This window comes from Zootoca vivipara, chromosome Z2, assembly GCF_965207765.1.
Source record: "Zootoca vivipara chromosome Z2, rZooViv2.hap1.1, whole genome shotgun sequence".
NCBI classification, from domain to species: domain Eukaryota; kingdom Metazoa; phylum Chordata; class Lepidosauria; order Squamata; family Lacertidae; genus Zootoca; species Zootoca vivipara.
This window is the reverse complement of record NC_142585.1, coordinates 39,682,364-39,745,186: the sequence shown is the minus strand read 5'-3', so window position 1 is coordinate 39,745,186 and position 62,823 is coordinate 39,682,364. Positions and strand designations below refer to the sequence as shown.

The window sequence follows — 62,823 nt, the reverse complement described above, 5'->3', positions numbered from 1 at the left end:
GATCCCCCACCTTTGCCTTAGCAGGCATGTACAAAGTCTGTTTTGGGGCCTAATCCGGCCCGCCGGCCCCCGTGGCAGTATATGTCCTGGGGTAAAATCCCCCAAAAGCTCAGCAACTTCAATCCTAAAAAAGGCTCAACAACTCTGGGGTTAAATCCTTAAAAAAGCTCAACAACTTGTCGGCCCTCATGCATGTTCACTTCATCAAATCTGGCCCTCTTTGAAAAAAGTTTGGCCACCCCTGCAGGGCAAGTCTGGCCAAAGGGGAAGGGAGGTAAGAAGACCACCTGATTTATAGTCTTGCAATTAACCTCCAGGACACAGAAGATTGACACATAATGGGTCCAACCCAGGTATTGGTTTGCAAAAATAAATAAATGCTCTTCTAACATGGGAGGGACCAACCTTAGTTCTACATTAGGCATCAGCAACTGTCAGACACAAATTTGACCAAGTAGTAGTTGGACCCCAGCAATTCCCTGAGTAGGAAGGATGGAGGAAGCTGGGCCTACCACCAAATCACCCCTTCTTCAAAATTGCCATCTCAATAAATTAACTGTTAATCAAGTTGTCCTAACCTAAAATAGGAACCTGAACACATCCATCCTTCAGAAAACTCAGTACCTCTCCCATTTTAGCAACCAGTTTAAAGGCTCTTTATTATGTTATGAGAACAGTGTTAAGAGAGCAATCACATTTCTATCAAAACTGCTTAGCACATAAAATGGTGCCTAGAGTTTATGTGTGTTTGCTAAAGAACAGGAAATGGCTTAAAAGGTGATAAAGCTCAGTTCCCTAGCCATTGCAGGGGGTAGCTGTGGCCAAAAGGAGAGATAGTATGCTACTGAATTTGAGACAGACTTTAAAGGGCTACAGTATTTCACAGAAAGGGTAAGATGTGGCATGGATCAACTGTTATGGTGTGATTCAACTCTGCATATTTTCCTGGGATAAAATTAACCCAAGAGCAGGGCTGTGCAAAGTGCTAATTCACCCCAACTCATTATCCATGGGTGGAAAAGCAGCTTTGGAAGGAGAAACTGATTACAGGGAAATAATTAAGAAGCCACTCTTCCAGTACTGTTAAATGTATAGCTATGTTTAGAGATAAATATCACTGTTTTTAGGAGGCACTGTACTGTTCCAGGTGCCTCCTAAAACCTTACTTCAGCAAGCCTATTCTGAGTCTAAACCACCGAGCCTCTTGGGCTTGCTGGCAGTTTGAATCCATGTGATGGGGTGAGCTCCCATTGCTCTATCCCAGTTTCTGCCAACCTAGCAGTTGAAATCATACCAGTGAAAGTAGATAACTAGGTACTGCTGTGGCAGGAAGGTAAACGGTGTTTCCATGTGCTCTGGTTTCCGTTACGGTGTCTCATTGTGCCAGAAATAATTTAGTCATCCTGGTCACATGACCTGAAAAGCTGTCTGTGGAAAAATGGCAGCTCCCTTGGCCCAAAAGTGAGATGAGCACCACACACCCCATAGTCACCTTTGACTGGTCTTAACTGTCCAGGGGTCCTTTACCTTTACCTTGTGGCATATAATTTAGTTATGAAGTGAAACAGTGGTTTTTTTTTAAGTTTAACCTTACTCTGATTTTCTCAGCTTCTGACTGTGGCCTATTCCCATTTTCAAAATGGTGTTCAGCATCTCTATAAATCTGTCACAATCATACTAAGGTGCAGATAACAGGTTCCTGATATACATGTCAATGTCACTGGACTAAAATGAAACAATTCCTTAGAAAGGTCTTTCTTCACCCTCTAGTGGCAAGGAAAAAACACAGTTCATTCCATGAACCATCTTATCTTGGGTCTGTTCAGGTGCAGTATTTTCAAGGAATCGGGATGGACACTGAGCTTGGTTTTCATGCTCAAATACACGTGTAAATATTAAGTGTTCCCAAACCACAGCTGCATTAATTTGTTGCTGCTATATTTGGTTTGAGGCTTGTTAAAACACATTTTTTTCACTGGAGCCAAGCATCCACCCATTTGCTACAGGAATAGCTTTCAACACATCATAACCCACCCTCACTAAGCAACACAGTTGTAGGAAGGCCACATTTGAATGTCAGGCTTGAGGTTACCTAACCTTGGACAAATTTCTGGTTTTACACTTTGAAGAAGACAAACGTTGATGAAGTTATGCATGCATGGTAAAGAGAAAAAGTACCATTGTACTGAAGGGTAGCACCACTGGGTTGGGCTTACCTGCGCCTCTGGTGAATGAAGGCAGGAGTAGCTTTTACAAGAAATAGGTTGGCCCTTCTACAGTTTTGCATACTCACTGAGCATAAACAGTCCAGAACTGAAACTCAAAATAGTACAGTATTAACATATTTCTGACAATCCTTTATCTCAAAGCCAATCATGCAAACAGAGGTGGGAAGAGGTGTTGTGGGGTGGCCAACTCTCAAGAGACTGTGATCTACTTTCAGAATTAAAAACTCTTTTTGGGGGGTTCAGCTCAAAGTTGTTGAGCTTTTTTTTAGGGAGGAGAAAAGCCCTGTTTTTTTAGGAGTTAAATGCTGTTTTTGGGGGGGCGGGGATAAGTTCCATTTTGAGGAGGGTTAAAGGCAAGGGACAAAGGTGTAAACTCACTCACAAAAAGATCGCTATGGCTCAAAACAGCAGCACAGAGAAAGCTCAGTCTTCCCTTCCAGAGATCATACAACAATGGAGGGAGGGGCGAGGGAGCGTGGCAGGAGCCAGTTTTAGCAACGCTGAAGAAAGGTAGCCAGAGATCGACCGCGATCTACCAAAACCTCGTGGGGATCTACTAGTAGATTGCGATCGACCTGTTGAACATCCCACCAGTGATGCTAAACTGGACAACTAAACCTACCCTTCAGGAAGGTGCAATGCTACAATTGCGTTTGACAGTGTAGCAGGGGTGCCGCCACCTAGAGGCCAAACTCATTTGGTCCTCCCCAATATTTTTTTTTGGGGGGGGGGGAAGCCTCCCCTCATGGTAGCAGCTGCAAGAGGAGGATGAGCGCCAGAGAGTAGGAGTCGTTGGTCATTGAAGCTGCGCATTCAGCTTTGCCCGACTCTTCTGACATCGCAACACGACGTTGCCCGTTGTAACACACACACACACACACACACACACACACAAAATCCTTGGTGCAAGTTGGTGCCTCTGCAGTGTAGCATCACTGGTTTTGGACGTACAAAAGTTTACCCAACTAGTGTGGGTCCCAGCTACAAGTTTTTATTGTGGGAGAGTTTCTGTAAGGGAAACTTATAGTGGAGCACTTGGATCTCTTTTCTCGCGCCAGTTTCAAGCGCTTGGGCGGGAGAGTGTGAAGAGGTGCTGCAGCCGGTAGTCCGCTCCTTCCCCGCCTTGCTCCGCCATGGATTTGAGGAGAGTCCGCGCGACGGGGCTGCTGCTGGTTGCCATGGAGGTTAGAGAGGCGCTGTCGTTAGGTCTGGTCTGGTGGGGGTGGGAGTAAGGGGGCTGCTGGCAAAAGGGGGAAGGCACTGTAAGTAGGGAGTCTCCGAAAGCAGACGCTGCAGCACGGAGGGGAGAAGACAGCTGCAGCAGCGTGTGGTTATTTGGAAAACCCGTTGGGGTGCGCGCGCGCGTGAGAGTGCTGGGAGATTGTGAATCCTCGTGTGGGAGAGGGAGGGAAAGATCAGGAGGGAGGGGGACCACTCTACCTCTCGGCACCCGGTCGAAGCCCCCCAGGACAAAATCAATAGCAGCCTCTCTCTCTCTCTGGCTTCCTCTGCCCCTTTCCCCAGCGCGCTTCCTCACCATCCCTCCTCTCAGGCTCTCTTTTTCCAGCCAACGATCCTTCCCCACCCCGCACAACCACCCTTTTCTCCCCTTTTGGGAGCGCCCTCCATAAAATAAGGCTATCTTTGGCTTAGGGAGACCCTCCTTTCCTCTAACTGGGAGTTACTGATTTACCCACGTCTCTGCTGCGCTTCCTGACGTTTTTCCCCCCAGCAGGTTTTCCTCCTGCGATTTCTGATGCCCCCCCCGTTCGCTCTCCTTTTCTCTGCTGCTTCATTCCCTTGCCGCCGCCCCTCCCCCCCGCGTAGCTTTTTCAGTCCTTTGCCTCCTGCCTGGACGCCTCCCCCCCCCCAGCACTCCTCTCTCCTCTTCCTTCCCTCTCTCCTTCCCCGACTCCCTCGTCCCACCGAGGGCTTCCCCCATCCCCTCCACCACCGGCTGAGTCCCTTTTCTCCCCCTCCCTCCAAATCCAGTGTTCTACCCACTACACTGCCCAGCCTCTGCCTAATGACTTGCTGTGAAAGCCTCATCCAGTGTCTGTCCATCTCTTTAACCTCTCCCTGCTCGTGCCATCTTCTGTTTTAGGGCCATAGCTCAGTGGCAGAGCATCTGCTCTGAATGCAGTCCCCATATTCAATCTGGCACCTTCAGGTGGGGCTGGGAAGAGAGTTCCTGTCTGAAACCCTGGACAGCTGCTGTCAGTCAGTGTGTAGACAATACTGACCTAGAAGGCGGCAAATGTGTCCTCTTTTTTTGCCTTTTAGAATATGGCAACCCTATTATAGGGACCAATTCTGACTTTGCCAAATTAATAGAGTATCTAGAAATTTGACAAGAAGTATTTATTGTTTGAATCAGTGTTGTAATAGTAGTATGAGGTTTCATAATAAATAAGAGTATATCATTTGAAAATAAAATTAATTTATATTTAGCGGAGTTATGAACTGCTCTGTGAATCCCATCATGTTGTTTAATAATACAGGCCAGGGGTTTTAAACAGAAAATAATAAACAAAGGTGATAATGGGCATCCTGTACATTGACTATTGCTGACCAGGAAACATCTTTAGGAATCCTCCCTAGCCAATGCCACCTCCATAAGGGCTGAAAATTAAAGCCTCTGGGGTGGTAGATCTCAGTATACTGCCACTGCCACTATGGAGGACAATCCAATGCTCCCGTGTGTGTGTGTGTGTGTGTGTGTGTGTGTGGAACATCATTCACTTTGCCTAAACAAGAAAAAAAAATAGTAGATGAGCAACAAGCCCTGGAGGCCCAGGCCAGGCAATCTCCGAAGCCAATCTTTGGAGAGCAAGCTAAGGAAGGATTTATTTTGTTTGTATTTATACAAAGAAAGAACATAGTATTTGGGAATTGAAAGTTCCAAGCGTAACACTAATATGTGCTGATGAGAGCTGAAGCTCAACAGCATATGGAGGGCCACAGGTTCTCCACCCCTAGCACAGTAGGTGAAGGTACACACAGGATCATTACACAAAGATGGCAACGTTGGAGATATCTGTAAAGGGATCACCATACCTGGGGTTCCCCAAAGGAACGCCACATGCACAGGCTTTAAGGGGGCAGAGTGATTAAGACTTTATTGATACAAATATACGTAGGGGTCAGTCTCCTAAAAAATCAAAGGAAAACTGTGATTTTAGTGCACTTAAACCTCATACTGCACACTGTAAGCTACACTAGAAAGATCCCAAAACAGATCAGGTCTTTTTTCACATTTTAACAAGTTCTGGCAAGTCTCCATCTGTGTTGGAACAAAAATGGCACAATATTACGGAATGGAAAAGTTCCAAGTGTAGCACTAATATGTGCTGATGGGTGAGTCATTAAGCACCTGTAATTAGTATTATCTGTACAATTCTAATACTGATCTACCTCATAGAGTTATAAAGTTCATTTTACAAGGGAAATATGGACAAAAGGAGGCAGTTTTGGACAGTAGTGACATCATCTGGGCAAGGAAAACCCAAATTTGGTTTGGATTCATAACTATTTTAGCCAATCACAAGAAGATAAAACTTCTTCCAATTAAAAAACAACAATCAGAATTCAAAGACAGAATGTGTGCTTCAGAAGCATTTTAATTTATAAACAGCAATTCCCATTGACTTTATTTATACCATAAAAAAGGCAATTTACAAGCAAGAAACAAGAAATCCATCAGAACAAAACAAAGCAGCACTGAAATATTCATGTCACAAAATCTAGAAACAAAAAAAATTGAGTACAAGATTAAAATAATCATTTGAATAAATATTCTAAAATATTTCATGCTATAAAAGAATCCTTAATGGCAAGTTAGTTGCTTTCAACAGCATCCGCTTTAGCTAGCTTCATTTACTTCATATGGTGATGAAGTGTGGAGTTTGTGAGGTTACCGGTTTAATATTGCAAGGTATTGACACAGAGGTTAGTCATTCAAAGTGTTCAAATATTTATGAGGAAAAACAAAAGCAATCTATAAACAGTAGATGTTTACTTAATAGTACAACTTTCTGATAAAACAAGTGCAGCTAGATCATGCAAATCAGCCATGAGTTTCTCCCCTAAATTGAAAGGTGTAAACAAGCCTTCAGCAAAGTCCAAAGACTAATCTCCCAGTATGCCCAGTGGTTTTCACTCTTTTGACTCTTCAGGGATTATTTCCTGCATTGGACTGCTCTATTAGGGGACTGCTGGATTCCGAGGCATGTTCTGGAGCAAGGGAAGGCAGATCAGAACCTACTAGGTGGCTTGCAGTAGACCAGCAAGGATTTCTCATTCCAGCACCAAAGAGCCCTCACAGTTACCGGTACTGAAACAAAACTGGTGAGGGGAAGGAAGCAAGAGTGGATTTTGGTTTGCAAGGGCTGGAGCTTAGTTCTGGTCCTAAAATAAAATTCCTTAGCTTATGACATCAGCTGGATGTAGCTTGGGGGTAATTGGCCTTGTGAGCTGAAATAGACTACTAGCTAGCAATTCCTCACCACTGGTTTAGTATTTGTTCAGAGGCATCCTACACCTTAATGTTAAATATCTGTCCACCCCACTGAGCCACTATTTTGTACCTGCTTCTGTTGTGTGTACTTGAGGCTTCTAGTGCAAAAGAAAAAAAGGGGGGGACCATGCTTGGTGGCTGCAAACCTCTTCTAGGATGTATTCTCATGTTCAATCTAAATGCTCTCCAAGCTGCGTGTTGGGCCTTATGTCCTGCATGAACTGAAAGTTCAGCGTAGCATGCAAGCAGTACTCCCCTGCTGGCTGCAATATTAGGAATGACAAGCATTTTCCCACTGAAGAGCCCCAAACTTCTAGGGCAGGCACGTCCAACAGGTAGATCGTGATCTACCGGTAGATCACTGGACATCTGTGGTAGATCACTGGCTCCCCTCAAAGAAGCTCAACAACTTTGGCTCCCCTAAACAACTCTGACCTGAACCCCTAAAAATGGGACTTCACCTTCCTAAAAAAATCTCAACAACTTTGAGCTGAACCCCTAAAAATGGGGCTTTCCTCCCTAAAAAAGCTTAACAACTTTGACCTGAACCCCCCAAAAGGGTGTAGATTACTGCCAATTTTTAACTCTGAGTAGATCGCAGTCTCTTCGGAGTTGGCCACCCCTGTTCTAGGGAATGCAAGTGTTCCCCAGAGCACAGGGTTGTATTCAATGTTGGTCATTTGGGTTAACTGGGGCCCATTAATTCCAACGGGTCTACTCTGAATAAACCTTTGAAAATTTTGAAAACCACTGCAGCATGCTGGCAGTAGGACAGCTGTGTCCTGTGTCTTAAAAGCAGATATTTATAAAGGTTATAACCACGGCCACTTACTGAAACTTTGCTCCATATCTCCAAGTAGGTACACAGAACAACTCTCTCAGACCCAATTTCCATTTAACATTATGTAAGCTTGCATAACTGATTTAATGCACCATTTTAAGGATGTCTGAGAGTGCAACAGGCTGTATAGTTTTAAGTCCTTTAAGGGTATTTAATTGAAAAAAGAGATGCATGGCTGCCAAACTCTGAACATTCTGAATGACTTCACTGAACTTTGGGTTCAGTTGCTGAGTATTACTGTTGCTTACAATTCATGGAACTAAATAGACTCATTCATATATATATACTATATATTATATATATAAAGGATTTACACAATTCCCAAATACTTTAAAATATATAAAAATTTAATAAATAACCCTGACCAGTCTAAAAGCACCATTCAAGGGTAAAATTCCCTTAGAAAATAGATTAGGTGTTGCATATTTGAGTCCCTTTTCAGTGGCTTCAACATGAAACCCTTTCAGATGACAAAAATAAAACAGAAGTCACAGTAAACTAAAAACATACATTTCAAATAAGATAGATTTCAGTCAAGATAAAGCTCTGTCACACCCTCTTCTCCCAGCCCATGTTTAAAAATTCGTGCTAATCTTATGTTAACCCATAACAGTTACATCAAAACAACTTAATTCTGATCAGAAATAAATGACTTTCAGAATATATTTAGTTATTCTGGGAACCTTAAAAGAGACTTTTAAATAATCCAATTTAGGCTAGGAGTGCTCAATCCCAGAGGTGGTTTATGTGCACTTTAATCTCAGCCCTGCATGCAGGCAATTGGCTCTTTCCTACATGCATGGTGTCTGTGCCATTGTGGGGTGATGCATATGTAAAAAGAACATTTATCCATGGTTAAAAGAAATTGTGTGTATGTGTGGACTGCTGGATTTTGCTCTTGAGAGGAGTGCACAAGTATCCCCTCCCACTTAACTATGATTAAGAGCCTTGACTAGGTTTAACCATGCTGAGCTAGCCAGGTTAAGAACCAGACGGAAACCTGGTTATAGTCTTATTCATATTAGTTAACATCAATTCAAACATTGCTCTTGGCCACCATTGAGGTGGTGTGGTGAGATTTTGCTCCGGACCTCTGAACTGTGTCTAAAAAGAGGTCAGGTCTGCAACAACTCTAAATAAGCAAGGCATGGACGAATCTGGTAACTTATTATGTTGCAAAGCATAAATAAAGGGCTGGCTAGAGGCTACTGAAATTCCACATGTCTCCCCTTAAGATGAGCATCCCTGATTTCAACTTAAACAGTAAATTCTGCCGAACAGTGAAATACAGTATCCTTTCTGCCATTAAAAGCATTCACACTTGAATACAGAACCAACTGTGAGGCGCTGCGTTGCTTAAAAAAAAAAACTCACTTATTTACAAAGCTATTTTCTGAGTCTTATTTACAACTTCAATAGAAATTATATGGAAGATAAACCAGTTAAGAAAAAAAAAACAGCTGCTTAAAACCACAAATATTAGCAAAAAGTATAAAATTTGTTTTTGTTTTTCACAGTTTGTAAATAGGTTAAAACATCTAAAGGAGAAAAAAATGACACTGTCACTGTTTTTAGTATTCTTCACATTGTCTATGTATCTAAAAAGGTAGTTTGAGAGACTCAATTATGAATCAGCCTGCAGGATTTCACATATTTTCAACCCAATATTTAATCTTACTGGTTTTCTTGGCTTTCGTGTTTATTTTAAATGAAACAGACTAATCAAATATGTACAGCAATCAGTACTGCACAGTATTTTCAGAATTCACCTAAAATAAGTCACTGCATGCTTTTCATCCTGGTGGACATAAGATATGAATTTAAAAAGATTAAAAGATGGCACCCCATTCCCATGGAACCATAATGTGACAAGGCACGATTTAGATGCTGCTGCCTGACTTGAAGCTTTGTCTGCTAGTCTCTCGTGTGTTGCAGCACATCTAGGGCAAAATCCAAGGAAGACAGAAGCTGCTTCAACACAAAAACTTTTTTGCCCTACACACAAGCAATCCCCAGCCATTTTACAGACACTGTGCACTAATATAGACAACTGAGACAGGGAACTGGGTGGCTACCGGAAGCCAGCAGCTCCTCCAATCAAACAGCATTTTGCCAGCTGTTACAATCTCAGGAGGTACTGCTGAGTGTGAGTGGAATGCTAAAACAGCATTCTTAGGTGAAATTCCTTCAGAAATGTGTACGCAGAGTGTGCAATGTTGTGCTGTATCTTCACCCCAGTCAATGATGTGGAGGGGAATGCATAATGTGATGATGATGCATCAACATAGGGTAGATGCTACATGTGGGGTGGGGTGGGGTGAAAATGGGACATGGGACTACCACTGAAATAGAGAAACTGTGCATGTCTGCAGTTCTGCACCTCCTATGATTGCCTTGTATGAATATTGCATTGTTCACACAAATGCACCTACAGAGTGGATGAGAACACCATTTATTTGTGTGCTAGATTTATATCCCACCTTTCCACCAAATGAGTGTTCAAGGTGGCTTGTGTCTTCTGTGAACTGGCCTTTGAGGCACATTTCAAATTCAGGGAAACAAATGGAAGACACGCAAGTTAACTACTCCAGATTAGATCTCTAGAGCTGCCTACATGTCCAGTGAAGCTCTTGATCTTTACAGTACTATATTATGGCTTGATAATTTTGAACCCCGGTAGGCAGCAGGAAGAGTAAAAACATACCAGCCTTGTTCTCATGCCACACTGAACAGTGGCTTAGAGCTTTGTGCAAAATGGGCAGTGCAGTCCCTACTTCTTATGGTTTGAAGTTGCCTTCTTTAGAAACTGACCAGAGCTTATTTTAAATCACCACCAGTGATTCTGTGAAAGTGAAGCTAAATGCTGCATACGTCTTTTCAGCTGCATGGGAATCAGAGGGAGAAGCATTGGCGCCCAAGGCTTTGTTTGGACTTGCTGCAGCTCATGCACACAGCACTAAACCATGATTTAGCATTTCTGTATGCGAATTTGGCCATCAACATGAATGAGTATATGGAACACAAAAATCTCTCGAAAGTGGCTGAAGTCAGGAGATTGATAACTCCTAGGCTTTTAACAGTTCCACCGCAACATTTGAACCTGAAAGCTGTACAATCAAAAATATCCAAAATTATGTTAAGTCACTCTTTGGTAAACTCAAACCAGTTCAACCAAGTTTACGGATTCAAAAAACTATATTTAAAACAACTTTTAAGATTGACACAGAGACAAAAGTCAGGGAAATACAAAGTTAACTGCATTTCCCCTCTTTCCTTAACTAATACTACTATGGCGTAAACCCAAGTGGCTTAAAAGGCACCACAGCACAGTTTCACTGTAAAGGGTTACATTTTAACTCTGCATGTCCAAACTTTTGTTTGATGGTCTCAAATGCAAGCATATCTCTGCAAAAGATACAATAAAATTGATTTGTATCTTAATGTGTTATAAGAATGAATGGTCAGACATGTACCCTCCCTGAAGCAGACTGTAAATCCGGAGGCCTGTGAAAAGCATTTCTCTGCATGCATGGGGTGGGTCTGTCACCAATTCCATTCTACCTGCCCAGCTGCATCCCTCCCATTTCATTTCTAGCCTCCTGATCCTCAGAAGTGGATGGGGGCTGTAGAAGGAAGGCAGAAAGCAGGAAAGGCCTGTCTGCACATGTGGAATGTGCACTGAACCTGGCTCTTCTGGGGCTCCAGCCCTGGTTTATACTAATAGTAGAAAGGGAAAAGGAGGGGAGTTAGTGTTTTCCTGGGAAAGAATCTTTTAGGCAGCTATAGTAGGAAAAGGATTATCATTTTGTCTAACTAAAACAGAGTCTAGAGAACAAACCTGATTTACTGTTAACATGTAGTAACATTAATCCTTATTACTGGCTTTGATAAAGTAAAGAAACGTCCATTCTAAAAATACTGCAGAAGTCTAGTCTTTTAAAATCTCAAACAAAGCTGTAAGCTCTCAAAACCACTGCAAGCAAGCAAGCTTCATTCTTCTTAAGTGATTTGGAAAATGAAAGCTGATATGGGGTGCTGCTTACAAATTGTATAAATCACTTGCTCTCCAGCTAAAGTACTTTTTATGGAACACTGTACAGTACAGATCTTCAAAAGCTCCAAACACTGTATCTATCTGCCACCCATTGTATAACCACAGCTATTTTCTCAGTGTTTTAAATCACAGAATATACATGAAAAATAGAAGTAGCCCCCGCAGAATGAGAATTTTGAAGGATTATGACTTCCTGTTAAGAAAACCCATACACTTTTATATGATTAAAATTCACAGTTGTGAGAAATTTAGGGAATCATACAAGAATTAAGAACAGAGGCTCAGATTCAAAAGTCAACACATTAAATTACACACACACACACACAAAATCTTGAAGGCAGCAAGAAATTCACACATTCCGAATATCCTATCTGGGAGAGCTGTCAACAAATTTTTGTGCAGCGCTTCCTATTTCACTCAGTTTTGTGCCTATAAGCGGTGAAAGAAGCACACATCCAATTTGTTTTAAGAGGGAACAGAACACTCCTACAAGTGGGTGAAGATTTAAAACTCTAATAAAGAGAAAATGGGTTCCAAGAATTCCATATACCTGAAGGATCCTTTTTTATGGCCACCAGCCAAGTAAGCATCTTACTGTGCCTCACAGCCCAGGCTTGTTCCAGCATCATTTTAATGCCTCTGTACTGCTCTGCCAGGAAACCTTAAAGCTACAGCAGCACTAGCTTAGGGAATATAAGGCAGAAACTGAAGCAGAACCAGGAGAGGAGACAGGTAGGTGGAGGGCAGGGGGGAGGGGTCTCTCTTGTCATGCAGCTTCTGTCACTAACAGCTTTCTATCCTGATGAATATATCTACCAAGAAGTTTCTCATTCTGCCAAGCATAAATATATCCAAGTACTGAAAAATATTATTCACAAACATCTGTATTCTATTTACTTGATAAGAGTTTTCATACAGTAATTATTTGCCAGCTCACACTTTTGTGAGGTGTTTTCAGGCAGATAAATAACTGGAAAAAAACTGTGATTCCACTATAGTAAGGTTTCACATTTTTTTTATATCTATTATGGATTTAAGAGAAAAAAGTTAGCACCACTTTAGAAAGATACCAAACGACTGAAGGAGGAAAAAAAATGATTACTAAAAGGATGTGTAAATGTGTTTGTCATTGGCTCTTTATGAAAAATAAAATACTGAGCAGCCGTTGAAATTATGGAGAAGCCAAAAGAACCTCTCTAATACAATAAGATATATTGCTCATAAATCCCGCATGGCATCGTTACAAAAAGTAAAAAAACAGGTGCTTTAATTTCACTTGAAAATGGTAAATCGGAAGTTATGGCGCACCTGAAAACAGCTCTGTGGAAGTGATTCACTAGAACACTGTACAGAAATATTGCAGATATGACTACAACATCCTGCTTAGCCTTCTTTAAACCAACCATATAGAGTGATTAAAGTAAGACTGATTTACCTGGTATGCTTTCTACAGTACGAAATGAAGGTAGATTCTGAGGATAGTAAAAACATTTAAAACCACAATGCTACTTTTGGGTTGGCTAGTATAACAACACATTTCTATATAAAAAGGGGGCAGCACCACAGGTTGTCTAGTTTATATTCTAGACAGAAAACCCAAACAATCCCCATTGTAAAGTTAATACAATTATGGCATTTGGTTTATGCATGCTATTGAGCAAATTTATTTCAAAGCATTGCTCACTTTTGGACACAATATATGAACATGGGGGGGGAAGCAAAGCTTCATGAAAAAGCAGGAAAAAACCCTAAAGAGAAGATTGAAAGTTGAAAGCCTTTTAGAAAGAGGTTTTTTCCTTTCCATTTAAGATATTTCTACATTCACCCCAACCAAAAGAGAAAAAGTGAACATCGTATATATGTTTATATATAATAATATATCTTATATAAAATTGAAAGCTATCAAAATAGTTATTCAAACAACAACAAATAAACACCCACCCAAACCCACAACTTAGTATGACACATAGATGGGACTCTAGGAGGCATACCTTATGCTCCTACATAACATGTTTGTTAAGGCTGCCATCCTAGCATACTACTGGAAGCAAGTCCTATTGAACTCAGTAGGTCTTGCATCCAAGTATACCTACATAGGATTAGGCTGCACAAAGCACAAAAGGAGAGAATATACTATTCGGCCATATCTGCCTTGTTTTTAGTATCTTTCACTGTTGAAGCCCCAGCCTCCCTCCTTCTTCGTGCTTTGTTTGAAGAATACTATGCCCTTTATAAACATTTTTAGGGGTAAAGCTAACCCTACTTCCTTCAAAAAATAAAAAGTAGCCTTCTGTCTAGGAACAGGGCCTGAAGACTTGCAAAATCAGGAAAATGACAATGCTGTTATACCTGTTACAAAACTTATCAAAGAAACGAGAAGGAAATGCGTTGATCAATGTGCTTTGTTTGAGTTGCACTGAGGGATGCAGTAAATTTTAATCAGATGTCTGTATATCCATGCTGTAATCCAGCGTTTCAGAGGCTAAAGCATCATCATCTCTCTGTTCGATATAGGCTTCTGTTCTTTCTGGAGACTCAACTCTGCTTCTTACTTCTGCTACACCGGGATGATTCTTTCGCAGGTGCTGGTTTAAAGTTCCCTGGAAAGGGAAACATTTTCCACAGACCTCACAGCGGAAAGGTTTGTCATCTGTGTGGCCACGGATATGGTACTCGAGTTGGTCCTTGCGCGTGTACTTCTTCCCACAATATTTGCACACAAAGGGGGTTATTCCCATGTGCAGCCTCATGTGCCTATCAAGACTCCCTTTCTGGTTGAAAGACTTCCCACAGTATATACAGATTAATCTTTCACTGTATGCATACCAGTGACCTCTTGAATTCCTTTCCCGTGGACTGTTTTCGTAACCTGGGTGATTTGCTGCAGATTCCGCATCAGCTCCTTGTGCTGAAACATCACTATGCAAGTAGCTAGTAGAGATCCGTTTTTGACGGCCACGGCCTCTAAGAGCGCCTAGCATGGATCTTGAAGAGCTTGAGTTTCTCAGGCTTCCAAAGGTATCTGGTGCATTAGCAGACTGGGATGAGCCATGGGAATATGAGTAGGCATTGTGCAATACAGAACTGTAGGAGCCAATGTTAACAGCCACTACTTGCTCCCCGTCCACCATTTCAGTGTGATACCCATCATCACCAAGAGAAGAGCTATCTGAGCAACTTGGTCGGTCAGATTTTTCCATTTTAACTTTCACCTCAGCAGCCTGGCTCTCTCTGACTACCAAGTCCCCTTGGTCATTATCACCTTCAATCTGAATCTCATATTCCGAAATGCTCCCACTACTACCACGGTCTGAGTGCCCTTCTTCTTGTAGACGGTTACGGAAAGATTTGTTTGGAGCTGTTTCCATTCTTAAATCACTGCCCGAAGTAGACTGCCGCACCTGAGAGCAATAGGGAGGAGAGATTTCCACTGGATTGGCAAAATAGCTCTCATCTTTAACACCGTTGTGGTTTTCCGGAGCATCTTCAGCACCAACAGTAACAGAGTCAACTTCACCGACGCTGATCTTTGAATGGATACTTTCAAGAATCTGTGTGCACTTATCAATGACACACTGCATCTGCAGAAAACTAGCTGCAGTTAGAAAGCTAACAACATCCTTAAGTTGCAAGGACATCCTTCCAGTGTAACAAAAAGAAAGCAACTGTTCAAAGACACTGGGATTTTTAATAACTGATATTGAGAGGCCGCTCATGGTACTTAATGCAGAATGGTCACGGAAATATGGAGAACTGGCAGCTAGGACAGCTTTGTGAGCTCTAAATGGCTGACCCTGAATATGCACAATGATATCACAAAGCTTTCCCTGCAGGCGGAGCTCATTCAACTGGCTCAGTACGGTGCTGCTGTACTCGGGAACGTCAAACTGGATTAAACTGCTGTTGTCCATGTCTTCTGGTGTATGGTGTAACCTGCAAAAGTCACAAAAAGAAGTACTTATAGATCAGAACTTAAAAATGCCTGGTGCTTTAAAGATTGAAAGCAGTTCATTGACATGCACAGTAACTTACACTGCATACAATCTGTACATTGTTGAGACCGAAAATACAAGGGATAGCAAACAGCAATACATTTACATACATCTGAAATGTTAAATTCAAAATAACATGGGATGTGACTTGTGTAGTGTTATATGTAGTGGTACTAAACTGACGGGTTTGTGAGTAGCTTGTTTGCTAGTGAAGGTTTCCTCTACTTATGGTAATTTTGCAATTAGCAGTTTCAGTGACCCAAGCTACTAACACTTGTTCATATCAGAAATCTTAAAGACTCTCACCTCTTAGTTGCTTGGGAATCAAGCCTTGAAAGAGTACACTGAGTGCAGAGCTGGACAGGCAAGGAAAGGAAACACAATCTGAACAAATGCTTTAAGCAGCACTGTTGATCCCAAGTATTGCTGACGCAAACTTGTATGTCATGCAACATTAACAGACAAAGCATTACAGATGATCTTGCAATACACCAAGGTTCTTTCCTTTTGTGGTTTTGAGATAGCCTATCTAAAGTGTTTTCCTATCAAAACCTGCTAGGGGAAAGTTAATTTATTGAACTGTTAAATGGTCATTTGCCCTAATGCTTTGGAGGAACAAGTGTGGAGCCATGTAAAACTGTTCAGGTCTCATGTGGTAGGGGATGGGTGAGGAAAACTTTATTTCCCAACACCCTGAAACCTTTTCTACACACTGTGCTGGCTGCCAGCCGTGATTCCAAGCACCTTCTTGCTGTATAAGAAATGGAAAGGGAGTGGTGTTCTGGAAACCACCTCACAGTACAAATAGATGTTTTTTAACCTCACAGCACATATCCCTAACCATAAATGATCTTCTAGTACACTTTACATTGTTAGCAATTCAACTTACCTTCCAAGTCCCGGACTGCAGAATCCGGGACCGGCAGCCGTGTGACACCGGAAGTTGCGTCAATGTAACTTCCGGTGTCGCTTTGCCCTTCTATGGGCACCAAAAATGGCTGCCGCCGACACCGGAATTCGCGTCTATGCACTTCCGGACATGCGTAGGTGCGACTTATGAAGCCAGCGGTGGCCATTTTTGGTGCCCATAGAAGGGCAAATCAGAAAGGAAAAAAATGGCCGCCGGCAGGAGAAAATAATGGAGAAAAATGGGAGACGAAGTGATACAGGGGACCACCGGGAAAAGGTAAGTTTCCTGGGGAAAACGGGGTACTTGGCAGCTATGGCAATTCAAGCAGGCCAGTCATACCCAGGGGTCAGCAAACTTTTTCAGCAGGGGCCGGTCCACTGTCCCTCAGACCTTGTGGGGGGCAGGACTATATTTTGGAAAGAATGAATTCCTATGCCCCACAAATATCCCAGAGATGAATTTTAATTAAAATCACACATTCTACGCATGTGAAAACACCAGGCAGGCCCCACAAATAACCCAGAGATGCATTTTAAATAAAAGCACAGATTCTACTCATGCAAAACCATGCTGATTCCCGGATTGTCTGTAGGCCGGATTTAGAAGGCGATTGTGCCGCATCAGGCCCCGGGCCTTAGTTTGCCTACCCATGCCCTTAGTTCTCCTGCTCTCCCCTTCCCAATTTTCCACAGGTCTGTAAGTCATCGAACATAAGCCCTTCCACCCCCTTCTCTTTTTAAATACATCTCTCTTTTTATTTATGACGCAATGCAGGTGGCGCTGTGGGAGAAAAGCAATGACAAACCTAGACAGCATCTTAAAAAGCAGAGACATCACCTTGCCAACAAAGGTCCATATAGTTAAAGCTATGGTTTTTCAATAGTGATGTATGGAAGTGAGAGCTGGACCATAAAGAAGGCTGATCGCCGAAGAAATGCTTTTGAATTCTGGTGCTGAAGGAGACTCTTGAGAGTCCCATGGACTCCAAGAAGATAAACCTATCCATCCTGAAGGAAATCAGCCCTGAGTGCTCACTGGAAGGACAGATCCTGAAGCTGAGGCTCCAATACTTTGGCCACCTCATGAGAAGAGAAGAATCCTTGGAAAAGACCCTGATGTTGGGAAAGATTGAGGGCACTAGGAGAAGGGGACACCAGAGGACGAGATGGTTGGACAGTGTTCTCAAAGCTACGAACATGAGTTTGACCAAACTGCGGGAGGCAGTGCAAGACAGGAGTGCCTGGTGTGCTATGGTCCATGGGGTCACCAAGAGTCGGACGCGACTGAATGACTAAACAACAACAACATCATTTCACCTCTTACTCATCTTTTTTCTAAACTTAAAAGTCCCAAAAGCTGCAACCTTTCCTCCTAGGTGAAAATGCTTCAGTCTCCATTTTGCTTCCAAACCAATAGACATGGGATCACCAGAGTTTGGTGCACCTGTACCAAAAGCAGAGGGCACTGACTTGCAACTTACACAACCAGGCATAGCCCACCAGCTCCATATTGTTTGGCAGATGCTGTATAGTCTCTATATTATGGCTATCTCAAGTACGCAAAAACAGGTGTTTTATGGAGATTATGATGGGATGTTATATTTAGCTGGTGGACTGCATTTGGCTTTGCTAGTCATTAGTTGTTGCTATATTACAGCCAGCACAGAATATTATCTGCAAGCACCTTATATAATTCCATTTTTTGTTTAGGCTAGTACCTGGATGGGAGCTTACATAGGAAGGCCACATATGCTACTGTGATGATAGTACAGAAATATAACAATGAGATAAACTGTCTTTAAAAATAAAGGAAATATGAAAAGGAATTATTTAATATAAGTTGCTGTATTAACAGTCAAGTTTCAATACAAAAAAATCAGAAGTATACATTATTAAGCATTAGAGTTATCTTTTTCTGCCAAATTAATCACATTGTTTCCTACTTCATCTATTCTCAGATATTGGAAGACACAAAAGCCTTTTTTATTTTGAAATAATTTAAAATCTACAGAAATTGGCCAATAGAGGACAGATGAAGTAAAATGCTGCCATCTTTTCAATTTGACCCAACTTCAGAAATCTTTCCCTCCACAGTTCAGTATCTGAGCTGTACAGACAATATAATCAAGCCAAGTTTACTGTTAAGAAGTAGCTTTTAATATTCAGTTTTTATTAAATGGGAAAATTCAATTATTTCCACCCAAATGAGGCCTTCTCAGGAAAGAACAAAGCAGCACAATTCTCCTTCCCCCAATACAATTCCTTCCTTCTTGTAATTTTGTTTTTTCCCAAACAGAGAAAGCATTATTATTTACTACTTCTTTTAAAAAAGCAGTTCTGTAAATGGTCTACACTGCACACAAAAACTAATCATATATATTCCACAACACTCAAGAGAAAGCTCTAAAAGCCAATTCAAATAGATTTATATGATGAATGCATATGCATTATCTTGCATATTAACGATGTCTCAAAGCTGTGCATTGTCAGAGCCATCTGGTTGCTTAGGAATTGAAGGCATGTACAGTGGTACCTCTGGATACAAACCGCCCCCTTTGCGAATGCTTCGGGCTACACATGCGGCAAACCCGGAAGTAAAGGAAAGATTTCCGCCACCTGTGCCTCCGCAGAAGTGGGCTACTGCCTCCCACGCCTGCGCAGAAGCGGGCTACCGCTGCCAGCACAAAACAACGTGCCTCTGGATGCGAATGTTTGGGGGTAAGAATGGACCTCTGGAATGAATTAAGTTCATATCCAGAGGTACCACTGTACATGCTCCCAAAGGTTTAACAATAGTTTCACAGCAGATGAATTAAATATATATTTGCATTTACTGTAATAGCAAAATTGCTGGAACTGTTATGCTGAAATGGCTATAAAAGAACCAAATCCCAATTTGGGCCTTGAAAATGCAAATCGTGCAGTTAGAATAAGTTATGCAAGTTTGCTCATTCTGTACGAATAAAATCAATATGCAAGCTTTGGGAGGGAAAAAAAATCTGTGTTCTTTTCTTGATGAGTTAATTTACAGAAGTGATAGTCATATGGGACATGTATATATCCATGCAAGGAACAAGAACTCTATTACATGGACCTTGACACATTTACAAAGTGCCATCAATATATACAGTATTTAAAATAAATCAAGTAGTGCAGTGTGCTCTTGTACAGCTCCCTTTCATTTCAGTAATGCTTTTGGCACAGAAGTTCCCCATAAACTGTGCCCTGAACATCAGATCTGTCTGCCCCACACTCTGTTATACTTAATTATGACTAATGCACAAATCCTCACCATCATGAGAACTAGAAACCTACCCATTAAAGTGATCACAATTCTGTACTAAATGTCAAGAGTTGCATGTATACTCTTTGTCTGATGAATAGCAAGTGCCTGAGACACAGCATATCCACATGCCATCCACCAAACTGTGTTAAGATACACAGCACATGAGTGCAAACTTAGGACCTCATCCCAGATCAATTCTGCCAGAACTCATGGGCTCCACCTTGCCTGGGAGCAAAACTTGCTGAACTGGACCGATGCACACCCGGTTCACCCTTTTTTTTTTTGCAAGGATCCCATCAAGAAAGAGATAATTTGATGGTCCAAACCGTACCTTCTAGGGCTGGGCGATATCTGATTTTCAACACTGCAATATATCACCAGCTAAACATCACAATATACTGATATTTGACAATGTCTGAAATAAGGATGCATTGTCTCACTTCAGTTTTTTGCATAGTGCACACACTTCACAATTTGTGATATATTGCCAGGTCAAAAATTATGCAACTAATATCTTTATATGGACTTCAAACTGGTTTTGGATGCTATATTGATTTTTCACTCTGTCCTACCTTCTAATGGCCCCTACTTTAACCTATTAAAAAAAAAGTACCAACAAACATCTTTGACAAAAAATGACACTGGGGAATAAGGCTAATGTAGAAAAATTGTACAAATAGCTTTCCAATATTTTTCTTAAACAGAACCAATTAAACATAAACTTATCCACAGCAATTTCACTGTAGCTTGAGGGGGAAGAAATGCATTCCAACTCTGATCAATGCCAAATGAAAGGGACTTCTGTTATGAGTTATAGATATAACAGAAGCTTTGCCTTGATTCTAAATATTCAACACTAGTTTTTGAGCAGCCAAGAGACATTCTTCACCTATACAAGTCGTACCTTGGTTTTCGAACAGCTTAGTTCTCAAACGTTTTGGCTCCTGAACGTTGCAAACCCGGAAGTGACTGTTCTGGTTTGTGAACTATTTTTGGAGGCCCCGATTGACTGCAGGAGATCCTTAGGCATGAATAGCAGTTTTAACCAAAATTTTAGCTTATATATCAATATCTGAGATTCAATAGAAATTTGTCCAGCCTCCAATCATAAAAGTACATTGGGCACACATCTTGAAAGGCCAAGAATACTTTCCAAAAAATTTGTCTGGACAGATTATAAAGCTTCAATCCAGTTAAACGTTCATACTTGTGCTCCATACAGCATTTGTGGTAATATCTTAAAACTGAACACTTGAACTGATGAGGTGACATGCTGGCCTCCCTTGACATAAAAGAAAGAGATGAGTGAATTATAGCTCTGTTGTGCATTTGCAGTAGCATACAACAATTGTGTTTTCCAAGAGCTGGTAGCTTGAAATGCTATTCTCAGATATTTGTAAAATTTAACCTGTTCAATTGGTTGTCCATTGATTTGTGAGCAATGTTTTCATCATCTCCGAGTAAAAAGTAAAACTTTAGATTTATCATAATTAATTGTACTTAAAGCAAACTTCCACAACCTGGTGCCTCCTCCAGATGTTGCTGGACTAAAACTTCCATCACTCCTAACCACTGACCATGCTGGCTGGGGCTGATGGAACCTTTAGTCCAAAATGTCTAGAAGCTACCAGAATGGGCAAGACTGACCTAAGATGAGGGCTGCCTAATTACAAGGAGACAGAGCCAGTTTCTTTGGGTAAAGAAGGAAGTGTGAAAACTATATTTTGATTTCTTGTTCCTGGACTGGTTGACTATATAGTGCTACCTTATACAGAAAAAAACCATTCATCATTAATCCATCAAGCCCCATACTATTTCTACAGAAAGAGAATAACCCCTCCAAGATTCAGGCAGAAGTTTTCCCCAGCCCTGCTACCCAGACTACCTGTGAAGGTAGAGGTTGATTCTGGTACCTTCTAAATACAAAGCATTTATAGAAACCCAAGTGCAAAGCTAAATGTTTATAACTTTAAAATAGCAGCAGTCTTCATCTCCCAAGAACATACATATTAGAGGTTTGCACTTTTATTTTATTTTTTGCAAGCAACAGCTTCTGAACTGCATGATGGAAGAGTGGCACAAGTCCTTCCTCTCCACTATGCAGATAGCAATCCTTGTAAGCCACGCAAAAAGCCAGGCACATACAAAGGCAAAAACCATCCATCTCCAAAAGGGACCACTGATAAATTAGTCTCTCTCTATAGTTACAGTGGGACCTCGACTTATGAGCTACTCGACATCCGATGTTTTCGACTTACGAGCGGAAAAAGTGGCCGCACGCTTACAATTTTTCCGACATCCAAATGGAAAACCCGTTCGTGGCTAGACACGGTTTCCTCGACTTACGAGTTTTTAGATGTGGTTTCCGTTTTCAATGCATTCCTATGGAAAACCGCTTTTCCTATGGGAAACTCGACTTACGAAGTTTTCGACCTACGAGTGAGCATTCGGAACGGATTAAATTCGTAAGTTGAGGTCCCACTGTATTCCTCTGTGTAGTCAGATGTACTGAGAACCTCACTCAGAAAGATGACCAGCTCTGTGGTTAAGCAAAGGTGCCTGCTCTGCTCCTCAACTATGCTGTTGCACGAAGTGAAACTGTTAGTTAAGGTGCTTTGATGGCACCTTTTCTACTTGCTTCCTGTGTATCCTGTGTTGGTGTAGTAGCTTCTATATGAACCATTGGATTTAGAAAAAGGCATCCTCTCATGCAGCATACATTGGACAGATATTTATCATACCTCCACAAAAAGTCATGTGGATTTGGAACAGAATAAGGGGGCATCCAAGCTGTGCATTTTGGTCTTGTAGTGAGCAATAAGAGCAAATAAATATTCAGAGAAGATAAAGCAGCCTTGAACGTACGGACTCTTGTTTTATTTAACTATGTTCACATTTTACAAATCAATAAACAGCACTTCTTTTTTTAAAAAAAGTCTATATACCAGAGAGGCCCATTGAGGTCAGCACACAGAGATGACAAATCAAACTCGCAAACAGTCACTTGCTTTGTCATGCCTTGCAAGGCAGATTCACTTCCAGAGGACCACATACAGTGATGCACTGGAAAATTGAAAAACTGTCCTCACCCCACATTTTCCCATGTTATCAGTATGCCACATATCACTAATAGGTTTGTGCAGGGTGACCAGTTAAATATATTATTTATGGACTTGCTTGCAAGTCAACCATCAACTACAAGGAGATATACAAAACATAGAATGGCCACCCCATGATGGTAGATAATTCAGTTTTAAAAAAGCATATTGTATCACAAGTAGGAAAAAAAATCAAAACTGATTGCACAGTTCTACTTGTGCCCTGTATTGATTCAGTGGGTCATGGAGTTCATTAAACATTACAATATGAGAAAACGAGGCCAAATATAGATAGGTAAAAGTAACACTATAAACCAGGCATGTCCAAAGTCCGTTTCGTGGTCTTAATTTGGTCCGTCGGCTTAATCCAGCCCCTGTGGCAGTTCCTTTCCTAGGGTAAAATCCTAAAAAAAACCTCAACAACTTCAATCCCCCCAGAAGCTCAACTTTGGTTGGCCCTCACAGCCCTTCACTTCATCAAATCTGACCCTCTTTGAAAAAAGTTTGGACACCACTGCATAAACCATATATGCTGGGTTACTATAAAACAAGGAATGCAACCTTGGGACACTTTGTGAAAATAACCAACAGAAGTAAACACAAAGATGTGTTATTTATAACAGGGTTTAGATTTTTAACCCAACATCCCCCACTCCCACTTCACAGACCAAAATTGTACTAAGTACACAAAATGAAAAGCTATTTTTTTGCAAAAAGGTGGAACATGATGCAGCACAAGAGAGGTATTGGTAGGCACATGTGAGGTAAGTGGCAATGGGAGCACAACTGCACTGCTGCCAGCTGCTTTTCAAATTCATTTGCTCATTTCTTGGGCTGGGCCTGTCCAGAGATTTACATTTAATAATAATAATAATAATAATTTATTATTTATACCCCGCCCATCTGGCCGGGTTCCCCCAGCCACTCTGGGCGGCTTCCAAAAAACCCAGAAATTCTAAAATACAGAAATCCATCAAACATTAAAAGCTTCCCTAAACAGGGCTGCCTTGAGATGCCTTCTAAAGGTCTGGTAATTGTTCTCTTTGACCTCTAGTGGGAGGGCATTCCACAGGGTGGGTGCCACTACCGAGAAGGCCCTCTGCCTGGTTCCCTGTAACTTGGCTTCTCGTAATGAGGGAACCGCCAGAAGGCCCTCGGAGCTGGACCTCAGTGTCCGGGCAGAACGATGGGGGTGGAGACGCTCCTTCAGGTATACCGGACCGAGGCCGTTTAGGGCTTTAAAGGTCAACACCAACACTTTGAATTGTGCTCGGAAACGTACTGGGAGCCAATGTAGGTCTTTTAGGACCGGTGTTATGTGATCTCGGCGGCCGCTCCCAGTCACCAGTCTAGCTGCCGCATTCTGGATTAGTTGTAGTTTCCGGGTCACCTTCAAAGGTAGCCCCACGTAGAGCGCATTGCAGTAGTCCAAGCGAGAGATAACTAGAGCATGCACCACTCTGGAGAGACAGTCAGTGGGCAGGTAGGGACTCAGCCTGCGTACCAGATGGAGCTGATAAACAGCTGCCCTGGACACGGAGTTGACCTGTGCCTCCATGGACAGCTGTGAGTCTAAAATGACTCCCAGGCTGCGCACCTGGTCTTTCAGGGGCACAGTTACCCCATTCAGGACCAGGGAGTCCTCCACACCCGCCCGCCTCCTGTCCCCCACAAACAGTACTTCTGTCTTGTCAGGATTCAATCTCACAGGATTTACCATGTGTTTGCAAAAAAAACCCCAACAACCCTGCCCCATCTCCAGTCTTTATGGGGAGGAAGCACTACTAACAGAAGAATTGAGTTTAGTAGTTGCAAATGTGCATGTCACCCACAGGCTTGGAAACTCAAGAACAACAAACTACACCTTAGGCACAAGTACTTATCACAAAGGCACAGCTAATTTGGAATGTTGACTATGTCCTAGTGGTAGAGAGGAGTTAGTATGGTCACCTTTAAATTTATTAACCCAGTGCAACACCTAAAGAATGATGCCCACAGAACTTGTTGATGAGATAACCATTAGTACACTTCACAATTCACGTCTACTCAAATACAACAGAATTATAGGGCATACAGTATCAATTCCTCTCCATCAAATGAGGCAGATTTTAATTAGTAAAGATTCAGCACTAATTGCTTTCAAATACCAGGTCATAGATACTGTACTCAAATGGGTGTGGGGAAAAGGGACGTGTTTTTCCCCCCAATTGTGTGCCACTTTCCCTGTAGAAAAAGTATGAAGTGAAACCAATTAGGTAACCTGGGAGGGACTTACATCTGCCTGGGATTTCCATCACCTGGACTGGAGCGCATCTAAGGAGGGGAGCCACATGCACCTTTCCTGTGCCACTGAGGAGCCATGATACAAGTGTAGTGCAGTTGTTCGTATTGTACCTGAGAAACAAGGGTTCAAATCCCCTCTTGGCCATGAAGCTCACCTTGGGTCAGTCTCTACCACTCAAGTCATAAATAATTTGGAGTGATGTGGAGCAGAAACTGCCTCCAGGCTAGGTAGCAAAGATTGCAGACAGGCAAGCACCATCCAGATCAACTATATGGTGCCACCTTCTCCTATTTCTTCAGACTCCTTCCCCAAACCCACTCTTCCATGAATCTTTCAACTAAATTATAATTCCCCAGACTAAACTGGAACAAAATATATTAATGCATAACTGTATCAGCTCACATATGTCCCTTGCTACCTTGGCACCACTCAGTTGCCTTTCCCTCCTGTCAAGATTTAGATTGTAAGCCTCTTGGGAGAGGGAACTACACTTTTATATAAGGATCCATATGAACACTGATGGTACTTCATAAACCAGGTGTGGCAAACCTTTGGCCCTCCAGAACTCCAACTCCCAGCATCCCATGGCCACTAGCAATCCTAGCTGGGGCTGGGAAGAGCTGTAGTTCCGCAGCAACCAGACCAAAGGCTCCCTACATCTACCATTTCATCTTAAAGCACACTGCTACTTCTTCTTGAAGGAAACTCAAAATACTCAACAGACAACCAGTGCCCAACCTGCAGTCAATGAGGTGCTGGGGTTCAGTGTCAGATCAGATGTCAAGTACACCCATGTATAAACTAGCAGTCGGCCATGAAGATTACTGGGTACCTGGGCGTCAGTCCCCCCTCCACCACCACCACTCAAGCTACTGTAGTCTGCTTCACGGGGTTGTTGTTGTACATGGGAGGGAGAAAAACCAAGCATGCTGCCTGTGCAGAAAAGAAATGTGTGTGCATCAAATCACAAGAGATTGTAATTTTCATGCAGTTTAAGGCTAAAACACAAAGAAGAAAAGCAGGATATGTTTGCAAGAGTAACGAACAAAGCCCCACGCCCAAAACAACTAACCTGGATTCAATCAACCCCTACAAGAGGATAAAGGGGCGTCATTGTTTTTGTTTGTTAATTTGTCATGCATTTTTGTTTTTATATTGTAAAAAAACGCCCTATGATCCTCAGGTGAAGAGCGATATAAAAATTTGAGAAATAAAATAATGAAATAAATCGCCATCCATTAATCCCCACATCGTTTTGCATGCAATAGGGAAGGAGTCTTACACCTTCACTTCCCCTCAGCTTAACGTGGGCGGAGGGTTGCTGCTGCTGCGAACACCGTCCTTTGATCCCTTCGGCGTGCCCAAGATGGGAGCTGGAAGAACCGTAAACCCCAGCACCCCTCCCCTCCCCCGCATTTCTCACCTGAGGGGGCGTCGGGAGTCTCCTCACATGGCGGGTCCGCCGGAGGGAGCTCGGTCCTGGCCCGAGTGCCACCTTCCCCCCGGCCGACGCCGCCGACGCTGCTCCCCCCTCGGTTCCCTCCCTCGGCCAGCAGAGCCCGGAAGCGAATCCTCCACTCTCGAGAAGAGGCACTTCCGCTACCGGAGCGCCATAGGCAATGGGAGGAGCGGTTGGGAGGCAGACAAGGAGGCATGTGGGGCCGGGGGCGGATCTGCGCGGCTACGCCCACCCTGGGGACGGCCACGCCCGCTTCTCGGCTCTATCTCGTTCACGGGCGCCTCACGGGGTGGTGAAAGAAGGGCGCGCATGCGCTCTCATCTTTTCGTGTCCACGCAGGCTGTTATCACACCCGATATACCTGGAGGGGTTCCTGCCACGTTTTCTTTCCTTTTTTTTGGGGGGGGGGGAAGGGCACCGAACAGGACTGAGGGGGACAAAAAGGTTTATCTTCATTATATTATTTCATTTCAATTAATTAATTATTTTCAGTTGGTCTACTCTGAGTAAGATTAACATCGGACACAACCCTATATTATTAACAAGCATTCTAAATGGAGCTCTTTATCCAAGTTGGCACCTGTGTTGGACTTGGAAAAACTCACGAGAAAAAAGTACCTGAATGCACAGCTTAAAAACACGTCTGCTGTCCGTACCCTTTTGGCTATTATCTTTATAATCCCTTATTTACAAATGTTCTTGTTCCTTTATTCTGGTACAAGAGCTGATCCCTAAATTATTATTATTATTATTACTACTACTACTACTGCTACCGGTACTACTACTGTATCATTCCTATTTGCCTGGCTGTCGTTTGTAATTGTCACCAAACATTTGCGAAGGCCTCCAACCAAATTTGCAGACTGCAACTCATTGGCACTTAAACCAATCTGCATGAGCGCTTTTAGCAGGGCCGCCTTAAGCATATCCGGCGCCGTGCTGCAAAGATTCCTCCGGCCTACCCCCACCCCCTTTCCCAGAGTTGTCGACCTTTTCCCAATCCTCTGCGGGGATTGCTCTCCCGCGGAGGCTTGGGAAGGAAACTGCACACCCACCAGCCATATAGTTGGCAGGGAGCAGCTTCCATCCTAAGACTCTGCGGGGATTGCTCTCCTCCCGCAAAGGCTTGGGAGGCAAACTGCACACCTGCTAGCCATATTGTTGATGGGGCACAACTGGCGAGTGTGTAGGGAAAGGGGAGGCCGCCAGCAAAGCTGTGCAACCCAGGGCCGTCTTAAGCCCATCCAGCGCCGTGGCGCTAGGTTCCTCCAGCGCCCCCCTCCAGAGCCTCTCCAAGGGCCCGGGAGTGCCAAGCGGACCGCGGCAGCAGCGGGAGGCCACCTCCGAGGACTCCACGCTGCACCTCCTTGTTTCCCCAGCGCTGGGTTCCGCTCAGTCAAGCTTTGCCACCAGTGCGCGCACCGCGGGACCAGCAAGAGCTGCTTGGGCGCTGTGCGCACGCTGGTGGCGAAGCTCGACTGAGTGGAACCCAGCGCTGGGGAAACGAGAAGGAGGCACAGTGCGGAGTCCTCAGAGAAGGAGCACAGTTCTGGCCAGATCGCCGGAACCCTGCACTCACTTGGCGCCCTTCCAGCGCCCTGCGCCGTGGCTCTCCGCGCCACTAGCCTCTATGGCTAGGACGGGCCTGGTGCAGCCTCCACACTTGCTGGAGTGTCCCTGAGAGGCCAGCGCTCTGGCTCAATGCGCCAGTAAGCCCAGTAGGAAAGATGGCTCTGGCTTTTAGATAACCTGAAGTATATTGGCTGCATCAGTTGAACATATCAACATAATGTGAAATGCTTTTTCTCAATGTTAACTACTGAATAAAGCATCAACCTTCTATTTTTTGAATAAGTTGACATTGAGTATGGGAGCATTCTATTTGGTAGAATAACCGAGCCTTTCTTGAGAGTAGTGGAGGACATTATTAATATTTGCCTTGTAATGTAGAATTTCTACACTCCTGAAGTTTTTGTGGAGAAATCTATCCTTACTTCACTGTGCTCTCCCCCTTATCTTCAAGCTTCCCTCAGGAGGAGGATAGTGAAAATGGACTTTTGCTTTGTTATAATGTGTAAAGTTTGAAATGATCATAAAGTGGCATTTAAGATGCTGTGCTTTTTCCTTTAATTGCACTCAATAAAACAGGGCTTTGTTCACACACATTGCTATTACTGTATATTCCTGCGTATAAGACTACTTTTTAACCCAGAAAAATCTTCTCAAAAGTCGGGGGTCGTCTTCTACGCTGGGTCGCATTTCTTATACGGCGAGTATATTCCAAACTCTATATTTTAACTGGAGAAGTCGGGGGTCGTCTTATACGCCCAGTCGTCTTGTATGCCAGAATATACGGTATATGAAAAAAGATGGAACTATAAAAATGAAGAAAACTGAATGTAGCTGCCCATCTTTTTTTAATGTAGTAAACAAGCATTGGTGGTTGAGATGGCCCTCCTGTAAATACATTACTAATGTGTGGGGCCACTACCAACCTTGTGGGTGGGACATGATCATATGAGAGCACTGTGTGAGCTTATACTGCCATGTGGCCTATTGACCCAATAGGTGGTGCATATATAAGAGAATAATCACAAGGTGTCGTCTGCATACACGGGGAAAATCTGAAAAATGTGGATTCTAATACTGGTTTGAAATTTTACAGGCCGCATCCTCTCTCTCCAGGTCACATCCCTCACTAGCTCTGCTTTGCACTCCAAATATTTTTGCCTGGCTGGAATGTGTCATTTAACTAATAGTGAATATTGCTTGTCGGGAAGGAGGAGGGTGTGTAGAACCTAGCCTCCTGTACAAAGGGGGGAAAAAACACACTTCTTGGTGCAACGGACCTCAAGTGGAATTTTCCACAACAAGCATGTGCTGCAGATTTCTAATTTGTATTTGTCTTCCTTTTCTACAAAAATAAGCTAATTTAAATGGTTTCCATTTGGGGGTCCAAAGTTTATAAACTTATTCAAGCTGAGCATTATAATCATGAACTCTCAGTGACTCTGGTATCTCCAGGGACATGGAGGTTAGTAAGATCACAATTCATTTTGGCTTGGTGTGTACTTAAAAATCACTACAGTATTTATGTGGGTGTTACACTGTGAGTTTCTATGATGTGAGCTTTTTAGTATTTGTTGGAATAAGGTAATAAAATAATTCTGCTTTCCTATTAAAACTGGCATGTAGGGTAAAAAAGTTGTGCTATGCTCCAGAAATCCCTCTGCTTTAGGAAATGTGAACTGTACAGTATAAATAACTTTCACAACTGTCCAACGTGGTAGAATTTCCAAAGTGTCTCAGGTTCAGCCTGATTATGAAGCTTAAGGCAAAGATTTCAGACAGCTTCGAATTAATCATGTAGATATTTTCAGTAAGAAGGAAAGTAATGTTTCTAAACACATTACACCAGCTGAGAAATCACCAAAGGTCAGCAAGGCTAACCAAAAGGTTTGATGATGTTAACTAAGACCTCATTTCAATAGACCTTGTATGATGCTTCTGTGATTTGAAAAGTATTTATGGCCATATTCAGCAAGCAATATAATGCCACATTGATAATAGTACAATTAATCCTACCATGAACAGCCTAAGCTGAATTTTGCTTCAGGATTTGGTTATATCAACATCTAGGTCAAAACATTGACATGGTACTGAGAGAGGGGGTTCTTTTGTTTTAAATGTTTAAATGTGTACAATTTACATTTAATCCCTATTTTCTATAGGTTTTCTACATGCTAGACCTGAACACAATCACAAGAGATCATATATATATATATATATGTATGTGTATATATATATATATATATATATATATATATATATATATATATATATATATATATATATATAGCGCACACAATATCCCCTCTATGAAGAAACTTGGAAAGGGCACTGAATCAACGTGTTCACTATTTGAAAACTGTGTAGAGCAAGAAGGTTCTTATGCATTACTGTGGATTTAGCAAAGTGACCAGATTTAAGTTGAAGTTCACCCACTTTGTTTGGAAAGCAAACATTATTCTTGGTCCAGAGCACGGAATGTCAGTTATGACAGCTGTAGAGAGGGCAAATTGGTTGAGACTGGATATATCTTTTTAATGTTTTAGAAAGAAACTTCCAAATATGGATACCCTTACAAAATGGGGAGATTAAATTCCATTTGTTGTGACTACAGTGTTAAGTTATTTATCCTTATATTTCCCCCTGTACTCATTTGATCATTGATGAGTGGAACTGGACATCCTTCCTCGAGGACAGTCTTCATGTTGTTCACCACAATGGTATCACATTATTTTTGTGCATATCAGAAACCAGTTATCTGCCACCTTTCTTCCAACACATCGGCCACCTTGTGCCCTGCACCATCCCCCAAATTGTCCCAATGTGTTTGGGGAACCCCCAGAGCAGATTTAGTGGGCATGCAGGGGGCAAAGGGAGGTAACATTCCATTGCACAAGGAGAAACCTTGCACTGATGGAAAATTCACCATAGCGCAACGTCGAACATAAGCAAACGTCAAACATAAGCAACATAAGCACCCTCCCCAAAGAATCCTGGAAACTGTAGATTACCCCTCAAAGATCTAGTTTTCAGCAGCCTCAAACTACACTTCCTACGTATTTTTTTATATGGATTTGTGCTTTAAATGCATGGTGCATAAGCAGACAAAAGCCCATCTATTGCTTCTTTTCCTGATTTTCTCACCAGGCTCTGTACATAACACAAAAATACAACAAAGCAGCCATTCTGATACAAAATTTAGCACAAGCCCAGGCTTCAATTTCCATTTTAAGGTCACTCCTAATCAGAGGTGTTCCAGAGTGGTAGTCACGTTAGCTTGTTATAACAAAGCATCTTACAAGTTGTAACTTTCTTTCCACTTTGAGTCAGGTTTTTTTCCTTAAGAACTCACTTGATAGCCATATGTGACCTGGAATTCCATGTGGATGAAGGGTGCATTGGCCCAATCCTTCTCTGCCAGCCCATTTGGTTCCTGTGTTAGCCAAAAGAAGGAAAGTCCCCTCTTCTATGATTGCCATGGAAATATGGTACAATGGGTTTGATGGAGAGAAGACCAAGTGATCCATTCTTCCTCTGCCAGTCCAACTGGTCAACTTTTTTTTTTAGTAATCTAAGACTAGCAATCAGGGAGAAATTCAATTCTGTCTGCCCTTAAAGACAAACCTAACTTGCATTTTTTGAAACAAGCAATTGAAAATGCAGGTCACCTTTCAAAATTTGCACTTCTCCTAATTTTGCAATGCAGTTCTTCAGTTCCATCCTCCGTGACCAGCATGGAAATCAGGGTTGGTATTTTTCTGGAGGGAGGTGGTGGCAGGATAGTAACATTTGTTGGTGTATTTATAAGTCTAGCATAAGCTTTCACAGAACTTCTATCCCGCATCAAGTCCATTAAGCCACAATAAAGTTTTCAGGACCTATAATGTGTATTATCAAGTGCAATTATATTTTTGATAAATAAATGTAAAAATCCAGGGGGAAAAGACAGATAACATTTATTAAAACATGTTATACAAAAGACCAACAGACTCTTCTATAAGAAGAAAACAATGAAACAGTAATGTCACATAAAACCATGCTGTACATTATTAGGACAGCAATATTAAAAGAGAGATCAAATTATCCATCCTTTGCAATATAGGTGTAACAACTCACAGAAGATCAACAGGATATGAACTATAATATTACAAGTGACAATGCTTTTGAGGGGGATTTTTTTTAGAGGAACAAGAAAGGTTCACCTCACTCGCATATGAACAGTTACATTTATTTAAGAAATATAGTGGAGCCCAGAAGGGATAGTTGAAGAAAAGAAGCAGTGGCTGATGTAGGAAGCAGGTTTCAAGCAAAGAAGTATGACAATGACCCTGCTTTAAAAATAAATGTTAATATGCAATTCATTTTTCAACTCTGCTTTCAGGGCTCTAGCTGCTAGACCTAATGATTTTAACTATCCAAATTAAATAGAAATATTTGAATTAAAATGTGTATGCTTACAGAATGTATTAACATTCCACTACCAGATAAAAACAAATATTTTTTTAAAATAGACTCTTATATTTAGAAATAGTATCTGCCCTAAAACATTCAACACATAAGATTTGCCACTTTGAAGGGGTGGGGAATGCCAGAAGCAGTCTTTACAGTAAATCTACACTCTTTTCAACTTGTGAAGCATGCTGTGTTAGCAAAGTGTTGACAAATCACCCGTTAAGCACTCAGGGTCTGTGGTTAATACCTCTTAAAATCCTTTAAGGATCAGGAAGAACAGAGTTCCCAAACCCAGCAGTTTTAGCTTCACAAATCAGCACGAATATAGTAAAGGTAAAGAGACCCCTGACAGTTAAGTTTAGTCGCAGAGGACTCTGGGGTTGCGGCGCTCATCTCGGTTAAGGGAGCCAGCGTTTGTCTGCAGACAGCTTCTGGGTCATGTGGCCAGCATGACTAAACCGCTTCTGGAGAAACCAGAGCAGCGCACGGAAACGCCGTTTACCTTCCCGTCGGAGCGGTACCTATTTATCTACTTGCACTGTGTGATTTCGGACCACCAAAAGCTATAATGAAATAAAGTGATATCCCATCCTAGTTGCCCTTTTCAAGACTCAACTCCCACCTGCACTATAAAGCAAAATCAGTATCATACCACTTTAAAGAGTCCTGGCTTCCCCTAAAGAATTCTAGGTTAACAATCAATCCCTCTTCCCATAGAATTCCAGGAATTGTAGTTTTATGAAGGGAATAAGGGGTCTTCTAATAACTCTCAGCACCTGCAATCAATGACAGTTCCCAGGATTCTTTGGAAGAAGCCATAACTGTTTAAAGTGGTATGATGCTGTTTTAAATCTATGGTGCAGATGGGGCTTTACTTCAAGTGTATCCAAGGGCTTTTTCTCCCCACTTCCCATCCTTATCCTGGCGCTCTTCTATGTTGTCTGGGGCTGACTAGAGTTGTAGTCCAATACGTCTTGAGATACATCTTGAGAGCACAAGGTTGGGGAAGGTTGCTCTAAAAGTGAAGGATGTCCCTGATATCAAAGCATTCTATACAGTTCCAAAGTCGTGTTTCATTTTTTAATATAAGTCACATAAAGTACCCCAAATATGACAAGGATGGTAGTAGCATAAACTTTTTACAGATTTGTTGGCAAGGCATCATTAGTTATCACTTCCCTTATTAATAAAGGAAATTTAAGATAGCATGGTGGTAATTTATATTGCTCTTTCATCCCTCTTATGCACAAAATTATGGGCCCATGAACAGAACTGTTGGGAGGTGTACAAATTCCAAGCTTTGGGCCTAACCTTTCCCAGTAGCTACTTGTGGTGGAATTTCCCACACAACCCAATAGTAAGGGCCAAAGAATAATGACCAGTCAACTATGTGTAAGCCAGTCAATTTGGAACTGCCGCCATCATGCCCATTTTCTGAACTGGCTCAGGATTGCAGTCAAAGTTCCTGGAGAGAATACCCCCCCCCCCGGATGTATTTAACACTGAAAGTGAAAATGACAGTATTCACACATCATGGTGAACCATACTTAACCTATAGCTCCTGATTTACTCCTCCATTAGCACAAGTTAAGAGCAAGAAACCACAATCTCTGGTTTAACATTATGACTGAATAGCAGAACGTGATTTGTTTTGCTCCAAAACAAACCACAAAGTGAAACTAAGGTTTTTTGTTGGTTTACCAATCATAGTCTTGGTTGGAGCAAATCAAGACAGGTTGACATACCACTAAGCCAAGGGGAGAAGCGAAGCAGGTGCCACTGGCTTACCATGACATGAGAACCGGGCTTACACTCCAGTAGGAAACCCCTAACCATCTTACCTACATATCAAAGCTTTGTAGTAAGTTATTCAAAAACTGTTCCTAAACTCAATTGACCTCTGTATATCCTGTCCAGAGAAGGCATCAAGCTAATAGAGGGAGATAATCCAACCAAGAAGTCTACATGCAGGCTTGAAGGAACTCTGGTTTGGAGTAGGGTTGCCAGGCCTCTGCTCCAGTGACTCTTGTAGCTGCTTAACATGCAACATTTAAACAGGTGAGGTTTCCCCACTCCCAGTTCTCCATTGCAGAAAAAGCTTTGCCTGCTTAAATGCGTCACACCAAGAAGCAGTTAACAGCACAATAGCAGGGCAGGTAGAAAATGTTAGTAGTCAGAATGGGGCAGGTTGAGCCTTCCTTCCATTTGCTATGGCTAGATTGGCAGCACAGAGGAAAAGTTTGAGTGAGGTCACAGCATAAGGAAAGCTGAGAAATGCTGCGGGGAGCAGTAAGAAGTACAGGCCCTCTTTTCCCTAACAGAGCCCAAAGGACAGGAGCAGGGAACATTTGAGCTACAACTCCAATCAGCCAGCAACCATGGCCAATGGTCAGGGATGATGGGAGCTGGAGTCCAAGTTTCCCCACACCTGCTGTAGAAGTTTGCAAATAAAATGGCTTCCTGGAGATTCTAAGGCAATAAGGATTTTTTTAGAAAAAAGAAAAAAGAAGAAGAAGAAGACAAAACTAAAAGCAGACCCTTAGGATCAGTTCTTCTTACACAAACCCCAGACCCTGTGCTCATATAAACCAAAAGCTTCTTTTCAATATAAAATTTCAAGATTGAAGACAAGGAAAAATTTGAGCAGACAACATGAATAAGAAAACAAACCAGAGGGAATATATATATATATCTATCTTGGAAGTTCTAAAAAACATTTATAAATGGTTTTTGTTTTGTTTTTAAATACAAAGTGCTTCTATACATTTAGCAGGTTACAGTGTTAGCAAGAAGATCCCTGTTGGGTTAACTTGTTTGGTAGGGTTCAAGTTAGTGACAGTCATTTCCACCCTGGTGTGCTGCTGAGCTCATCTAAGCAGGGAGAACAGCAGATTATTTGTTGTTGCAAGTGCCAACAACAGAAATATCATAAGTGTGGATTACCTATGACTGAGGGGGGAAAGATATATATAAAAAATTGATATTGTGTTGATTTAGAAAAGCTTTTAACATTTCTTGTAAGTAAAAGCCATTAAATAGCTCACCAAATGAGAAGTTGCAGCACTACAACCTTACCAAACAACCAAACCCATATTTGTGCCAGAAACTCATATTCCAGGCCAGCTTATCACATGAAAAGTTTGTTTAAACTCTGTAGTTAAGGGAAGAGGGTAACAACCCCTGAAATGTTTGCTTTCCTAGGTGAATATGCACAAGGTCCACCAATCTCCCCACATTTTTTTCTATTCAGGCTGAAGTTTTTTTTGGGGGGGGGGAAACGACATGCCTTGCCACTAGCAAGCCTCCTTGGCACTGGCAGAGTATTCTGTTAAGGAAACACCTCATTTGCCAATCAACATATATGACAACCTCTGTCCACAGCAAATATAGGGGATTTCTGCCCCCCCCAATTACTATCAAACAGCAGCACAAATGCTTTGACCGTTCCAAGTTTCTTGTGCATTCACCCTGTAGTTGGGGTGACAAAAGGAGTGGGAAGGAAGGAATATAACAGCAGTTCTAGTTTTTAAATTTTATAACTACTTGTGGTTACAAAAAAAAAAAGTATCCAGTGTTTAAAAATTCTTCCTTCACAGAGGATAAGAATCATGTTCCGAAATCCACAAGCTGCTTCCAGGTTTGGAGATATCTGCACAGCACCGTTGGGGAGCATCCAGCAAGAGTCATTCTTTGATTCTTAATCATCAAGCAGCTTCCTTAGGGAGTGAAGCAGAGTACGTTCCTTTAGAGCTGTTTCCCCAGCCTCAGTCCCTCATGCCTCCCCATCTGAGTTAAGTGAGGAGATCAGTACCAAAAGTGTTCATTGCAAACTGTGACACAGAAATCAGTACATTGGATTTTGTTCTCCGAAGTCTTGGTACCTAACCAACACTTCCCAAAGAAAATACCCCCAAAAAATGAAAAAATGAAAAAATGAAAACTGGACAGATGCCTGCCTGGAATCTCAAGTGCCAGGAAAAAAGAGCATTTTAATCTCCAACTGGGGAGCAAAGATGATACTCACTATTGTGGCAGCCAAAAGTGCAGACTGGCTAGCTGTATGAGGCACAACAGGGAGAGGGGTTGAGGAGTTGGAGAGAGATGAGGTTATAGTTTAATCAGTATCTATATAAAGTGTCCATCACAAAATAGCCAACTGCTTTACAAAAGAATTAAAAAATAAGCATGAAGCAGAATCACTCTGCCAAGATAAACAGAGCCAGTCAATGGAACTCAAAGTCTGACTGATTAAAAAAGCAGCCGCTTGTTAAAGCTGTCGGCCCCTGAAAGTTGTCTAGCAACTTGTGTTAAAGTATCTATAATTGCCCCTTTGGTTCAAAAATGGTAACTGCTCATATATCTATTTGGCTAAACAAAATCACAAGGACTTCTGAACATGGGACTACAGTCATCCAACCAAGGCGCTCAGGATGTGCAGCTATCTATATGCAGACTCACTGAGAGCAGAGAACACTAATGAGATGAGAGGGAACCCCTCTCCTCAAGTGCTACCAAAACACAAAGAATAATAAATAGCAATAATTATAATTACACTAAAGTACCGCCACTCAAACTTGCCTCCTTACTTGTAGTCTGGGCAGAATTCCCTGCTTGCCTCCACAGGTGATCCCACTTGTGCTATAGGATTTTATTTTAAACAAAACCATCCAGAATCTCAGCAGCGTAGTACATGGCACACTCTATGTAACATATACATTCTGTGTTACTCTATGATGCAGTTATATAATCTGGTTCTCTCTGCCTTTTCCCTTCCCATACACTTTCCCCGCCCCACTGCCTGGCATCTGTTTTCAATTCATCTCAGTAGTGTTCTGCTCCACCTTACAGGCTTGGTATGACTTTGTACAAGACGTTACATGCCGATGAAAACTGTCCCTCCACATGAACCTCTTCCCGCAAATGTTGCACTCATAAGGCTTGATGCCTGTGTGAATTTTCATGTGGCCAACAAGGTGGTGCTTCATTTTGAACTTCTTACCACACACGCCACAACCGTAAGGCCGCAGGCCGAGGTGCATGCCCATGTGGCGGTCTCTCTGGCTTTTGTGGGTAAAGCTTTTGCCACACTGGCAGGGGTAAAGTTTGTCAGCTGTAGAGAACCCAGACAGGGCATTTTCTTCCTTGATCCCTGAGGGAACGTCCATGCTATCTCCATAACCTGCAGCAACCCCAGCATCCTGTCTCTGAAGGCTGAGTGTCCCATCGGCCCTTTCCCCAGAAAACTCTTCCATGGAAGAGCCATAGAAGTCCACTTGCTCATCGTAATTGCTTTCATTGGCTTGCTCGCCAAACTCTGTCTCCATCTTTTTTTCACTGACACGAAGGTCTTCGGGGCCAGACGTCGGGACAGAGTGGCCCACCTGAATGGCATTCATGGATTCAGACACCTGCTGCTCATCGTAAGGGCCGTGCACCTCCACCCCTTCGCAGTCCTGAACAAACCTCTCTGTCTTCACATGGATCCACCGCTTGTGAGACATGATGCTCGGTTTGCTGTAAAGGGGCCTGGCATACTGATATTCAGCACTGTCGCTTGCTCCTTCCTCTCCATCCTGGCTTGTCATCCCTGTGCTCAGACGGTCATGTTCCGTTGAAGAATTGCTGGGGAGATACTCATGTTCTGTGAGTTGAGACAACAGTTCATCTTTCGAGCTTTCCTCTTCAGTTTCACCATCCTGTACTTTGTGGAAGTCTGCCTGCCCCACAGATCCTATCTCAAAGCTCTCCACCAGGCCATTGTAGTTACTGCTGCTGGGGGACTGGTGGTCACTGGCACGATTCAACTTTTGACAAAGAACGGAAGGGTTTCCTTCCAGCACCTCAGTGCATTTGTCTACCACGTGCCACATCTGAAGGAAGCTTGCTGCTGTGAGGTAGCTGACGATCTCTGGCGCAGGCATCACCAGGCGCCCAGTGTAAGTTGAGAGAAGGATGTTCTCAAACACTCTGGGGTTCATGACGTCAGGCAGAACAATCCGTCGACTGTTTTTCAAGAGCACTTGATCACAGAAGTAAGGGGAGCTGGCTGCCAAGACAGCTTTGTGGGCTCGGAACAAATGTCCCTGAACAACAATAGAAACATCACAGAGCTGCCCTTGCTGGCGTTGCTGGTTCAGCTTCTGCAAAATGGTGCTACAGAAGTCAGGGAACTCCACTCTGAAAGAATTTGTTCCAGGCTCCATTTCATCAGTGTGCTGCAAGAGAAAATGAACATTGGTTTTCAAGACTATGAAAGTGGACCCAACTTTGCAAATAAATAAATCCCCCCAAATGTATTAGCACACATGCGCGCGAGCACACAAACACACAGAGGAAGAGAGACTTTTATAAGCCTTTCATGTCCATTTCTGTCATTCTGAAAACCTGAAAGAAACAACTTTCTCTATGAGTTTTCAAAATTTGGATCCAATTGCGACCTGCCATAAATGAATGGCTATTTGCAAACTTGAAGCAGACTTTCTCCATCTCCACTTTTCAGTACAGTGGTACCTCTGGTTACGAACGCTTCTGGTTACGCATGCTTCTGGTTACAAGCTCTGCTTGTAGTTGCTCCTGACTGCAAACTTTGCCCTGGGATGCGAGCGGAAGTCGTGCAGTGGGAGGCGCCATTAGCGAAAGCATGCCTCAGGATAAGAACAGACCTCTGGAACGAATTAAGTTCATAACCAGAGGTACCTCTGTACTGCAAGCTTTTGTATACATAAAATATTTTCATCCCAACTGTCTTTTAGCAGTCAAAGATTAGGAGAGGGCAGACCCACTTAAATATTACGAGTTCTGAGCCCTTTGGGATGGGTCAGGCTAGAAACCCAAATAAATACATAACTATGCACCAAAGATTCTCACAAGCATGCACCCATGAAAGGACTATAAACTTCAGTGGAAGCTTTAGTGGTAGCAATAGTAACACAAATGCTCAGAAGGGTCAAGGGCAGACTTTGCCAACCTACTGCCCCTCCAGATGTTTTGAACTACAATCTCCTTCCAATAGCTGTTGTTGTTGTTTAGTCGTTTCCGACTCTTCATGACCCCATGGACAATAGCACGCCAGGCACTCCTGTCTTGCACTGCCTCCTGCAGTTGGTCAAACTCATGTTGGTAGCTTCGAGAACACTGTCCAACCATCTCGTCCTCTGCTGTCCCCTTCAAGGTCAGAGATGATAGAAGTTGTAGTCCAAAATATATTGAGGGCACTGGGCTTGGAAAGGCTGATCTTGGAGACAGCTTGGAGATAGGGCATGGGGAGAAAAGCCACTATTTCTAAATGTCTACATCATATTTTATTGGCACTCCAAGGGGAACTTGGGAGCTGGGGTTTCCTCAGCCCTGATCTGCATCTCTCTCAAATTACAGGTGCTGTACAATCTGATACTAGAAACACTCTAAGTATATATAACAGAAGAAAGCAGATCTCAATTCTTGTTTCCATCCATATTAAACCCTCAAACCTTTACTTTAAGAAAGGCAGTATAATGCATGGGATCTGCACAGAATACAAGTAGCTGAGGCTAATTAAGATTAGGATTAAAGGTTGGTTTAACATCTTAGAATGGGTAAAGATCTTCTCTGATTCTGAGAATCTAAGATCTAAGCCCTGCAGTGGCCCTGTGCTGTCAGAGTGGCACACAGGACAAGAGTAGTACAGGGGTACCCAGTTTATTGCCTTTCAAAAGTTACAGACTACCGCGCCCATCATCCCTTTCAATAGGCCTTGCTGGCTGTCACTGTTGGGTGCTATAGCCCAGAAGAATGGAGAGGCACCCCGCTGGCTATTGCTGGATTAGGGTAAAGCCTGCTAGTCAACTGACTGGTCAATTATTGTCATATTTCCAAGAATGAAACTATAAACAGCTTATCTTATTTGTTTTGTTAAAGCCTTTTGCTTGTTAGCAAGAGAAGGAGTGAGGGGCACCTTTGTCCCCTAGCAGTCTGAAACAAACAGCAGTTGGAGCAGCTTCTCCCATTTGACACCTGATATGTCACTGCAGTGTCTCCAGACACAGTTGACAGAGCAAGTTTGTTTGCTGTTGCTCCAGAGGATAGGGACTCAACAGGTTCAAATAACAAGGAAAGGGACTTTGACTAAATGTTAGTAAAAATGTCCTGACTTTATAAACTGCTTGGCTTATAATCTAACATTCTGCCTGGGAAGATGGTGGCCCACAATTCACAGCTCACAAGGACAAATATTAACAATTAAAAGAAAAGTTACAGGTAGGTAGCCGTGTTGGTCTGAGTCGAAGCAAAATAAAAAAATTCCTTCAGTAGCACCTTAAAGACCAACTAAGTTTATATTTTGGTATGAGCTTTCGTGTGCATGCACACTTATCAACAGTGTGTATCTGAAGAAGTGTGCATGCACACGAAAGCTCATACCAAAATATAAACTTAGTTGGTCTTTAAGGTGCTACTGAAGGATTTTTTTTATTTTAATTAAAAGAAAAGTTTAAGATTATGATTAAAAATTTAGGCACTACGCTAAAATCAATATCTGATGTCATTATAAAAAATTCTTATAACTATAAATAATCTGCTAACATTCCATTCCGTCTCTTGTACGAGAGGACGGCTGTTAGGAATTTAGCAACCTGTAGAGTAATATAAGGATCCACATCTTGAAGAACCCAGGCAAGCTGTAGGTCAACTGGTTTGTCAGCCATAGGCTGGATTATGGAATTTAGTATACTAGCACGAGCCGAACTGTACATAGGGCAGATAAACATAACATGATGTAAAGATTCAGATGTTTTAATTTCACAAGCACACATTGAAGAGACTTGGCCCTTAGTAAATCTATGTCTCAGCACGTTTGTTGGAAAAACATTGAACCTAGATTTAATGAAGGCATATCGGTGAGACGCGGCCGTAAGCGATGTTAAATAGGACGGAGCACGGTAAATATGCCGAAATTTAACAGCGAGCATACTCCACCACCAGCTAAGAAATTTTGGTATAGCTCTGCATCATCCAGCCTTTGATTTATACACCTTTTTGCCGCATTTAGATCCAGTTTGAGCAATTCAGTGGGTGAGATCTCATAGGACAGCAATTTGGCATGGAGTTTTCCTGACCACAAATTTGTGAAGCCATCCCGAAGATGGTGGCCTTTTATTTTATTTAAAAAAGCCTAGAAAGGGCATATTAATGATGTGTAACGGGATTTTCCACATGAGAAGGGGGGTTGCACTGGATGACCTCTGAGATCCCTTCTAACTCTGTTTCTATGAGAGCATAAAGATGCTGTTCATGTTTTATAAGCCTAGTATTATTTTTTGTAAATCAGTGTTAAGTAACAAGTGGGTATTGCAACAAAAAGTTGCAGGGTATCTTTCCCCCCTTTCCATGAGTGTTTCTGTTCAGGTTTCCAGCCAGCCAGCCAGCGCTTCCTCCAGGATTTTCTAAACAGAAAAGGCAGGTGCTGGCAGCATGAAGCTGCAAGACAATTACTTGTCATGACACCTAAAGTTCACATCTTAGGAGTAAGTACTAAAAAAAGGAAAACAACAACAACAACAGTATATCAGTTTAGCACCTTTTTTGATTTTGGGTGCATAAGTTTTAAATTGAGGTCTATCAAGCTCAAGAGAAATCTGCCAAGTGTTAAATCAGAAACAAATATAAAAACTTGCAAGGAAAAAAAGAATCCAATCCAATGAGTTCTGAAATAGATTTGCCCCACTGAAGCAATAAATTATATAAAAGGAAACAGGGCTTAGGTTCAGGACCTGTGCTGAGAAGCCTTTGGAAGCTGGGTTTGGCTTCCGTTCCCTGTCCCTGCTTTATCGGTCAACATCGCATTGGCTTATATAGCAAAATGGAACTTTATTATGAAGTTAAGCTAACAATCCCTTAGTATTAAAAAGAGAAACTAAAAAGCTCTTCTTTTTTATTTATTTTATAACACCGTTGGTGCTTGATCATAGAATCATAGAATTGGAAGAGACCACAAGGTCCATCCAGTCCAACCCCCTGCCAAGCAGGAAACACCATCAAAGCATTCTTGACATATGCCTGTCAAGCCTCTGCTTAAAGACCTCCAAAGAAGGAGACTCCACCACACTCCTTGGTAGCAAGGATAATTAATTAATTAATTATTATTATTATTTAGAGTCCACCCATCTGGCTGGGTTCCCCCAGCCACTCTGGGCAGCTCCCAACAGAATATTAGACAGAATAAAACTTCAACTGTTAAAAACTTCCCTAACATTATCCAACATAGTTCGCAAAGAGAGCATGAACAGGTAACCCAGATATAAATGGTAAAACCACTAGAAATCAGAAGAAAACACACACACGCATCTTAACTTTTGGGGCCTGGGGGCACATTTGGAAATCTAAGTAACTAAGAATGGGAAAGGACAGGGGGCTTGACAGGGGCTTTGGGCAGTGTCTGAGGGCACCGTGTTGGAGAACCGAGAAGTACACAATCAGAACCACCAGCCAAGTGTGCATCCAGAGTCCCTCAAAATCTATGGGAACCTGAAACCTATACATCATGGCCCCAGAGTCCAAACATGTGAGCATATGTGGCCTAACCCTGCAGTCACCAACCCTAAGGATAGAGGAAACCATGGCTGTGGCTTTGGGACTGATTGTTTGGCCCATGGTCATCAGAAAACTAGTTGCTGATCAGGGCAAGCACCTTAACTATATCACTTTTTAAAAAAAGAAAAAGAAAATAGCACTTTAAATATTTATTTATATTTATTTACTCATTCACTTCATGGAAACATTCGTGTCCCTCTTCCACCCAAGCATGATGCTCAGAGCACCTTACAGATAAAACTGAAGCTCAATCTAACTCCTCTCCCACTATAACCACTGGATTACATGAATCAACTTTATCGGCCTTAAACTTTTGCATGCCGTGTCTCACAAACTACACCCCCCCTCCACTTGAAACTTGCTGACTGAGTCTTAGCGGACCACTTAATAATTTTTCTGGCTGTTGTAGCAATTATAATGCACCTTGCCAAATATTGTATGATTTTTTAAAAAATTGCATTTTTATCACCGGTTTTATTTCTTGCATAGTTGCACTTTATTGTATATCAGTTTCGCCCCCAAATAATTCAAATTGTGATACAATAAAACACAATATAAGAATTAAAGAATCAATAAAAATACAATTTAAAATCAATATAAATATCTAATGCACTGGTATGCCACCTCCCACCTTCAACCAGAAATCCACAAGACGTGCCGGGGACCATCAGAATGAAGCTTGTGGATGGACCGCAGTTTGGAAACCCCCAATTTGATAGAAGGCTTCACTCACCCATTTCTTTTTCATGTGGCCTATTTTTAAAACTACTCCCTGCTATAAGCATAAGCCACACAACAGAAGGCATGGTTTATTGGTGATGCTACACCTAGGTCTCAGATTGCAGACATGTATGAGAAACAGGGGATTTAAGGAACAGAGGCAGAGCAAGTAATGACTACTCTAATGTCACAGGCAGACAAACTCTAAGCAGTTCTGAATGCGTTAAGAGCATCTCTGAGGTGGAAAGGAACTTGGCTCTGTTGAAAAAGCACCTGTTGCCATAGCAACAGCAACTTGCTAGATCATGAGAAAGTGCTTATGGCTTTTCCAAAGCAAAAATAAATAAAAATAAATAAATTAAATAAAAGTGCCAAGAGAAAAGGCAGCCCAGTAAAACAAGATGAATAATTCAGAGTTTTGCTTTGGTAGTGATGGGGATCCCATTAAAATTAAAAGATAACAAACAGCAAAACTCTTCTCACTGTCACAAGACATGTTGTTGGTCACTACATTAAATGCCTTTTAAAAAGGATTAGCCAAAAGCATGGAAAAGCAGAGGTCTATCAATCCCTCTAAGCAAGGATGGCTATTTAGAACCTCCATATTCAAAGCTAATATATCTCTAAATAACAGGGGCTGGGGTAGAGCTATTGATCTTATGCTCTGGTTAAGGGCTTCCAGAAGTATCTGGTTAGCCACTGCAGGAAGCAAGATGGTGGATTACAGCCAATGCTTTTCAGCTTTGGGTCCTTATATGTTGGACAACAACTCCCATCATTCTACAATTCCCATTGGCTAAAATAGCTGGGGATGATGGGAGTTGTGTAGTTCAACCTTATCTGGGGACCCAGGGTTGAAGAACAGTGAATTAGGTTTTGGGATCTGGCAGGGCTTTTCTTATGGGAGAGATTTGTGATTTTTTAAGAATTAGTAAAATGACCACATAACAATGCTAGAGACTAGTTGAGAAATCTGGGGAAACAAACTGAAACTGTATGATTTCTTGAAAACTAAAACGGATGCATTCCAGGAAGACTTGATGGATATGTAAGAGTAAGGAAGGCAAGGGGATCACAAACTAGCAGTCCAAACAAACCCAGCACTTGTATCCCAAACATACACATCAAATGGGACCATGGATCCCCATGAGCTTTGCTCTCCTCCCCCCCTCAGGGAAGGGAAATGTAGTTCTCATCACCTCCCCAATTAATATAAAGCAGCCTTTGCCAACCTTATTTCCTCCAGATGTTTTCAACTACAACTTCTCATCTGCTGTTGACACAAAACAGCAGAGTGAGTAAGAGACTGAGCTGTGAACTTGAAGCTTTCCAGTTCAAATCTTACCAAAAGCCAGACAGCTATAAGTATTTCACTGTTCTCCCAACTTCAGTCAAACCTCTGTTTGCAATATGGAGATAATGCTGAGGTCCACCTTTTAACTGAGATACCTCATGCATACAGTACATGATTACTCAGAATAATTTAGCTGGGATTGTGGTATACAGCCACAGTATTACTAACACCCAACACTTTCTGGGGAGCAGCTTAATATTAAATAGAAGCCCCAGTGGCTTGGATAAGAGGTTCATCTAGTCCAGCTTCTGCTTCCAGAGTAAGAAAAAAGAAAAAAGAGGGAGGGAGGGAGAAGAGGCATTAGCTCTCAAGGAGAAAACCTCAAAAGTGCATAGGAATCAGATTTTACAAGGGCTCGCTGTGTTTTTAGACACAACAAAACCAACTGCTTCAGAGGAACTGCTTAAGCAGCCTTGCATACTACATGATAAAAAGTTCATTGCTACATGATAAAGGTTACTTTATCAGATAGCATGCAACACTGTTTAAGCAGCTCCTCTGCAGAAGCTAGTTTTGCTACCTCAAGGAAGAGTCTCTTGATTCAAAGTGCATGAGCACTAAAAGTAATTATTACACACCTCTCGCATTTCCAACTTTTTGAGAACCAGAAGGCCTCCATAGATCCAGTTGTTAGTGGCGAGTGACCCCAGCCCAATGGTAAGCAGGAGGCAAATCAGTACTCCAGAAGTCTCATTTCCACTGCAACAACAGGAAACGCTTCTGAGCAGCTGTTTCTTACCTCCCCAAGCCCTTCATGCTACTGCAAATAATGAGGAAGGGCTGTGGCTCAGCAGCAGAGCACTTGCCTCAAATGCAGGAGGTCCCAGATTTAATCTTCAGATAGGGACTGGGAACGTTCCCTGCCTGAAACCCCAGTGCCAATGTAAATCAACCCCAGATATTGTTTGATCACAATTCCCATCCTTCCTGACCATTAGCCATGTAGGCGGAGGGTGATGGGAACTGCAGTCTAGAGTCTGTGGACCCAAGGTTGGAAAATACTGGTGCAGACAATAACCAATTGACAAAGTAAGTACCCCTATAGAAAGGGAAGGGCCGTAATTCAGTTCAGTGGACATAGCATCTGCTTTGTATGCAGAAGGTCCCAGGCTCAATCTTTGGCATCACCAGGTAGGCCTGGGATGTTCCCCTTTCTGAGGACCTGAAGAGCTGCTGCTAGTCAACCAATGGTATGCTTAGTATAAGGCAGCTCCATGTGTTCCTAATGGGTGGCTAATGATGGACTCTGTTGCTTGGCCCAACAGGTTGCTTCTCAGCAACAAGGCTCCATTAAAGAACCAGGACTAATAACTCTTCCCTAAGTCATAGCCAGTGAGATGCCCCCTCCTAGACTAAATTTAGAAGTTCAGAAGAACAAGATAGAAAAGACCTGCTGCTGCACCCACACAAATTGCTTCCTCCATCCCACATCAATATCCTAGACATAGGTAGCCTGATTGGGGACACTTAATTTAATTCTCAGGATTAAGAATTTACATCCCACACCAAGGAAATGAAGGAGGACACTCTTCCCTGTTGGTTTCCCCCACCTAAATGCCTAACATGATAAGAGTCAAATTCTTAGTCTTCTGTCTATTCTGATGTGGCAGCAGCTGCCTAGGATTCACAGGTAGGCAGGAGGTTCTTACCACCACCCACTACCCAATCCTTTTACCCAGGCAAAACAAATATTGAACCTGAGCTCTACCACATGCACAGGCACATGTTCCGCTGCTGAACTGTGGCATTCGAGATAGACTGCTTATGGGCAGGGAGCATCCATAATAGATGCACCCTTTTCTCGTTAGCCAGACTAAACATGCACACACCACAGAAATGATAATACTAATAAAAATGACATCAAGGAGAAAACTCTACACCACTGCTTCGCACCCCACCCGAGCAACATTGCTTTCAGAGGTAGACTACCTCTGAACAAGAGGGCTCCATTAAAAAAATAAAATCAAATGACATATCTTCCCCCCCACTCCCCCCCCCCATTAGTGTTATTTCACGAAAGCTCATACCAATGACAAACTTAGTTGGTCTCTAAGGTACTACTGGAAGGAATTTTTTTATTTTGTTTCCACAGCATCGTTATCTACACTTCTCAGGAATTCTCACCCCCACAAAAATAAATAAATACTGGCCTGATGGACAGGAGAAACCCTCACCTGACCAGGGGGAAGGAGCCTCGGAGTGGGGCGGCGGGCGCTCCTCTTTCACATGGTGGACGAGATATCCGCGATTCTCCTCCTCTTGCTGCTCTCGCAGCTCCGCATCCTCTCCTCCAGCAGCAAGCAAACCAGACCCGGAAGCGTGAGTGCCTGCCTTCTTTCTCTTCCTCTATCGTACATCCGCTTCCAGGTCACGTGGCGGGAAAGAATTATTCCCCCCCCCCCGCGCCGGTAACCATAGAGCAGGAGGTGGGAGGAGGTAGAGAGTGTTCGACCACAGAGTCGGGCCATTCCGAGGGAAAGCGGGAAAGGGGTTATGTGGCTCTTGAAGTCATTCGGCATGCTTATCCCGCCTTTATTTCAAGGAGCTCAATCAAACGTCTGGGCGGGGGTGGGGGTGTAGCTGTATCCTTGCAGGTGTTGCTGGACTACAACTCCCACTGCCCCAGCCAGTATGGGCTGCGGCCGGGGGTGATGGGAGTTGTAGTCCAGCAGCCTCTGGCAATGGGGCGGGGTGAGGAGGACCGCGCAAGTTCCCTATCAGCGATGCGATTTCGTCAGGCCCGATATTTTGCAAGGTGGTCCGCTGTTGTCTAAATGGAAAGCTAATAAATAAAAGTTAAGTCACTTGCCAATTTAATTTCTGCCCCCTCCCCCTCGGCCCACAAATAAATCGCATGAAATAAGAGTTAGAAAGAGCTGCGTTGCGGCCCTTTGTCGCAGCTTCTCAAGAAGACTACACACGTAGAGCAGATAGGCCCGCCCATCAAGGTCGCCTGCTCTTGATGGGGTTACACTTCCTCTGAAGGAGGGGGGGGTATGTAGCTTGGGGGTCCTCCTGGAATCTTTGCTGTGTCATTTGAGGCTCAGGAGTGCCTTCCATCAGCTTTGACTGGTGGCCCAGCTACGCCCCTATCTGGACAGAGACAGCCTAACTACTGTTGTCTATGCTCTGGTAACCTCTAGGTTACATTAAAGGTAAAGGTAAAGGTACACCTGACTGTTAGGTCCAGTCACAGACGACTCTGGGGTTGCACACTCATCTTGCTCTATAAGCTGAGGGAGTCGGCGTTTGTCCACAGACAGCTTCCAGGTCATGTGGCCAGAATGACTAAGCCGCTTCTGGCAAACCAGAGCAGCTCACGGAAACGCCTTTTACCTTTCCACCAGAGCGGTACCTATTTATGTACTTGCACTTTGAGGTGCTTTCGAACTGCTAGGTGGGCAAGAGCTGGAACCGAGCAACGGGAGCTCACCCCATTGCGGGATTCGAACTGCTGACCTTCTGATCGGCAAGCCCTAGGCTCTGTGGTTTAGACCACACAGCCACCTGCATCCCAGGGGTGTAGCGCGCCACCCATGGCATGGTATGCGTCCTGGGGCATGGCACACCGCCTGCGGGTGCAAGGCGCCCGTCGCGGTGGGGGGGTGCGGCATGTGTCCGGGGGGATGGCTGCGATGGTACCCCCCTCCCCAATGGTGTTGGGGGTGGTGCGCTCCCCCCGCCCCCCATTCCTCCACCAGTGATACCAAGGCCCTTCTTCGTGTGCCGCCTCCTTGAGAGGTCCGGAGGGTGGCAACACGAGAACTGGACTTCTCTGTGGGGCTCCCCGTCTGTAGAATGCTCTCCCCAGGGAAGTTCGTCTGGCTGCTTCATTATACACCTTAAGGCGCCAGGCAAAAACGTTCCTTTTTAACCAGGCCTTTGGTTGATCGGATTGACATCCTATGCACTTTTAATATGTGGTTCTTTTTTTGGGGGGGTTGTTATTGGGTTGTTGTTTCTCTTTTGATTATATATATTGTGGTGTTTTATGTTGCAAGCTGGATTTGAAAGGGGCAGAGGAACCAGAGACCAAAGAGCAAACATGTGCTGGATTATGGAGAAAGCTAGAGAGTTCTAGAAAAACATATACTTCTGCTTCATTGACTATGCAAAAGCCTTTGACTGTGTGGACCACAGCAAACTATGGCAAGTTCTTAAAGAAATGGGAGTGCCTGATCACCTCATCTGTGTCCTGGGAAATCTCTATGTGGGACAACAAGCTACAGTTAGAACTGGATATGGAACAACTGATTGGATCAAAATTGGGAAAGGAGTACGACAAGGTTGTATATTGTCTCCCTGCTTATTTAACTTATGTGCAGAATTCATCATGTGAAAGGCTGGACTAGATGAATCCCAAGCCAGAATTAAGATTGCCGGAAGAAATATCAACAACCTCAGATATGCAGATGACACAACCTTGTTGGCAGAAAGTGAGGAGGAATTAAAGAACCTTTTAATGAGGGTGAAAGAGGAGAGTGCAAAATATGGTCTGAAGCTCAACATCAAAAAAACCAAGATCATGGCCACTGGTACCATCACCTCCTGGCAAATAGAAGGGGAAGAAATGGAGGCAGTGAGAGATTTTACTTTCTTGGGCTCCTTGATCACTGCAGATGGTGACAGTAGTCACGAAATTAAAAGATGCCTGCTTCTTGGGAGAAAAGCAATGACAAACTTAGACAGCATCTTAAAAAGCAGAGACATTACCATGCCTACAAAGGTCCATATAGTTAAAGCTATGGTTTTCCCAGTAGTGATGTATGGAAGTGAGAGCTGGACCATAAAGAAGGCTGATCGCCGAAGAATTGATGCTTTTGAATTATGGTGCTGGAGGAGACTCTTGAGAGTCCCATGGACTGCAAGAAGATCAAACCTATCCATTCTGAAGGAAATCAGCCCTGAGTGCTCACTGGAAGGACAAATCGTGAAGCTGTGGCTCCAATACTTTGGCCACCTCATGAGAAGAGAAGACTCCCTGGAAAAGACCCTGATGTTGGGAAAGAGGAGAAGGGGACGGCACTAGGAGAAGCGGACGACAGAGGATTAGATGGTTGGGCAGTGTTCTCGAAGCTATGAACATGAGTTTGACCAAACTGTGGGAGGCAGTGGAAGACAGGAGTGCCTGGCGTGCTCTGGTCCATGGGGTCACGAAGAGTCAGACACGACTAAACGACTAAACAACAACAACAACAGGTTGCTCTTGTTTTGTGAACCACCCTGAGACCTCCGAGTATAGGGTGGTATATAAATTCAAATAATAACAATAATAATAATAATAATAATAATTAGTAGTAGTAGTAGTAGTATTGAATGGAAGGCACTTTACACATGCTTATGAGTTCCAGTGATCCCTACTTTCAACAGCTGGAATTTCTCTTCACTCTGATCACATTCCAGCCACTCGTTAGTCTGTTCTTCTTCGACCCTTCATCCTAAAATATATGAACTAGGACAGATAGAGCTAACTGGTAGACAGAGGGACTTTGTTAAAAAGGTGAAACATTTTTAGTTTATTTACACCACACTTTTGTTTTAAAAATCAACTTAATGCTGTTTCCACAGGCTCCCCATTGCAGTAGCAGATTTAAGGTCAGCAGGGTAGGATATGATTTTTCTCAAGTTATGTTTTCAGCCAGAGACAACAAGCAGCAGTCTTAAGAGCTGCAATTTCTATAGCCATGTAAAGTAAAGGTAAAGGGACCCCTGACCATTAGGTCCAGTCGTGACCGACTCTGGGGTTGCGCGCTCATCTCGCATTATTGGCCGAGGGAGCCGGCGTATAGCTTCCAGGTCATGTGGCCAGCATGACAAAGCCGCTTCTGGCAAACCAGAGCAACACATGGAAACGCCGTTTACCTTCCCGCTGTAGCGGTTCCTATTTATCTACTTGCATTTTGACGTGCTTTCGAACTGCTAGGTTGGCAGGAGCTGGGACCAAGCAACGGGAGCTCACCCCATCACAGGGATTCGAACCGCCGACCTTCTGATCAGCAAGCCCTAGGGAAGTAAACATTGGATTCAATGGAATTTACTTCTGAGTAGACATGCCTGGGATTACACAGTTGTTCCAGGATATGCATCTCAAAGGGAGAATGGTTTTGGTTCTGGGTTGCTGTTTTCGTTTTACTGGAGAGAAACAGTGGGCCATTTGGAAAGTAGCCAGTGAAAGAGTCATGAGCCTTTGATATTCCTTTGATACACTGCATTGTTATACTGTCAGGTTCATCAATTTTCTTTACTGTTGAATACTGAAAGGTATTTTGGTTCAATATTTATATTCAGTTTATTATATTACAGTGTATGCTATTTCTTCATACTACCCCCTTAATGTTTTTGTTCATTTGATTTGTTTATATGATCTGTGGTTCATTTGTTTGTTGATGGCAGTGATGGCCACCAACTTGGATGGTTTTAAAGTAAGAGTGTACAAAATCATGGAGGATAAGGCTATCAATGGCTACTGCCTCAGACTATGAAAGTAGAGCATAGAGACAGTACTGCTTCTGAATACCAGTTGCTAGAAAATATGGGAGGGGACAGTGCTCTTGTGCTCGGATCCTGCTTGCAGGATGCTGGACTAGATCAGCCATTGGCTTGATCCAGCAGGTTCTTTTTATGTTCTTATATCTGCCACAGCCTATTCCAGTGATGGGCAACCTTTTGAGCTTAGTGTGTCAAAATTTGCCAAAAAACCGAGCATAACTTGGGTGGAGTGTCAGCTCAAGAAAAAAACTCATAGTTTCACGATATTTATAGTTTAAATAACAAAAATGTATAATTGTTTCCCCTTTTAAAAAAGAAAAAAGGGGAGGGGAAATTTTTTTAAAGTTTTTTTAAATAAAAAAATTAAAAAGGGAAAAATAAGGCAAAACCCAGAGGTCTTTCCCAGGGGGACTCTGGGCTCAGACCTTCCTCCAACGGGTCTGCTGCTGGGGAGGTGGGCTCGGGTTGGGCCTGTGCCTCCTCGTGGCCCTCTTCAGCCCATCCTCTCTCCCCTCACTCAGCTATGCTTGTGCGACGGCGGGGCAACAGGGAAGGGGTTTCAGCTTACTTTGGTGTCTCTTCTCTCTTCCCAGGATGGTGGCTGTGGCAGCAGCGAGGTCGGGTTTGGGGTTCTTCTCCCTCCTCCAAGGGCCCCCTCCTCTCCCTTGAGGCGGGGGCGACGGGGATGGCAACGGAGCGAGCGGACCCCTGTTCTCCTTTGCCTTGTTTTTCCTTCTTTTCTCCCTCCTTTCTGCAGGGGCGGCGGCAGTGGGGCTGGGGCTTCCCTTTTCCTCCTACAACCTCCGGAGTGCCTTGAGGCAGTCCGTCAGGTTCACGGGGTGGGGGTGGGATCCAGCAGCTCCCCAGTTGCTACACTGGTGTCCCCCAGTGTCTGGGCGGTGGCGGTGGCAGTTTCGGTGGCTCGGGAGCCCGTCCGGCAGCTCCTGCAGCGCTGATCACTTTCAGGAGCTCCACAGCTCTGTGCCGACTGCCATCTTGCCTCGCCAGAAGTCCACAATGCCCCCAGAGATGCCATCTTGCCTCGCCAGAAGTCCACAATGCCCCCAGAGATGCGGCATTCCGCCACCGGCCGGAAGTGAGGTCTCGGCATGCGGCTGCGTGTCACCGAAAATGGCTATGCGTGTCTGTGCTGACACTCGTGTCATAGGTTCGCCATCACTGGTCTATTCTGACCCAGCTCCACTCCTAAACAAGCAAACCATAATAATGCTCTACTCACTGTGAAACTCAGCCTGTGAATGCCACCATCTTTCCTGAGCTTTCTACTGTATGGGAGAGCCAGGTGGCCGATTGTCCAGGTATGGGGAATCCAGTGCCCTCTGAATATTGGTGAACACCAGCCCCAGCCAGAATAGCCAGTAGTCAGAGATGATGGGAGTGGGAGTCTAACAACAAGAATCTGGGATATGTTTTTATATGTGTTGGAAGCCACTCAGAGTGGCTGGGGCAACCCAGCCAGATGGGTGGGGTATAAATAAGAATATTATTATTATTATTATTATTATTATTATTATTATTATTATTATTATAGAGCATGAGACTTCCCAATCTCAGAGTCTCAGAGTTGTGGATTCAAGCCCCACTTTCAGGGAAAAGAGTCATGCATTGCAGGGGGGTTGGACTAGATGACCCTCATGTTTCCTTCCAACTCTATGATCCTATGAATTTCTGTGCCTTTTGAACATCTGGAGGGGGTCACAGATTTCCCACCCAAATTACATCAAAGGATCACTTCATGACCTCTGGTCCTTTCACTGTTGCATGTTGCTGAAGGCTCTATTATGCTTGCTGAATTAATTTACTCTACAATAACCCGCCTTCTGTTGATTTAGAAGCCAAGAGGGTGATTGTTCTTTTGGTTAAAAAAAAAAGTATACTAGAAAAGCATAATCATGTGTTGTCAACAGTTCTGTTTGAAATAAACCTCAGGAGGTGCTGTGTGTGAAACAAAAGCCTGTATGAGGTGCTTGATGTTTCCTTTTGTGTTCATTTACATACATTTACATGGGGAGGTGCTGCTAGCTAAGGATGTACATTGATTCCTGACTCATGGTTATCTTCAAGATACCTTGGGGAAGGAACTGGATTTGTTGGGATGACAGAACATTTTATCCTACTTTAGTTGTGCAAAGTCCTGGTATGTGATTGTATAACTTCTGCAAAATACTGAGTGTCTTGTGCTTATAATACCGGTATGAGGCATCAGCAACATTTTCCGGTTGTGATTTCTGACTGTAGAGAACCACCAAGTTGAAAGGGAGCCCTCCCCAAAAGCAGGAGAAAAATGGGATAATGTAATTGAATCATGCCTTGCAGAACACACACATTAAATTGGGTTAGGTCGCTAGATGACCTTTGACCTCTCTTCCAGCTCTAAAAAATTGATGATTTGATGAAATGCACTACTAAAAATGTTTTAATAAGGCTGTTCAGAGAAACAAAACAAAAATAGGTACAGTGACTTACTAGAGACTGCCCCGCACAAAAAACAGGACCAGCTGGAAATGTTGTAAGCAATTTTGCATTTGCAGATGCTGTGCAAACTTTTCAGGAGGTTAGCATGCAAAGCTGCTGGCAACAACAGTCCATCTGTGTTCAGCTGAAATCCAGTTTGACTCATTACAACAAGGGAAGAGAGCACACTTCAAGATCCTGGCACACAAAGGTGCTCAAGGAATGCCACAGGCTTGTTTTCTGAGAGAGGGGGGGGGGGGAGAATTCAAAGCGAGCCTTTGATCTATTTTCAGCCCATAAATTGCTCCTGTGGAATCCTGCACATATTTGGGAGCTCTCTCTCTTGTGCTCGCATGCTGCGAGGCCGAATCTACTGCTTCGTTGTGACAGCGCATTTCTTTATCATGTGCATGAGGAAAAGAACACCACCCAGACACATCTCTTTCCTTTCCACTCCAGGCAAGCTAGGGGCTCCCGTGTGGCCTGTTCTTGACACAACATGCATTGTGCATATCTACACATGCTGTAAATTAGGCCTGTCAACTCATTAGAGAGATTTTTTTAAATAATAATAATAATAATAGTTGATTAATCATAATAGCCTAAGAACTGCCTTGCTGGCGTAAACCAAAGCCTCTTTCTGGCTTAGCATTTTCTTTCCAGCTGAGATCAGCTTCAATTTCTTTCAAGCTGGGAGGGGGACCCGTGGCCTTCCAGATGTTATTGGATCCCATCAGCCCCAGCCAGGATAGTGGTCAGGGATGATGTGATTTTTGTCACCCAGCAACATCTGGACTATCACCAGATTCCCAAAGCTTGGCTCTCTCAAAGTGATGCACAAAAAGAAGTGAGAGGTAATGTGCACAAGCTATTTATGCAAGAAGTAAAGATGACTGTGCTGATCTATATGAAAAAAGATAAATCCACAGTTAGGGCATAAACTATTAGGCTAACAAAAATGTCACAAAATAGTGTGTGTTGCTTTCAAGCTCTCCAGAACTAACAGTGGCCAATGGCTGCTAGTTACAGTGTGTGGGGTTGGTGTATGATAGTAGCGTGGCAAACCCGCTAATCCTTAGGTTTAGCTAGAGTAATACTGGCAAACCAGTACAGTGTTAGGAATAGGAAGGTGAGGTATGGGTCAGTTGTGTTGGGAAAAGCTGGATGGACCTGGAGAGGTTCGGTTTAAACTGGTTTGATCTAGCCTGACAGGGGAAGATCGGAATGGGTCATGCTGAGGTGAGAAGAGCACAATGAATCCTTATGGGGAGTTTGGAAAGTTACTGAGGATCACAAGACTGAGAGGAGGGGGATGTTTGATGAGAGGGACATGTGACAGGTACTTGATGTGTGGGATGTGCAGTCCACCACTTCCTCTATGGTGGAGAAGTTAGGGTGTTGGCAGGAAGTGACCTGTACCTGTACATGTTTATGCATGAGGTTTGCTCTGTGATTGGCTGGAAGTTACATCGTGAGTTAATGTTTACCTGTCAAAGCTGCTGCTAATAAATACAGACCCCCGAGCTTTGCCTGGGGTTGGTCTTTTGGAACTCAGCCTTGTCTTATGTCTCATTGTTGGATCTAACCATTGCTACATAATGGTGACCCCGACGTGATCCAGCCCTACTCATAAGAAGACTCGAAGCAGTCTAGGTACCACCGGCCACGGCCCTCTTTTCGTGAGTATGGGTTCTCTTGAGTCAGTTCAGGAAGGGAGTGCACACCCGCAGGAACTGAGAGAAATTCTGAGGGATTTCAGTCAGACAGGTGCTAGTTTGGCAGAGCTAGAAGAGTTGGTTGAAGAGATATTGTTTCAGTGCCCGTGGTACTCTCAAGAGGGTTCCCTGGATTTAAAAGTATGGGACAGGATAGGAAAGCAGTTGCTTTCCTCCCCACGGGCTCCTGCCAGATTTTTAAGGCTTTGGCGGAAGTGCAGGAATGCAATTGAGTTGGTAGGGGTCTATATAAGTGAAAAGGCAACCCCCCTTCCTGTATCTCATTGCTCAGTGGAGGCTGCTGCCACAGACCTCCCAATCTCAGTTCCAGAGGTTCTGGCTTTACCATTGCCTTTGGAATCCTCTGGTTTACTGGCCACCTCTCCATTGTCCCAGAAAAAGACGGTGGGGGGTGCTGTTCGGCTCGGGTTTAAGAGAGAGTTGGAGTCAGGAACATTAACTAGAGAAGAACTGGAAGAAGGGCTTGCTTCCTTTCCGGTCACACAGGGCTTGAATGCCCAGGGATTTCCTAGCCTATCTGACTCTCTTCAGACAAGGGGAGTGGTTCAGATGAGGTTTAGGAAGGAGCAGGAAGAAGGAAAACAGAGAGGAATGTTGATAGGTGAGGGAATGAGGCGAACAGCAGTGGCTGTCTCTCTGTGGAAAGGGCTGGTTGGTGTTGGACTTTTTGCCCTGGTGCTTGTGGCTTTCTCTGCTGCACAGCATGGTGAAGAGGAAAATGACACCTTGCCAATAGATACAGTCCTGCAAACACTGCTGGCCCTTCTGATTATTTGTTTTTGTATAGTGCGTCTTGCAGGAGAAGTACAGGCAGTCAAATCTCGAAAGGTCTGTTTTAAGTGACAAAAAGATTTCCATTGGGCAGAAACCTAGCTTAAACAGTGCTAGTGCTTTGCATTTTCTGTCTCTGAAGTTTACTCCTTTTCAGCTTTGCTAAGGCTTCACAGAAGCACTGCGTTAAGCTTAAAGGGCCTGAGTAAATGTTTCCTTTTGATCCAGGAAGGTGGGAAGCTTTGATCTGCATTCTTTTCCTTGAGGTAGTTTAAATGGTTAACAGATTTTGGCTGTTCAAGTTGCTCAAGGCTTTCCTTAAAAAAAAAAGAGGAACCTTCCTATTGTCATTTGGCAGTTTTTCAGTCTGCTTAAAGTAGCCAGTTCAGACTGAAAACTTAAAATATCTGCAACTGATTGTTTCTGAAGAAAGTACCTTTTTCTCCTCACTAATGTGAATGAAGGCTTATGTTTTCTCTCCCCATGTCAGCTTTTATTGTCTTTTCTTAAGGGTTCAGTGAAAATATTCTGCTTGCTTATTGTCTGTATTACAAATTCTTTCCCCTTCTTTTCAAATGCAGGGTTGTCCTATATCCACTTAGGTATTAACAGGATTAGATTTGGTTAAAGAATGGGGAATGCTGGAAAACTCACTGTTTACATTTGTTTTCAAGAGCTACCCAGTTCATCGCCAGTAGCCCAACTCCAAAGGATTTCACTGTTTGCATTAAAATGAGTCTCCAATTGTAGAATTGGCAATTGATTTTTGCTTTGTGTATTTTATTTCCCATTTACAGGTGTGAGCATGGGAGTCTTACCTCTTTCCTATATAGTCTAGTTAAATCTGATTTCAATCTTTGTATCTTTATAGAATTTTTCCTTTTCAGACTCGATGACTAGAATTCATTTTCAGAAGGAGTTTCAGTATTTCTTAGATTAATGTTTTTTCCCTCCAAGACTTAATTCTTTCTTTTAGCATTGGAAAGGTGTTTAAATCCTACTTCTTTGTATGTGAGAGTTGGCTCATTGTTTTCTTTTCTCAGATTTGTCCTCTGCACATGCTCAAGCGACTAATAATTAACTGTGATTTTTTCTCTGAAGGAAGTTCCAGGAACAAGCTTGTTTGATTAATAATATTCCTTACCTACAGGAGTCATTGTCTCTTGATTTAAAGTGTTTATTTCTTTTTGATTGTATGATTCTTCTTTTATCAGCTATAGGGTAAAGTTCAAACACTTAGCTATTGTATGTTGTCTTCTTTCTAAGATGAGTAGGTTTTTCTTAGCTACAGCAGGTTCTATGTTTTTACATGAACAATCTTAATTCGGTTGTAGTTTGGGACTAAATTTGGTGCAAATAGCTGGATTTTCTATGTTGGCTGCTACACCATCTTGGCAGTATTCATCTTTTCCTTATTTGCTGAAGTATATAGATGCAGCTTAACCAAACAGTTTGCAGAGCATTTTTTAGTTCATTTCTGTGGGGTATGTGAATGCATAGCAGTCTATTAGTATTTTTCTTCATTTTAGCATTTTTTACAAGCCTTATTTGCATATTTTATTTTGAATATATCCTCTCAACATTTTGGAAGGCATGAGATCTCTTCTTTGATTTCTCTTTTGTGTAATTTCTTGGGATTATTTCTGCAATAGTGCTTAGGTTTTATCTTTCTCTTAAATGTTAGATTCTTGGATTTTCCTGTGATCTTCTGGGTCTCTTTGTCAGAGAATATAATCCTATATCTATTACTAGCCTTAGATTTAATATGTTGTGGCTGCAATTCTTTATATTTTATTCTTTATTTCTCATGCTTATTCATATTGCTGTTATTTCCTATGAAGATTTTGGTCTTTTTGTATTTGGCTCTTCTGGATATAGTATGTCAATCTATTTTCTTATTGTTAAGTCCTATTGCTGCTATTTCTTTCTTCAGTTTGCATTTTCTTTCCTCTAACACTTCTTGAAGTTGGCTTTCTTGGCTACACAAGTAGTTTATGGTGTATTTTGCTCTTGTGATCATAATTAAGAGGTGATCCATTCTTTGCCCTCTGTCACCAAAAAGTTTGCTGTGGGATTCTCTCAGATCTCAAATTTTATTAAAGATTAAAACAGCATTGTTTAATTTTTCTGCAAAGAGTGCATGTGCCATTCCAGCAATGGTTTTCTTATTTCTCTGACCTATATTGGTCCATTCAGAACCATGGATGCTCTCTATTTAAATACATTTTGTATTTTACTGCCTATTTCTTTGGCTCTGTTTTTAAGAAGGTGCCCAACAGGAAGTTTGATATTCTATAGCCAGGAACCTGTAATTGGAGTCTTTTCAGCATTTTAGAATGCTTATATTTTTCATAGCTTCTTTCCACATGATTAATGTGAAGAATTTGTCTTTTCCATATGATTCTATTATTTTTAATTATTCTTGTTAAATCTCAGTTTGCTTGCTGAAAGCCAGGACTGAAGGTTTTCTGGTATATTTGCATTATAAGGTTTGTATCCAGTGTGAATCAGAATAGTAGATTTATCTTCTAACAGGTAGCACTGAGGTTCACTATGATATTAATCCAAATTCTATCTCAACATATTAGCGTAAGATTCTGTGGGAGCTAAAAAGTGCAGGAGCATTATAGGAAGATGTGGCTGGTATCTCAAATGTGAACATATGATCAAATGCCATTGTTACTATTCAAGGTCTCAGAGTCTTTGCCCCTTAGAGTAAGTCTCTTGCCAAACATAAACAAAAAAAGGAGGAATACCTATATACCTATGGGTCTTTGTTATTATTTGGGTCTTCAGTATTATTTATATTGAACACATTAAAATTAAATCATTTATTAAATTTAATAAATTAAATCATTTGAATATTTAGAAATATACGGGGGAGGGGTTTTCCAATTGTGCTTTTTCTACAGGTAAACCAATCCAGATATAGCAAGATGGGTGAAACCGTGGATCGATGGCATCAAGGGTTACAGCAGGAGTCGAGCCTGCTACAGGAGTTGGCGAATCTGCGAATACAGGATCCACTGCCGCAGGGGGATCCACAGAGGAATCGGGACCGTGTGCCACTACAGCATCATTGAGTCACCTGGGGCCAAGTGAAAGCCTTATCCATGCAGGTTACTGAAATACTGAGAGTTCATGGCGTTGCGATGACACCTGAAAATCATCTCCTTGCTTCTTTTTCTTGTTTGACATCCAACTCTGCGAGGCCGCGTGACCATGACTACCATCGTCCACAGTAAAAGGGGACTGATGGACACTGCTTGCCTGTTTCAGGGACACCTCTCCTCCGTTGAGGAAATGGGTTATTTAGTTAAAGTTTGGAACATACGTTAAAGTTATTGGACCCTCACTTCTTGAGAGACTCAGTAATCTTATGGCGCTGATACAAAGTCTACCTGAAGAGACTGTTGCTTTGTTTTCTATAATGCTTATTTATGTTTTGATACATTGTTCTATTTGTACCTGATGCTAAGTGGTTTGAAAGGTTACAAGGTTTATATATGTTTAAAAGCTTTGACAGCCTGTGCTCGTAAAAGCAGCAACAAAGTTTCTACACAAGCACTCAGTACCGTTACATTGTTTCTTTCCCTGTCAGCCTAGGTTCATTTTTAAACAAAAGAAAGGGGACATGTGGGGTTGGTGTATGATAGTAGCGTGGCAAACCCGCTAATCCTTAGGTTTAGCTAGAGTAATACTGGCAAACCAGTACAGTGTTAGGAATAGGAAGGTGAGGTATGGGTCAGTTGTGTTGGGAAAAGCTGGATGGACCTGGAGAGGTTCGGTTTAAACTGGTTTGATCTAGCCTGACAGGGGAAGATCGGAATGGGTCATGCTGAGGTGAGAAGAGCACAATGAATCCTTATGGGGAGTTTGGAAAGTTACTGAGGATCACAAGACTGAGAGGAGGGGGATGTTTGATGAGAGGGACATGTGACAGGTACTTGATGTGTGGGATGTGCAGTCCACCACTTCCTCTATGGTGGAGAAGTTAGGGTGTTGGCAGGAAGTGACCTGTACCTGTACATGTTTATGCATGAGGTTTGCTCTGTGATTGGCTGGAAGTTACATCGTGAGTTAATGTTTACCTGTCAAAGCTGCTGCTAATAAATACAGACCCCCGAGCTTTGCCTGGGGTTGGTCTTTTGGAACTCAGCCTTGTCTTATGTCTCATTGTTGGATCTAACCATTGCTACAACAGTGGCTATGCTCTCAATCCATAGTCAGAGGCAGAATGCTACTGGAATACCAATTGCTGTAAACCCCACGAGGGTAGAGTGCTCTTGTGCCTAAATCCTGCATGTGGGGCTCCCACAAGCATATGGTTGGCCCCTGTGAGAACTGGATGTTCAAGGACCCATTCCAGCCAGACAAAAACACTCAAGGAGGGTTTGAGAAGGGGGGCTGCTGAGGGGTGTGACTTGAGAAGAGAGGGAGTGTCTGGATAGGGGTTGTGGCCTGGAGAGAGTCCCAAGGGCCGAATAGAGTAACTTGGATGGCTGCATTTGACTGCTGTGTCTGAGGCTCCCCACCCATGCTCTAACCACTCTATATCACACCCACTTTGCCAAAGGGAAAAAAGGAAAACCTTGATTCAATGTGCCATTTGGGGAAAAGACAGTGGTGTGTCGGACTAGGAGCTGGGAAGACCAGGGTTCAAATCCCCACTTGGCTGTGAAGCTCACTGGGTGACCTTGGGCCAGTCACGGCCTCTCAGCCTAACCTATCTCACAGAGTTGCTGCAGGGACTGAGTACTGGGGAGAATTATGGGCTCCACACCTTGAGCTCTATGGGAGGGAAAGGTGGGATATATGTGAAATAGATAGATAAGACACGCAGGCAAAAGAAATAGAGGCAGAAAAAAAGCCCACCTTGATATAAAGGAAGCTACATATGTTGTCTGAACAGCAGGTGGCGCTGAAGCCTAAGGCTGCCAAAACATTGCTCACCTCCCCAGCATTTGGTGCAAAAAGAGCACAGAGCTTATTTAAAGAATAAAGAATCCTGCTCCAAATGATGATGATGATGTTATGTTATGTTATATTATGTTGTGTTGTGTTGTGTTATGTTGTCACGTCACGTCACGTCACGTTACACAGGACCTCAAGTCAATCTCCTATAACCTGCATATACCAGCTCAACAGGCACAAAAGGTTTAGGGACGAGCGAAGAAATCATTCCACATTTTAAAGGTGAACCATACCTAACTTGCACTTTCCAAAACAATACACAAACCAAAGCACAGTTGTCTTTCAAATTTTGCTGTGCAGTTTTCCAGCTGAGCAATGAGTAGAAAAATGCAAATACTAGGGTAAAGTGTGCATAAAATGCATACACTGGGGAAAATAAGACACACAAATGCATTACCATTCAGGGAAGTTGCTTTGCAAGTGTGCTTACTGGCCAAATTGCATGCAAAAACTTGTATATGAGGAGAAATTCCTATGGAAAAGCTCATGAATTATCATTTTTTTTAATGCAGCCAGATGTGGAAATGCGGAGAACTGAATTTAAGAGGCGGGGGAACTGAGAAACTGAATATGAAAGGGACAGATTTGCCCATCCCTAGGAAATATGTGGACCCCGTATGCCCTGGGGAAGGGAATGTGATTACCTATGAGAGAGAGAGAGACCCATCAATTGATGGGATGAGAATGCTATGAAACCTCCACCAGTGCCCAGTTTGCCCTGTAGAATTTGGAAGCTTGAAACAGGCAAAGAGGAAAGAAAGTGGTGGGAAATGAAGATTGAGTCTACTGGATTTGGTGCTTCAGTGGCTCAACTGTGTCAAAGGTTTATCCTTACTGATTCTGTGATTCTCTGATTATTGGTTCAATCCAGTCATGTTTTGTCTCCTCGACTGGCTCTCAGGTTGGTGGCCTCCCTAGCTTTGCTACCCTTACGGTAGGACTGTAACTTAGTGGTAAATGATCTGCCTTGCATGTGGAAGGTCCCCAGTATCTCCAGGCAGAGCTGGGAAAGACCCTCTCTGCGATGCCTGAGAGCTGTGGTCAGATTCA

General features: G+C 42.9%; 2 protein-coding genes and 1 long non-coding RNA gene across 3 annotated transcripts; 1 reads left to right on the top strand and 2 right to left on the bottom strand.

Annotated features, from left to right (window-relative positions):
- Nucleotides 1–3,304: 3,304 nt before the first annotated feature.
- LOC148686634 (uncharacterized) lies at nt 3,305–17,478 on the top strand. Its single transcript, XR_015948712.1, has 2 exons — nt 3,305–3,412; nt 17,316–17,478. It is a non-coding gene; the product is annotated as an uncharacterized LOC148686634 (long non-coding RNA).
- ZBTB34 (zinc finger and BTB domain containing 34) lies at nt 13,288–26,775 on the bottom strand. Its single transcript, XM_035113363.3, has 2 exons — nt 26,632–26,775; nt 13,288–15,572 (listed from the first exon to the last, which is right to left on the bottom strand). The coding sequence occupies exon 2, from the start codon at nt 15,548–15,550 to the stop codon at nt 14,075–14,077; it is 1,476 nt and encodes a 491-aa protein (XP_034969254.1). The 5' UTR covers nt 15,551–15,572; nt 26,632–26,775; the 3' UTR covers nt 13,288–14,074.
- A 9,433-nt stretch (nt 26,776–36,208) lies between these two features.
- ZBTB43 (zinc finger and BTB domain containing 43) lies at nt 36,209–47,676 on the bottom strand. The gene is made up of 2 exons (XM_035113503.3): nt 47,503–47,676; nt 36,209–38,903 (listed from the first exon to the last, which is right to left on the bottom strand). Exon 2 carries the CDS (start codon nt 38,889–38,891, stop codon nt 37,500–37,502), a length of 1,392 nt encoding a protein of 463 aa, XP_034969394.1. The 5' UTR covers nt 38,892–38,903; nt 47,503–47,676; the 3' UTR covers nt 36,209–37,499.
- Between the last annotated feature and the right edge of the window lie 15,147 nt (nt 47,677–62,823).

Bases quoted from the DNA above. Each gene is read 5' to 3' on its own strand.
- ZBTB34 (XM_035113363.3), bottom strand. From the start codon at position 15,550: ATGGACAACAGCAGTTTAATCCAGTTTGACGTTCCCGAGTACAGCAGC.
- ZBTB43 (XM_035113503.3), bottom strand. From the start codon at position 38,891: ATGGAGCCTGGAACAAATTCTTTCAGAGTGGAGTTCCCTGACTTCTGT.